Source organism: Odocoileus virginianus, chromosome 8 (genome assembly GCF_023699985.2).
Source record: "Odocoileus virginianus isolate 20LAN1187 ecotype Illinois chromosome 8, Ovbor_1.2, whole genome shotgun sequence".
NCBI lineage: Eukaryota > Metazoa > Chordata > Mammalia > Artiodactyla > Cervidae > Odocoileus > Odocoileus virginianus.
The window spans coordinates 33,722,194-33,773,555 of NC_069681.1; the positions used below are offsets into that span (position 1 = coordinate 33,722,194).

Here is a 51,362-nt window from a genome sequence, read left to right on the forward strand (position 1 = left end):
GTTGTACAAGGAGGCGGGTTCCAGATTCCGGCAAGGCTCTACTGCACCATTATTCACATTTTTACAGCCTCTCCTTCATGCCTTCACCCATTAAACCATTAAATTTCAGCAATTCAATAAAACAAAGCAGTTATAATTTTGAGGAAAAGCTATTTTGAAAGAGATGGAGGTACCCATTTTATTGCACAATAAAAATGCTCAACAATCTATATTAAAGGCTAGGTTGGGCTTATTTTCTTCTTTCTTTATTCATTCTTTTTGCTTTGTTTTTGCTTATAACCTGCAGGAGTGCACACCAAGCTACCATTATGGACTTGTTGGTGATTATTGCTAAAAAAATTCAAATAGAGGAGCCTCATTTGCAAGGTTCTGAGAGGAAGAGAAGACAGTGGCAACAATTCCAAATAAGATGCTTTCTTCATAAGCCATTCATGGAGATGACACAGTCCTTCCTTCACCTTGCCTGGGTGACTTGAAACTTTTTAAGTCTTGGAAAAGAACAATGTGAAAGGCTTCTTCCTCTCCAAATACAGATGTGGATTTTGTCTGTTGTTTATTAAATTGTTTTTCGTTGTGTTTGCACTCAAGCCTAGCTTATTTCACCTTATTTGAGCTTCAGTGAAGCTTAAAGAAAATACCCATTTGAAATCTGATTGTACTATTTTCTTTGTTGGTTTGTCAGTTTTATAGAAGTAATGACATTCTCAAGGCTCGCAGGGAAATTCCCTGTTAAACATTGTTCACACCAGTGTAAATACAGCTATGTAATCAGTTCTTTTCAAAATAATTCTTCCCACTTCTCAGGATGATCTCACAGATGATGGCTTTATGGAGTCTTTTTTTTTAACTTGGAAGCAAAGGAATTAAGCGGGTACCATGTTTGACTGTATCCCAAAATGGGGCGGGGGGGGGCGGAATTTTAGTCATGATTTATTTTCTAAAAAATAATTTTATGTAGGGCAGCAAAAAAAAATTAAAAACCTGATTTGAATTTTTGAGCACCATGGCATATGGCAAAATTTTTAAATGTTCTTTTCTTAAAAGCTGAATGACACTTTAGGGCAATAAGAACCCTTAAGTGTGAAGGATGTCACATTTCACTGCCCCCTCCCAAGTGATGCAAGGACCTATTTCTCTCTTCAAAAAGATTTGATAGCAAATTGCTTGAAAGGGGGTGAGGCTTACTTTTTTTGAAAGCTAGTTTTTATGGTTTTTCAAGGAAAGCATCTCTCCTGCTAGATGAACTTTTTAGAAAAATGGTAACAGCTTCTTCTATTAGCACATAAAGTGCAAAGATACTGCTTGCTTTTAAAATAATTATTTTATTGGCTTCAATCTAACTTGTGGTCTTTTCGGAGAAACTGAGGCACCCATATGGACTGCGTTCTGCACCGGAAGCAGAACTTCTGTTTAAAAGATATGGTTTATTTAGCCGCTGCCCCCTGGACAGATACTGTCTGTCCTGCCCTGCCAGTGTATCTCGGAGAAGCAAAAGTTAGAATCACTGCCCGATGCCCCTCCCCCCCGCGTAGATTTAATTAGAAGTGGCAGATCTAGAACCGATGAGCAGTGAGATTACACTTCGAGCTGACTCCTTTGAACCATGTTGAAAAGGATTCCATGAGCTAAAAAGTCGAGGTAAGACGGTTCCTTTGGGGAAAGACGTATTTTGACTTCACCTGGTGTTGTACAACCAATAGGATTTTAATATCCTTTCTCATTCCGTCTACTGTCTGTGCGCCCTCCGCGAGCGCTCGGCAGATTGAGTGTCCTTCCCAAATAAGAAGTTTCCACCATCCTGTCCTCGAGCACGATGGAGGCCATACATCTGTTCACCCCCTCCTCCCCCAGAGAGCAGCCCGGCGCTCTTCCAAGGGAGGAGGTAAGAAAATGTTTGGATGCTGGAAGGGACGCGGTGTGCACTGAGCGAAGGCTTTTGAAGTTGGGGGCTCCCCCTCCCCCCGCCTTTTGCTCCCCGGGGGGGTCCCCCAGCCCAGAGCTGCCGGCACCCTTCGGCCGCGTGCCGGCGCACGCTCTCCGCCAGGCGCGTCCTGGGAACGCGGGGCGCTGCGCGCGCAGTCCGGCCGCAAAGTTCCTGCAAGTGCAACTTGGGCATCCCCGGGGAGGCGGGGACGCGGGGCTCCGGGGGAGGAGGGGGCGAGAAGCGAAAGAGAAGGAGGCCGCGAGCGCGGGGGCGGATGCCCGCTGGGCAGAGGGCCGGAAAGGGAGCCAATCGGGCAGCCGCGCCTGCTGCCAATCACGCGGCTCCCTCCAATCCCACCCTTGCCATTTCCAAAATCTCGGTCCCACTGTGCAGCTCCGAGGTGGTGTCCGCTCGGCCAATCGCTGGAGGACCGAGTGGGAACAGGAATGAGCGGAGTTAGGAGGCCAGGACAAAGAAGTTAAAGAGCGCCTAACGTATACATGTTTTTGAGGGCGGGCCGAGGAGGAAAAAAAGTACCCCCAGGGAGGGTCCGTGGGTCTGATTGTGTCGCTCTGATGGAGCCCCCTTTGAACAAGAGGAACCCGCCCGCGCCGAGATTAGCGGATCCGGCCGCGGCTCGCGCCCGGCCGCTACAGAACATGACAGGCTTCCCGGCGCTGGCCAGCGCGCCCGCCCACTCCCGGGTCCGCGCCGCGGCCGCGCACCTCCGCCCGCGGGACCCGGGCGCTGACCCCGGCGTGGCCGGCGCTCCGCTCAGACCGGAGCACATGGCCCAGGCGAGCGCGCCCGGTCCCAGCCCTCCCTCCCAGGCGCTCCCGGCGCAGCCCGAGGCCCCGGCGGCCGCCGCCCGCGCCGCCGCCGCTGCCGCCGCCTCGGTCGCGCACCCCGGCGCCCGCACCGCCCCCGGCGGCGGGGGCGTCCGCGGCGGGCCGTCCCCCGCGCCCCCGCCCCCAGCCCCTCCTCCCCCTCCCTCCCCTTCACCTCCCCCTCCTCCCCCTCCTCCTCCTGCCCTCTCGGGCTACACCACCACCAACAGTGGCGGCGGCGGCAGCAGCGGCAAAGGCCACAGCAGGGACTTCGTCCTCCGGAGGGACCTTTCCGCCACGGCCCCCGCGGCGGCCATGCACGGGGCCCCGCTCGGAGGGGAGCCGCGCTCGGGCCCCGGCTCCCCCCAGCACCCGGCCCCGCCTCCCGCCTCGGGCGGCATGTTCATCTCGGCCAGCGGCACCTACGCGGGCCCGGACGGCGGCGGCGGGGGCCCTGCGCTCTTCCCCTCGCTGCACGAGCCGCCGGGAGGCCCCGGCGGCCACCCGCACCCGCTCAACGGCCAGATGCGCCTGGGGCTGGCAGCGGCCGCAGCGGCGGCCGCGGCGGCGGAGCTGTACGGCCGCGCCGAGCCGCCTTTCGCGCCGCGTTCGGGGGACGCGCACTACGGGGCGGTGGCGGCCGCGGCGGCCGCCGCCCTGCACGGCTACGGAGCCGTGAACTTAAACCTGAACCTGGCGGCGGCGGCCGCGGCAGCGGCGGCGGCGGCCGCAGCCACTGGACCGGGGCCCCACCTGCAACACCACGCGCCGCCCCCGGCGCCGCCGCCCCCGGCGCCCGCGCAGCAGCCCCCCCACCTCCCGGGGGCGGCCGGGGCCTTCCTGCGCTACATGCGGCAGCCAATCAAGCAGGAGCTGATCTGCAAGTGGATCGACCCGGAGGAGCTAGCCGGGCCGCCGCCGCCGCCCCCGGCCGGCGGCTCCAAGCCCTGCTCCAAAACTTTCGGGACCATGCACGAGCTGGTGAACCACGTCACCGTGGAGCACGTGGGCGGCCCCGAGCAGAGCAGTCACGTCTGCTTCTGGGAGGACTGTCCGCGCGAGGGCAAGCCCTTCAAGGCCAAATACAAGCTCATCAACCACATCCGCGTGCACACCGGCGAGAAGCCCTTCCCCTGCCCCTTCCCGGGCTGCGGCAAGGTCTTCGCGCGCTCCGAGAACCTCAAGATCCACAAGCGCACTCATACAGGTGGGTGTCTGTCCCCGGCCGCCGCCGCCGCCGCCTCCCGCCGCAGCTTCTGCCGCCGCTTTCTCTTCCTCCTTCGTCTCCTGCTCGCCTTCATTTTTTTTTTCCCTCCCTCCTTCCGCTGCTTCTCTCCGCATCCGTATAACCCGGACATGTGACTTCTTGTTTTTCTCTCCCTCCCTCCCCCTTTTTTTCTATGAATAAGTAATTCGATAGCATACACACAGGCCCCCGCGCTCGGTTCCCACGCGGTCGAGTCTCCAGCGCTCCCCGCAGCCCCCTCCGCCGGGACCGGCCACGCGCTCCAGCCGCCGCCGCCGCCGCCGCCGCCGCCGCCCCGGAACAGAAGCCGCCGCCGCCGCCGGAGCAGGAAGGCGTCCAGGACGGTCGGCAGCCCCCATCCGCCCGGCCCCGGGAACGTGGGGAGGGCGACGGGGAAGGAGGGCCGGGACCGGAGCCGCTCCGGCCGCACTTGCCTCCCCACCGGATGGCAGGCCCCGCGCGGTGTCCGCGCTGCAAAGAGCCGGCGTGCTTGGGGCGCGTGGGGGGGTTAGCGGTGACATCGGGGTCGCCAGCTCGCTGTGGCCTCTCCGGGAGGAGACAGGGAGGGGGGTCTTGTCCCTTCCGGGCGGGGTGCAGAGTGCGAAAGGAATGCGCCCCCCGGAGACCTTCCCCCTACACACGCGCGCGCGCGCACACACACACTGGCCCACCGTTACACACCCCACATGCACACGTTCACGCGCGCACACATCACACCAGCAACAACTTGACACACCCGTGTTCCTTCTGACCCCTCCCTCAGAGCTGGGACACCCCTGGGCCCTGATGACACAGTCACGCTTGCTCATTCACACGCCTTCATACACACCTGTACTCACACGCGCCGTCACACGTTTTATCACACGGGCCCTGGAGCGTGCTGAGAAATTGGTTTCTGTCATTTTGGAGAAGGTTCTCCCGAGAGGAGGACGGGGCGGGCTGCAGAGGCTGCTTGAGGCCCACCGCCCGCCGTGGGGTCCCCTCCAGCCCCGCCCCTGCCTTAGGTGGGGTGGGGTGCCCCGGTCCGGGGTGAGGGCGGCTGCGGCCTCGGGCGCCGGGTAGGCTCCGCTGGGCCGTGTGTCCCCTTGGGGCGGGCGCGCGCGCGCTGGGCCGGAGCGCCGATGAGCGCGAGAGCGGTCGGGATTTATAGGGACAGACGAGATTACCCCTCGGAGGACACTTAAGTAACTGGAGTTTACGTTTGGCAATTACTTGGCTGATTTATCGGCGCGGTGGCGGCGGCGGCGGCGAGGAGGCAGCCGCCGGGCGGGGCCCCAATCCCTGGCCAGCGGCCGAGGCCGAGGCCACGGGGAGGGGCGGGGAATCTGCGCGAGGACCCGGGCCCGGGGGCCCCGAGGCTGAAGCCCCAGGCCTCGCTCCTGCCGCTGGGACCCGCCAGGCCTCCTGCGGCCTGGCCGATGACCCCAGGCTGGGAGCCCGTTTTCCCCAGAGGCTGGTTTGCCAGCCGCGTTGTTTTCTCATCGGGATCGGCCCGCCTTAAGTGATGTTTCCAAAAGGAGACTTCCCACCAGGCTCTCGTAAAACCTCCCCGGCCCCTCTAAGCCAGCGGCTGGCCCCGGGGCCCAGCACTTCCCGACCGGACGGAGGCCTGGGGTTATGGCGGTGAAACGCCCCACCCCTCCCCCCCAAAGGGAACCCCCTGAAGGCGCCCGCGACCTCGGCCCCTTGCCGCCTTTTCATCTCCGAGGGGAGGGGACCTTCCCTCGGCGGCCCGGAGGTTGGCCCGGGGGAGGCCGTGCTCGCCCGGGTCCCGCAGGGAGCTGGAAGCTGACGGCTCGGGTGCCGGCCCTCCGGTCCCTGCCTGGGACGGGCCGCCTCCCGCCCCCCGCCTCGAGCGCGCGCCCTCAGGGGCTGGGGACCGGGACGTTTGGTTTTCGGGTTCCCCGCGCGTAGGATTGCGTCCCCGCCCGGCTCGCGGCGGCGTGGGCCTCGCCGGGTCCCTGCGGCAGGGATGCCAGCGCCCGTGCATTGATGCTCGGATCCGCGCTGGGTGCTCTTGGCGGTCCCTGGGCCGCTGAGCCATCGAGCCTCGTGTCCAGAGGGGGCCAGCCTCCCCACCGCAATGCTCTCCCTTTTTGGAAGGGCGGGGGTGGGGGAGAGGCGGGCAGTTATCCGGGGATCCTGGGACAGACTGATCAAAGGGAATAATCCCCCGACCACTCCAGAAGGCCCGTTTCCTGACCCACGTGCCCCCAATTCCATTTATAACCTTCCTTGGGGCTGGACTCGGAGTTCCCACACATAGCTTCCCTCACTCTCTAAAACCCTTTAAGTAGTTAAATTCCGACGTGACCCCACTGTCAGCGTCTGAAATGTAAACACTGGGGCCTCTCACCCTTCCTAGTCAGGTAGAATTTGGTCTCCCCCACCTACCCACCCCTCAAATAAAATAGGCATTTCTATCACCCTTTCCTTTTTTTCTGTTTTCTTTCTCCACCTCCCCTTGTGCTGGCTCTTCTACCTTTCTTTCCACACGGTATTTGCCTTTTCTGGGCCTGATTCTTAATGCTTCTTTTTATCGTGAGCACTGGTGAAGCTTGCAACGTCCAAGCCGTTTACTCTGCACAATAAATGCTTAGCTTGTGCAGAAACACAATGTTCTAAAAGGCAACATTTGCATAGGGTGAATAAACCCACTTAAGCCTCCATGTTGAAGAAAAGCTGATTATGCTTTTTAGGGGGAAGAGTGCTATATTAAGTTAGTATTATCTCCAACTTAAAGTGGAATATAGAAATCAGGACAAATAACCAGTGTTTTGATAAAACTTGATTTCTGTTGCAGCCCCTCTACAGAGAATTTTTAAAGGGTGTCACTGTCATTGCATTATGTTGTGTTTTTCTCTCTCTCTGTAGGCCAATGTAGGAGTCATATGAATAATAACTCAATTTTTAAACATTACTTCCAGGTAGGGTAAGTTATATTACAGGCATCTGAATACTTTTCAGATGTGCTAATATACTCTGGCACTGAAGTAGTTATTCATTGATGAAGTTAAAAGAGAGAAAATTACACCAAAATATTTGTATAGGAAAATCCACCACAGAAAGTTTATGTACACTAAGCTGTCTTAATAGTTGTTTGGCTTTCTAAAAAACAATTTGTTGAAAAACAAGGAAAAGACTGTATCTTATGTATCAGCAGAGTAGCTGCTGAAATGTAGAGAAACTCCTTTTAAAATCATTTAAATATAAGGAATAAATATATTACTATACCACAGTATGTATGAGATAACATTCAATTATGGACTCAAATACATCAAGTTCATGGATACTAAGGTGGGGGGGGGGGTCATAACTGCTACCTGCTGTCTTTCTGTCCTTGCTGTTTTAAGACCAATGTGTAGAGTGGCTGGGTTATCTAGTTGTCTTAGCATTTCTACTGCCTGCACCCAGGACCTTGTGTTTAAAGGCCCTGTGTTCCTGTAGTGGGTAGGACAGCTTAAAGGGGCAGTGGGCCCAAAGACTCTGATAAATAGCATTTTTTTTCCTGTTTACTATTAAACAGTATAGTAGAAGAAGCCTCTGGCTGAGGTTTGTGGTCTTTATTAATGCTTGTTAAGGTTCTGTTCCGCTAGGGTCTTAACTGCCTAGTAAGTTGTGAGAAGAGCTGGGAGAAGGAAGAGGCCAAGAGCCTATTCTGTGCCCAGCTAGGCTTGTAAAAAATCTAGTGGTCGGATCGTGGTTTTCACAGATGTCTTTATTTCTGGGGAGAACGGGGTTTTGGTGTATTGCCTTTCCTTTCCATCAGTGAAATCCTGGGGAACACTCTTAAACAAAATGCGATTATTATAATTTTACTGATCAATCCCAGTTTACTTTTAATTATCTGTTTATTTTCCTTCTCCTTTTTTTATGGTCTTCACCTAAGCTGTGGCTTTGCTAGTTATTTCATCAGCATTTATCTTGACAGGGGGGATCTGTTTGAATTTTTGTGTGTGTAGACCCACCAGGGACAAGGATGCAGGCATTTGGGTCCCCGCTGGATCTCAGCATTATTGCTCGATCCAAGCTCTTGGCCCTTCTCGCCTTGACCCCTGTGGTACGTCAGGGTCAACATCCAGCCTCTCGCAAAGCCCAAGTCCACGGAGAGCCTCTGGGCCTGGGGACCCTGCCTATCCCGGAAACACCCCTTCCCTGGAGCATTCTGGAACCTGGGAATTGGGAATTAGGCTGGGAGTCGGTCTTCAAGAGAATGGGAAGTTGCATCCTCCTGTCTGCTTGAAGATTATTCTCTCAAGTTCAGAGGACTCTGAAAAGCCCCTGTTAACCTCCCCTGTGCTTTCTTGCAGGGGAAAAGCCTTTCAAATGTGAATTTGATGGCTGTGACAGGAAGTTTGCCAACAGCAGCGATCGGAAGAAACACTCCCACGTCCACACCAGCGACAAGCCCTACTACTGCAAGGTCCGGGGCTGCGACAAGTCCTACACCCACCCGAGCTCCCTGAGGAAACACATGAAGATTCACTGCAAGTCCCCGCCGCCTTCCCCGGGGGCCCTGGGCTACTCGTCAGTGGGGACCCCAGTGGGCGCCCCCTTGTCCCCAGTGCTAGACCCCGCCAGGAGTCGCTCGAGCACTCTGTCCCCTCAGGTGACCAACCTCAACGAGTGGTACGTGTGCCAGGCCGGCGGGGCCCCCAGCCACCTGCACGCCCCTTCGAGCAACGGAACCACTTCTGAGTCTGACGAGGAGGACATGTACGCGAACCCTGAAGTCGTGCGGACGATACATTAGATTCGATCAGTCGCCATCACCATCAGTAAAGTAATAAGTGGGAGCCCTTGGACCGCATCCTAACCTGAGACAATGCCGAGCTCGAGACAAACCCGTGACTCAGACTTGCCACCGGGTCTAATTAGCCCTATTTATTCAGTATGAAACCCTATGGTGTTGGTACATTTAATTAATTTAATTAAGATATTTGGGCTTTTTTTTCCCCCCTTAGAAAACAAACAAACAACAACAAAAAACCCAACCAAGCTGGACTTGTATGTTGCAGGGGGACAGGACTGGGAGCAAACTGGACCAAGGAAGATACATGGAGAGAGTATAGCTCGTCGAGACACACACTGCCAATGCAATATATGTAGTTCTTTACAAGGGTGAGAGAAAAAGCGTGAAGTCAGAATTCAACACAGCAACAAGGCCCTCTGCACTTCCCGGAGTGCCTCGAGACCGCCTTTGACACCGTAACGGAGCCCCTCTGCTTCCTGCGTGGGCCCTAATTCTGCAAAGGCCTCTTGATTGTAAATCACACACACTTGCTGCATCGCCAACAGATCCTGGACTGTACCTATGTCCGAAAATATTTGTAAAGACCGTTTCAGTTCTAATAGTTGTAATTTCTCATTCCCACTCTTTTATTACTGATCTCACCATAACACAGTATTTTTATACAGGAGTGTTCCTTCAGTACCCTGCTTGAATGATTAAAACAAAAACAAAAGACGAGACGCAGCAACCTAGTACATCTCCATGCATTGTGTCACTGTGATTGTTCAAGCAACTTGAGAGAAGAAAAGGCTGCTGCAGTAGACAACTGTGAAACTGTGATATTTTATAAAATGGAAGAAATTCAAGTGCTTTCTTTTTCCTCTTCTTTTTTTAAATCTGAAATCTCAGATGCTGCCTCTTTACTCTGTCTTAACTTCCTGTGTAATAAAAACACTATGTTTTAGATCATAAGTTCTTTGGGATGCCAAAATTCACAGGCAAGTGTAAGGAGGTGTGATGTTGGCAACATGCCTCTTTTTTGGGAAAGCTGTTTTAGAGACAGGCCAACCTCTCTTTTATACTGTTGTATCAACCTTTTAAAAGTCTTTATTTTTCAACGCTGGAAACTGCATTTTAATGCATTTTCTTCCACCTGAGCACACGGAACTCCATCCCACTTGAAAATGACACTGTATGATTTACATTAAAAGAGGGGAGGGAATTGCTATACATATTAAAATTGTTTAAAAGTTTATAGCTACCACCAAACACTGATGAATGTGTGACCTTTGCCAGAGCTGTCAAGCTAGGACAAAAAAGGTCAAGGACCTAAGACAATAACTCTTAGTCAATTTATTTTTGGTTGGTACAACACATCTCGTGTGCAAAACGTAGTCCATCATAAACATCATACAAATGGAGTAAAGAGCACTAATTTATCCTCAGAGACCCTGAAGACACCCCTTCCCCAGGGTTTGTAGAGATTTGTTTTGTGTGCTGTGAGTGGTTGATGTAGTCTTGTCATTGTTAATAATTTGTATGTGAACACTATTATTTGTACAGTTGAATTAATTTATTTTCAGACATCATCCTTTTTTTTTTCCTGGAAGAGTTCAAAGCACACCAAAGAATTATATTATATACATTTTGGTGAGAGATTGTCATTTATGACCTACGATTTATTTAAAAAAAAAAAAAAAAGGAAAGAAAATGGGAAAAATATATTTTTAAGCTTACTTGAATGAACAACGTAATGTGAAACCAGGACTCTTCCTGCATGTCTTCTGCATTGTGATGAGATTATAGAGTTTAGAGAAATATTCTATCACTAGTACAGTGCATGGTGCTGTCACTCCGAAAGCCTCTCAATGTCGTCTTCAGATTGTTTCGGTGACTATGAAACATGCAGACCCTCCTTTATAAAGAAAAAGACCATAACACTTGAATATAAAATAATTCTACGTCCTTAAAGTTTATGTGATCTTCGTATTCATTTTCAAAGCTCTTTCAAATAGACAAGATGAGGTGTGAACTTTGGGGGGGATAATTTATGTATCGTAAACTTATTCAAACAAAATATTCCTGATTTATAATGAGTTGTTTTATTTATACAACTTTTTCAATGGTAGTTTGCACTATTCTTTATTATGCTACAGGTTTATTTATTATGAAACAAAGGAATATGTATTTTATGTATTTTGCCATGCATAGGTTAACTCTGCCACAGATTTACTGGTTCCTGATACACTTAAAGTAAAAACTTAAAATGTGTACCTCTGATAGAAAGCAAGAATGATTATGAAGTAAAGAGTTTAATAAAAGTATTCTTCCTATGTATCGCTTATGTTTTACATGATGGCACATCTCTGCCATTCTCTTTCAAGCAGAACAGGTGGCTTATGCAGTAATCATTTGGTTTTCTTCCCTTGATCTCTATTTCTTTACCCTCCCCAAGCAATCAAATATGTTTACAGCTTGGTTTAATTTACAATCTAACCTAGAAAGGACAGTATATTTATGAAGACTAAGCCCTGCAGGTTGTACGGAACAATGGCATAAATCTTAAGGGTTACTGCGTGCATTTGTTAAAATTAATAATAGCCTTAGTGATCCTAACCAGTGGAGAGCTGGAAAGCAAATTTTAGCATTTTTTGCTGTCCAGCCTCATTCTGAAGAAAAAGGGTAACAAAGAATGAGGAAAAGATGGAGAAAAGGACTAGTGAGATGTCTGCAGACACAAAGAAGGTGAAAGAATCAGGAGCTAAGGTGGGTATAGAGTTCAAAACATCCTGAATGAAGCTCAGCAGTGGGCATCAAACACCTCTTCTGTTAGGTGATGGGGATCAGAACCCACTTGTACTGTGGTTTACTTGGAAGTTGAGTGGAGATAAGTAATTTAGCCTTTTGGGGCAGGTGTTATGGAGAAATTCACTTCATTGCCACAAAATGCCCAAGTGGCTTAGAGTAATAAGATTGGCTGTCCATATTAACAAGGCTGAATCCTTGTTTGTTTTTAAGCTGACTGATACAAAACTGATAAAAGGCAACTAGTCAAAAACAATTGGTAGTAATGTCAATAAACAGTTCTCCAAAAGGTTATAGTGGGTTTTTTTTTTTAAAGTCAAGTTCAGTTAAATGAAGTAAAGGGGAAAACAGGTTGCAAAGGGTTATTTGAAGCCAGATGACAATAACCAGAAGATGAAGGAGAAAAACACTCAAATGAAGTCCCCAATCAATGGAAAAACTTATAGCTCTCTAATGAAGTTTCTCGTGAAAAGAGGGGTGACACAAAGCCACCAAGACATGAATCATTCATGGGAAATATAAAAGATAAAAGATATCTGACAATGAGCAGAACCTTGTATAGAGTGTATAAAACAAGTTTCCCCTTCTTATTTTCTGCTTTAAAACGCACAATCTCCCACTCCCAGCACCTCTGTCCAGTCTATAGAGTTGAAATTGACCACTGCTCGTCCTGTGCCACTTCAAAGTAATTTAGTCCAGAACGGAAGGCTTGGCGCTTGGACAATCTTCATGGTGTGTTAAGATTTCTATGGCAATTGGCAAGCAAGAGGTTCCCATCTGAATATGTCTCAAAGAAAGCCACTTATTGACACTAAGTTGGCTATCATCAAAGACTTTATCTTGCCTAGGCAAAACGTGGCCCTGGTGGCCCTCTCGAATACTGCTTAAATCATCTACCTTTGTTTTCCAGGCTAGGAGGATCTTCAAACACAGGAGTGTCTGTTGTTTCTGCATGTTTTTCCCCATTTAGGATGCTCCGAAATGCTAAAGTACAGAGAAAGAGCTGGAGGGCAGGCATATTCTTTTAAGGAGATGGAGATGACCACACAAGAGGGATAGGAAAAGAGGAGGCCCAAATTCCTTGAAAGCCAAGTCACAACTGATCTGCGACATCACAGTTTTGCCATTTACCCCAAATCTTGCATTTGGAAGCTTTTAGAGACCATAGTGGTTCTCTATCGTCTATCTATCCATCTATCTATCATCTGTCTCTTTCTCTATGAAAAGGAACAAGAGATGTTCACCTGAACCATTTGTTATTCCAGTTTGGCTGGGACATAAACTGGGCTGGTAGCTGCAGAGACAATATGATTTCTCAAGTGGTCACCTTCAGTCACAGGAAAAGCAAGCTGCACAGAGAAAACAACCCAGACATACGGTAATACTGTCAGCCGGGCACACCACACTGCCCGCTGGTCCCTCCACCAGCAGTCTACCAAAACAGACACACGGCCAGGAAAGCCATCCTTCCAGGGCTGGAGGGTTGGGCGGGAGGTCCACGGCGACTGGGCCCTGGGGTGGTCAGCACACTTGCCCTCTGTGAAGAAAAACTTGCAAAAAACTCACGCACACACACTCCGGAGCACACATTCACACAGGCGAGTGCCTAAGCAGGCACAGAGAAGTTCAAAGGCATGTTCTTTGAAATTCAAAGTACTGCTTTTACGGTACATCCACACGGAGTAGGCATTGCTATGGCAATGGGCAGGGCCAGGGGAGTCTGGAAGGAGGGTCCACAGCATTGGAGACACTCTATTAAGATACAGTTGCAGTGACCTTTCCTTTCACGCCAAGTTAGCTCCCTCGATTTTCACCTGATCAGAAATACATATGCCACATCACATTGCCTAGATGTAATAGTATACATGTATAGACATATATGTGTCTTTCCGTCCACTTTTTTTTGTTAAGATTTCCCCCTTAGAATCTCCCCGCTTGAGAGAAAGGAGAAAGAATGAGGAGAGGAGGAGAGAAAGGCAGGCGGGGGTGGGGGTGGGTGATGTCAGAGGCGGGGGGAGACGGGGGCAGGGGCGCCCCAGCCCGGGTTCCCCTTCCTTCTCTCCCCACATAAGTACTTTTATTTGCAGAGCGATTGTTCTTTGTTTATTTAATACAAGTACTGTGTGAATGGTGAAAAATAAACACGATGAAAAATAACCAAACAGATGATTCCTCCGAGTGAAAAAGCCCGGACTTAATAAAAGTGCGAAGCAGTCACCGCTGAATGAGAAACCCTTTGAAGTGGAACTTATTATAGGAGGAATACTTCGGGGTTGCCTTAACGACGCCGCTGAATCGAAAGCGCTCGCCTTTGTCAGCGATTTGTTCTCCTTTGCTGGGGTGCCCGCAGAAATTACTTACATGGGCTGCCTTAACATGCAGCCTGCAAATCAGTAACCTTGCAGCTCAGACTTGCAGACGCCACTGGGCCACGGACAAAAAAGAAGTCAGGGGGAAACGCACCAACCTTTCACGCCGGGTCTCCGGGGATGGGGGCGGCAGATAAGTTGTCTTACAACGGCCCCCACCTTCGGTCCCCACCCCCACTCCACGCCGACCCCTGAGCCTAGGCCCGGGCCCCCCATCCCCATCCCCCATCCCCGGCTCCCTCTGCGGCCGGGGAAGCTCCGGCCTCTCCAGGGCCCTCCAGCGAGAGGCGCTCTCCGGCGCGCGGGCCGGGCCTGGGACGTTCCCAGCGGCCCGGGCCATATTTAATAAGGGTCGTTTATCACCCAGGCGCTTTGAAGGGTCGCCTCCAGCCCTGCGCCCATTAGAAAGGCGGAGGTGACATTTAAACTCCGTTTTCAAGGCTCGCGGGGGGATTTCAATGAAAAGGCAACTCGTTTGTCTTATGAGCCTGGAAACAACCCCCTTCTCGCTCCTTTTGACCACATGGCATAACTCAAAAACAATAGTTCAAAAGTGAAATGGCATCGTGGCGTTCACTGAGAGACAGGCCCCCATCTAGCACCAGAGAAAAGAGGGAGCCCGCAAGACAATGCGCTTTTTGTGTCTGACTCTGTCACAAGGATTGTGTTGTTTGCTTTGGAGGCTGCGCCTGTTACACTTTCCTGAAAGTGCTTGTGTTAAACAAGAGTTATAAGTCATCCCAAACAACAAACATTTTGATTTTCTTTGCCTAAAGGGCTTTCCCTGGCTATGGGCACCGTGAAAAAATAATGTCCTTGCTGAGAAAGGAACACCAGTAGTAGCATTAGAAGCGGGCGCATTAAATATTGAATGACACGGGGAAAAAGAGCTTGTCGAGGGGGCACTCAGCCTTAAAGTCTTTCTTCAACTTTGTCTTCGCTGGCTGCTGGACTATTTAAGATGGTATTAATTAAGGCGGCTTCGGGTGACGCCGAGCCCGCCTGCCCCTCGGCCGCGCTCGTCAATGGGCCTGTGTCCCCGCGCTCTGCTCACGCGTTGCCTGGGCCGAGTGCAAATGTCACTTCTCATTTGGAGGCTGAAGTGAAGGGCCATCCTGCATTAAGGGCGGCAGGGATGTAGTCGGCAGCAGGCGTTAAAGGAATACGAGGGGCTGGGGGCCGGGGGCGGGGAGGCGGGGACGAAATGGGAACAGCTGCCCTGGGCCTGGGACGAGCGCCCGCCACCGGCGTGCACGGCTTCCGGCACCTTTTGGAGAGGGTTGTTTGGCAAACACCGGCCGCGCGGGCCTCGCTGGGCCGGGACACCCATGCTCTTTTCGAAAGTCTCCTCTTGCGTGGGGGCCATCTACACACCAGCCCTCCAAAAATCGAGCAGGCAGTCTGGCGGGGCGTTCTCTTACAAAGGGAGTAGCTTCTGCAAAAAAAGACAAAGGCCTGGCGCACACCGGCTTCTTTCCTGGCTGCCTCCTCCCCCCTCCGCCCCTTCGCGGATCACAAAGCCCCTAAGGGCCTCGGCCCAGGACCTCCTACCCCATTTTACAGACGGTGAAACTGAGACCTTAGGCCAGGCTCAGGGTTTCTTGTCCGTTTTCCCGCGAAAGAGTGGAAAGGAGAGACTCTCATGGAGACCGGAGACCCAGACAAGGGAGGAGCTCTGTTTAAGGGTGCCAACATCCACGTCAAAGATCCCCTTCTCCCCAGTCCCAGGCATTTGATTCAAAGCAAATGAAAGTTGGTTTCAGCAGCTGGAAATTCCTAACATTAAAAAAAAAAAAAAATGAACCTTTACTGCCAACTAACTGTGGCATAAATGCAGTGCATGTTTGAAGAAACTGCTCAGTTCTCCATGAGGAAAGACAACTTGGCTGGGGAGAAGGGGGCAGAAGACTCTGGGGGATTGATTTCTGCAGCCAGATTGCCCCCACGAGGGCCCGTGTCTCCTGGTGTGGGGTTCCAAATGGACATGGGCCTTCTCTTTTATCACAAGGTCCCTCTTTCGTGTGTGTGTGTGTGTGTGTGTGTGTGTGTGTGAGAGAGAGAGAGAGAGAGTGAGTGAGACAGAGAGGGGTTTGGACGCTAGATGTCTTGCACAGGCGTCTGGCACCCTTAACTCTGGATTCATTTGCATTATCTGATTCTCCTGGGGATGTGCCCCTCAAGAGCTCCCTGGGTCCCCCGGGGAAGGCGAGGTCACATTTCCCAGAAAGCCATGCTGCAGGAGAAGCAGTTCGAGCCAGGGGGCGGGGATGGGTAGCTGGGATCCGTCGGCCTGGAGACTCGAGCCTGCGGCCTGCACCCTCCGCCCCGTCGGGAGCTGGAGGTGTCGTCGCTCTAGCGTGGGGAGCCGCCTGGTGGGGGCCGAGGTGGGCGGTGGGGAGGAGAGGGGCTGGGCCAGACCAGCCCCCGCCCCCTCCGGCACCAGGTCTGCAAAACCTGACACTGGGGCTCACGTGCTCAGCCGCCGACCGGGGCCACCTTTCTTCATCTCTTTTTTCCGGTCCCCTTCTTCCTGACTCTATTTTTTTTTTTTTTTTTTTGCACAAACAGGCCCCAAGTCAGGGCAAGAGATGCAAAAACGTGGCCTTTTGGCCCGGTTCACACTGTCCAGGGCGGCGCGTACATACACACATACACACACACACACACACACACACACTCGCTCAACTCGCCCCCCCGCCCCCGCCCAAGCACTGGGCACACGCCCGGGCTCCAGGCACCTTGCCAAGAACGCGCGAGCACGCTGCGTGGCACAGTGGCTGAAGTTCCTGCACCAAGTGGCGGGGGTGGGGTGAGGAGGGAGGGGGTGGGCGGCGGTGGGCGCCGCCGACTGCTGGCGGGTGCGCACAAGTTCAGTGCTCAACTTCCCGCTCTTAACGAGACCCGGGATCCCTTTGGAGACGCCCTCGGGAGCCGGCGGCGGGGCTGGGAGTGGCGTGGGTAAGCTGGCCGGCGCGGGGCGCGGGCGGCGGGGCACGGGGGCGCGACAGGAGGAGGGCGCGAGGGTGCCCGCGGCCGGCCGGGTGCTCCGAGAAGTCAGCGCGAGCAGCTGTGACTTCACCTATTAGCCCCGATGTCTTTCCGAGGAGCCTGGTGGAGTTAAACAGCCCACAATGGGCGCTCTGGGGCGCCTCCAGCCTGACCTCCACCCGGGTTTAATAGTTTCATAGGAACTTCATTAAATCAATTACTTAGTGAGCACATCATCATTTATTTGTAATTAGCAGCGAGGAACGCGTTCTCTCCCCCAGCCCCGCGGCCCGGGTCCCAGCGGGGTTGGCGGAGTTGTGCAAGCACTTTTGTTTGCTCGAGTGTTGACTCCCGGCATTATTCGGCCCCGGTAATCTTTACGTCTTAATCTAGCATTCAGGGGGCGAAGGGAAAACAAACAGGGCGCAGGCCAGAGGCCAGCCCTGCGGTGCCGGCCGCGCGCGCAGCACGGCCCTCGCTTCGCGCGCGCAGGGCGCGTCTCCACCGCCCCCTCTCCATCCCGCGGAGGAGGAGAGGGACCCACGGGGCAGTTGGAGGGAAATGAGGCAGGCCGGGGTTCGGGGAGGGCGGGAAACTCAGAAGAAAAGTGGCGAAGAAGAGGTGAAGGAGCGCAAAGAGGGAACCCGGAGCCGGAAGGCACATCCCGCAAAGCGAGCGCAATAAGGAAATGCCCAGGCTCGTGCGCCTGTGCCAGCAGCGTCGGCGGGAGAGTGCGTTGTGTGCACGTGTGTGCGCGCGCAGTGTGCGTGAAATCACATCCATTTTCAGCTGCTGGGAGCCGGGCGGGGAGAGGCAAGCGCCAGCGGGAGGTGTCGGCCTGGCGTGCGTGGGGACAGCTCACTGGGTGTCTGAGCTGCCAGAGGGCTTGCATTTGGGGGAGACTGCAGCCCGGAGCGCAGCTCCGTCGCAGCCCACAGATTGCGAGCGAGTGGTTAGCGATCGGGAGCGGGGGGGGGTGGGGGTGGGGGGGGTGTTGCTGAAAGCTGAGCCCGAACCTGCGCGTGCGGAGCGATGCGAGTCGTGACCCCGCGAGTTGTTGATTCCTTTCGGGTGTAATTGTCGTTCCCCACACGTCGCGGCGCCGGCCGAGAAGCCGGCGGGTCGCGGGGGTGTTGGCTGCCGGGGGCCAGAAACGTGGGCGACGCTGAAACGTTGCTGCGTCCCCCCGCCGGGCACCCGATTTCCGCTCGCGGTTTCAGAAGTCCCTCTGGCACAGGAAACGCTCCACTAACAGCGGGAGATCCCAGCGCAGGAAATGGGGGCGGGGGGAGGCGAGGGGTCACTGACGATCCGGCTCAGGTTCTCAGGAGCCGGCCAGTATGCACAGCTCAGAGGTTAGCAACCGGCTCGTGGGACCCCTTCCTGCTCCTACCCCAGGAGTGGGCTTCCAGAAGCAGCCCTGATCCCAGATGATCCCTGAGGTTCGCCTCCCAGGTGGCCCTCCTGTCTGAATTTTTGAGGAGAGGGTCTTGAATTTCTCCACCGGCTTTTGTGGCCAGGCCTGTCTAATCCAGGTTAGTATCTGGAGGCGGTGGTTTTTATCCTGTTGGCTCAGTGTGGACCCAGAGAGAACCTGGTGCATCAGTGGGTGGGGGCTTGGTGACCTGATCTGTCCTGGGGGTAGTGGGGAGGGAGGCCCCAGGGCCTGGCTGCAGTGGTCTCCTGGGAGTGGCAGCTTTGTTTGCCTGGGACCCTCAGATGGGCTCTCCTGGGGCCTCCAACTGGGAGAACTTGTACCCAAGACACCACCTTGAGGTGCAGAGACCCCCACCGAGGCCCCCCCGCCCCTCTGATGCTGACCCACCCTGGATTGTCTGAGAACTTGGGTCAGCCGGAAAAACAGGAAGTGTATCCAGAAAACAACCTACCATCCCCTGGCAGGGCAGCCATGGGGAGAAGCACCCTTTAAAACATAAGCACACTTTGCAACTTGGCATACTTCTTCCCACCCCCCAAGGCGATCCACGCTGACATAGTCAAAACGGTCAGGCTTCCAGAAGGATTACCAGCCAAAGCAAATATGTATGCATAAAGCAAAACACAATCTTCTTACATATATCTCCAAACACTGTAAACACCAGCCCTCCTTAGAACCTGTTGGCCATGTTTCTGCTCTGATATAATGAATACTTATGCAGGTTAAATGTATGTTTGATCTTTCATACAGACACAGAGTTCCAGTACATTTAAATCCAACCTTGCATATGATCAGGGCCTACCCATCCTGCACCTAAGCAAGTTTTGGGACAGCCTTGAAGGAAGCAAAACTGAGAAAGCCTCCTTTTGAAAATAACAGTAACATGGAATTCACCCTGACTTGTCTTTCTCTGCTTCTTCCCCTCAACCTTGCAGCGACCCTCCCCCTCCCCCAGCTTCAACAACGTTTAATAAAACAGCATCATCGTAGGAAAGCCAGTCCCGCAAGCACTTTATGAGCTGGCAGTGACTTGGGTGAAGCAGCTGATGTAGCAAACCTGGATGCTGGCTGCAAAGTTTTCCTAGATAGGCAGATCCGGCTTTTCTCTGCCTGCTCCAGGTCCTGATAGCTTCAAGCCATCAGCTGGCTCACATCTCACACTCTGTTCTGCTTCTGTCTTTACTGGGCCGCGGGGCATGGGCACCCAGCCCTGACCAAGGCCCTGGCTTCACAGTGGGAGCCCTGCATTTGCTCCCCACCTCCTTCCAGTGGGCCTGCCCTGGCAGGAGGTGCAGGACCCTTCAAGCCTGCTCCCCTTATTTGTCTGGGGCCCCTGGCCCTTGGGCCCATCACCCTGAAAACGAATAGAAGTCTGCTCACATTGTGTCCTTGTCCCCGTGGAGGACTCTGAACCGGCTATTTCCTCACTGTCTGCAGGATGCCTCTTCCTGACCTGCAGGGAAAAGAGAGCCGGCCGTGACAGACTGCAGACGCAAAGCTGACCAAGGCGTGTGTGACTGACCCGGGAGCCTGCTCGGGGGAAATGGCACGTCAGGGAAATTTAAGGGAGGGCCAGGGGAGACTCGGAATTTCGGAGCTTATGCCAACTGTCTGTCTCCTTGTTGACTGCCCCCAAGGCGCAAGCATTAGAAAACCTGTGTTCAAGGTCTTGTGTCTGCTGTGTTACTGAGTGAAGTATCTGGGCACCCCTTTCTGCCTTCAGACTCAACGGCATGGGTATCTGTGTGTCTGTGAGGGGCAAAATCGTGATGGGATTCGAGGCAAGTGCAGGCAAACGCTGCAGTCCGGCCAGTGCCATCCCCCCTGCCGCCATTTTCCTCACCTTTGACTTTCTAGACCTTTGTAGCAACCACATAAATCCAAGGGCTGAGGTGGTCCAGAGGTAGAAAGGTGCCTTGAAAAGAACCAGTGTCCTTGGCCACTGGCCAGGAGACTGGGGTGTTGAGTTAGATCCTTCCAATCTGAAGAACGCTTGTTAGGAAGGAGCAGAGAAATGATATCATGAAAAATATCCTTCTGGCTTCTTACATTCCTTTAATGGGAAGCCTTCCCTGGACTGCATGCCTGTCTGGAGAATTGTAAACATAAAACTTCCCATTTCCTTAAGAGCAAAGGAAGCCCAGCATGGGCCCTGGGGGAGCGGCGGGCGGCCTCTCTCCAAGGCCCTGGGGAGGCCGCTGTGGGCCTGTTGGGGGAGAGACACAAGCAGGAGACAGCGGAGACGGAGAACTCATGTCCATTACTCACAGCTTTACTCTCCCTATTTAAAACATGCTGGTAAAATATGTGTGACATAAGAATTACCATCGGAACCATTTTTAAATATACAGTTTTGTGGCCTTAAGTACATTCACATTGTTGTGCAGCTGCCAACATCATCCATTTCTGGACCATTTTCATCTTCCCAAACAGACTCTGTTCCCATTAAGCACTAACCTCCCATCCCCCTCCAGCCACTGATAACCTCTATTCCACTTCCTCTCTATGAATTTGATTACTCTAGGTACATCATGCAAGTGTAATCCTATGACGTTTGTCTATGTCTGGCTTATTTCACTGCACGTCATGTCCTCAGGGTTCAACCATGTTGGAGCATGCATTAGAATGCCACGCCTTTTCATGACTGAGTAATATTCCAAATGCATGGATCCATAACATTTTTTTATCTGTCAATGGACCTTTGGGGTGTTTCCACCTTTCGGCTATTGTGAATAATGCTGCTAGGAACATGGGTGTCCTCACAGGCCTTTATATGTACCCATGTACCTGTGTATTATACTTTTCTGTGAACCGAAGGAAAACACTTTAAAGGGGAGCTTCAGCCAAGAACTGAGAATATCTGATTTCTCACTTGGGTCTGGTTTTCTAAGGTCAACAAAGTGCGGCTGGGTCTCAAGGGAGTATTAAAGCATTGTTTTCCAGTTCCATGGTGTTCCCATCTGTGTGTGCATGTGTGTGTGTGTGTGTGTGTGTGTGTGTGTGTCCGGCCCTACCCAGTGCTGTTGCTTCAGAGGAACTATTAACACATTAATATTATCAATAGCAGGCAGTGCCTGAACCATTAGGGATTTATGAAAACATCTGAAGCAAGTCGTTTCAAAGCGCTGATTTGTTTTATAGTCAGTATTACATTTTATGACAGGCTCTTTTGCCAGCAAAATGAGTGTACCGGCATCACACACTGCTCAGTAGACGGAAACCACTGCCCTGCAAATTCGTGTTCCAGATCCCTTGGGGAGCTTCTGCAGTTTGCAGACAAATACTGACCCTTTGCTGAAGGGTCGGCCCCGGAACCAGATAGCAAACTCCACCCCCTCTTGCATTTTTAGCCGTAGAAAAACTACGGGTCCTTTTTCTCTTTCTCACTTTTCTCAAAACTCAAGAAGCAAGCCAGGATCCAGTAGCCCAAGGCCAGACATTTTCCTGGCCGCCTCTACTTTTCCTGTTGGATTGATTTTGCCCTTGATTTGCCAGTTTCACCGGGCAAGCTCTCTAGATCTGGGGAAGTCGTTTCAGCCCCGCTTAGAACCGTGGGGGAGGGTGCCTAAGGTGTCCCCTGGAGCGACGGATGTCGCTCAGCTCCGTTCCAACCCGAGTCCTCTCCACCCCACCCCCAGTGGCAACCGAAAGAGGAGACGGCATCGTGAGGTGGGGGGAGGGCGAGGGCACGCCGACCCCCTGCACCCCACCCCCACCCCCACCCCCAGGCTGGGCTTCGTGGCTCTCCTCCCAAGGGCCCCCTCTCTGGGACAGGACACCGCACTAGAAAGTTCCCTCTCCGCGTTTCCAGGGAGCGGGGTTTGTAATATTTTACAGCAGCTGTTTAACATTTCCCTACCTAGTTATTAAACACGAAAGGGAGTAAATTAAAACGGCAAAGTAAAATGAAATAAAAGGCGTCTTTTCTTTCTGTAAAGAGACAACACTTAATTAAGGAATATTTGAATCCCACAAAAATGCAGACTCTCAAGGGTTACATAAAACTTCTTTTTAAACCGGGAACAAAACTCCAGAAAACTGGGGAACTGGCCCAAGACGGGAGTCCCTTCAAACACGAAGCGCCTTCCTCCAGGGACCCTGGGCCCGGCCCCCAGGTCTCCCCTACTCTCCAGGGTCCGAGGGGTCGGTTGGCTCCAGGGGTTCCAGCTTGGGGGGGGCGCCCCGCCCCTCCCCCACGGCCCTCGGCCTCGCTTCCCTCGCCGTTTCCCTCTCTCCTCCCCTCCCGACTCTGTTGCATTGATTTTTTGTTTTGTTTTGCAACTCTCTCTCCTTCTGGGTTCCCCATATTTTCGGGCAGCCCGCCCCCATCATCTCCGCCTTCCCGAGCTGCGAGAGCGGTACCTTCCTGCCTTTTTTTCCTCCTCGGCTCTTAATCTGGTTCTCGATTAGATAACAGAGGCTTTGCTCTCCGTCGGCGCGATTCCGCCCTGGGGGCCCAATTCGGCCCCGGCCGGCCCTAACCCCTCCCTCCTGCCCTGGGTGTGGGCTCCCGGTCCCGCCGGAAGCCTGGCTTTGACCTTTGCCCTCCGCCCCCTTCTCCTTCGGGGACTCCCCCGCCGCACCTGCCACCGACCAGACTCAGGCAGCGTCAGGGGTGCGCAGCCACAGGGCTTTGGAAGAAGCGGGCTCAGCTCTGGCTGGAAACCTGCTTCCTGCCTCGGTCCGGCTCCGCCGGGCGTTCCCCGCCGGAGGCAGAGGCCAGAGCATCCCTGGCCAGGCCCGAGTTCTTCCCTTCGTACCTGCTCAGTCCCTTCGCTCTCCGGGAGAGTGCCTCCTTTAGTCCTGGCTTCCAGGAGAAAGAAAACTATGGGGATTAAGAAAATATGGATTAAAAAGGAAAGAAAATGTGCATGAAGGTGTCTTTAAATGTCTTCAAGTTAAAGAGATTAACAGTCACACTTCACCCCAGGTTTGCCTTTCTGGAATGATGATTTTAGGATTTTGATAGTTTAAATCTTCCCCCAACATCACAATGCATAGTAGGATAGAGCCAGATCTGCCCAGATTCCTGCTTATTAGACTCTAAAAGGAATCCATTTATCCTTTCAAGAAATAGAAGCTATTCTATTGGCATTTCCCTTTGGGGGTGGATCTTGTGTCTGGCTTGGCTTTTTTAAAGGGTGAACACAGATGTCACCAAGGTGGAGTGTCACAGAAGCAGTGGCTAGTCTTCTAGGATCTGTTGCAGAAACACTTGTGGCTGCCTCTGCCCAAGTCAGGGACTGCAGCCCTCTTAGTCCTACCTTCTCTTTTCTTTTCTGAAACATGTAGGTAGAAAGAGGGGTTTTCTTTGGAAAGTTCTTTCCTTCTTTTCTTCATCATTAAAATGCATATAATATTTCTGAGTAAAATCCCCGGTGGTGTTTTTAGAGAAAGGACCATAGTAATAAAAATATTCTACATCACGTAGATAGTGTTATATCTACCTAACACTGTTAAGCCTTGCACATGTATGAATTGATCTGCTGAACAAACTACATCTCTAAAGTAGAGTGGGCCACTACAATATTGTAAAGTAATTAGTCTCCAACTAATAAAAATAAATGAAACAAATAAATAAATAAAGTAGAGGGGGCAGGATTTGTTTATTCTCGTTTCATGGGTAAGGAAATTGATTCAGAAGGTTAAACTCACACAGTGGAAAGTGTAAAGCCCAAATGAGTTCAAGTTCACTTTTTTTTTAAACCAAAACATAATGGATAGAATTTTTTAAAAAAACGAAGTGATAGTGATATGGCGATTTGGTGACCAGCTCTCTCACATTTTCTGATAGAATAGGATTGATGTATGAGCATAATTCCATCCACTGCTCTCCTTCAAAAAAGCATCCTTCTTTACACACATGAAGAACAGAAAAAAATGGATCTTTGCCCAAACTTCTTCCTAAGCAGCACTCTGGCCATGGTGTATCTTCTTTAATGTACAATATAATCCTTCCACTGAGAAGGCTCTCATCATCTTTTCCATGGAAATGCACCTTATCTCAAAAGTCAGCCCTTCCATCTCTGTCTGTAGTCCTGTGTGATGTGATCACTCCTTTCTCTAGTGGCCAGACCTAGGAGCCTCTGTAGCCACATGCTTTACTTAATATAACTCATTTAAACCCACCACAAGGACGTGAAGCAAATGCTTTCATTATCTCCATGTAACAGATAAGGAAACTGAAGCTCAGAGAGATTAAGAAGCGAGTTGAAAGTGACACAGTTGGAAATAGCTGAGCTGGGATTCGGACCTCTGGACTCTCTAGAGTCTAGTTTAGACTCTAGAGTCCATGTTCCTGACCCTTACGTGATGCTGCCTTTCAACCCTTAGGCAGTTAGGCATCTTGCATGCATTATCTTACAAGGCAATGAGTGCCCTTTATCATGTGATGCTATACCATCTCCCTGTAGTGTTTCTCATTATGTCTAAGGTGTGTAAAAGCACATTTTCATCCTTTCACCAATGCAAGCTGCTTAAGTGGGGTGACTGTGTGCCATCAGTTTTCAATGTCATGTAGTACCTATTGCTTACACAGTGTACACACTTGATACACATATTTTTCAAATCAAGCTTAGTCAACTGGAAAATGGTTTGTTCTCCAAGCACTGAGTACCAACTATGCAACAAGCACTATTTGGCCTTGGTGAGTAAGTCAGAAAAGATTCTTCCTCTTAAGAAACTTAATGGGAACAGATGGTAAACAAACAGATACAATAAGAAAACTATGGCATCATCAACTCAATGGACATGAGTTTGAGCAAACTCCGGGAGACAGTGAAGGACAGGGAAGCCTGGCGTGCTGCAGTCCATGGGGTCGCAAAGAGTCAGACACGACTGAGCGACTGAACAACAAATCAGAGTCCATTTGGAAAACAAAAATGGGCTATGATAGGGAGTTTGAGGGGTGGAGGTACTGCTTCAGGGTGGGTGATCAGAAAGACCTCTGGGAAAATGAGACCTGAGGTGGGCTCTGGAGGCCGAAGAGTGAGCTGTGCAGAGAGCAGAGGAAGGGCATTCCAGGCCAAGGGAATAGCTTGTGGGGAAGGAAGGCGATTGGTACCTGCTTCCTTTAGCAATTTGCAGGATTTCTCAACCTCAGCACTTGTCAGCTTGGGCTAGTACAACAAAATAACAAATGTTGGTTTAAACGAGTAGTTATTTCTCACAGTTCTGAAGGCTGAGAAGCCCCAAGATCAAGGTGTCAGCAGATTTGATATCTGTTGAGGTCCTCTTTCTGGTTTGCAAAAAACCTTTTGCTGCCATGACTTCACAAGGCAGAGAGAGAGTCTCCTCTTCCTAATGGGAACAGATTTCTTTGTGGTGGCCCCACCTTAATGACCTCCTTTAAGCCTAATTGTATTTCAAAGGCCCCACCTCCAAATATCATGGCAGTGGGGATTAGGGCTTCAGCATATGGGACTTGGGGACAGACAAATATTCATTCCACAGCAGGGCTGTTGACTTTTGGGCCAGATAATTCTTTGTCTGGGGATTTGCCTATGCCTTGTGGGATATTTAGGAGTCTCCTGGCAGCCCCCCCCCCAACCTCTACACGTTAGATGCCATTAGTCCCCCCCTCCCCTCTAAACTGTGGCAATCAGAATGTCTTAAGAGAGAGACTTCCCTGGTGGTCCAGTGGCTAAGACTCCGTGCTCCCAACACAGGGGACCCGGGTTCCATCCCTAATCACAGAACTAGATCCTGCCGTGCCACAATGAAGATGGAGGATCCCGTGTGTTTGCAGCTAAGACCTGGCACAGTCAAGTAAATAACCATTAAAAAAATAAAGGCTTTAGCTGGTTTGGGACAGAAGGTCATTAATGTGGAGGTACCTGCTAGACAGAGACTTACCTGGTGGCTCTGTGGTAAAGAATCTGCCGGCCAGTGCAGGAGACAAGGCTTCGAGCCCAGGATCAAGAAGATCCCTGGAGTAGGAAATGGCAACCCGTTCCAGTATTCCTGTCTTGAATATCCCGTGGACAGAGGAGCCTGGCGGGCTACACTCCATGGGGTTGCCAAAGAGTAGGTCACGACTTGGCAACTAAACATCAGTAACAGGAGGGGAGGCAGACTGTGACCAGAGGTGGGAGCGTCGATGGGAAGAGCAGGGGTTTCCATCCGCCAGCTTGCATTTTCTCATTGAAGCTTGAAGGTGAGGAGAGGCCTAAGAGTGGAGGAGGAGACCGGAGGAAGTGTGAAGCTGTCATTTGGAGAGTGGGAAGGTGAAAAAGCCAGGGAAGTATACTAGGATTGATGAGTGAAGTGAAAGTCACTCAGTCGTGTCCAACTCTTTGGCACCCCATGGATTATACAGTCCATGGAATTCTCTAGGCCAGAATACTGGAATGGGTAGCCTGTTCCCTTCTCCAGGGGATCTTCCTGACCCAGGAATAGCTGGTGTCAAATGTCCACTAGCTGTCTGTGTTCTTGAAATTGAAGTGACACCAGCCAACAACTTTGAGTTTTTTTTTTAATTTTTTATTGTGGTAAAATGTCTATGACACCAAACTGACCATTTTAACTACTTCGAGGTGGCATGAAGTCCATTCACATTGTGGTGCAGCCATCTCCGCCATCCTTCTCCAGAATCTGTCCATTGTCTCACACTGACACTCTGCATCCATGAACTGCTAACTCCTGATTATCCCTGTTTCCAGCCCCTGGGAACCACAGGGGGTGTGTTTCACCCCAGCAGTGTTCAGGGGTAGACAAGGAGCAGGTGAATGGTTGAGACACAGAGGCTTGGCGATCAAGAGGGAGAGGAAGGGAGTTAGGGGCGCTTGCAAAGTGAGAGTTACAATGGGGCACCCCATAACTTAAGCTGGATGAGCCAAGGGGTTGGAGGGGGTCATGAAAAGTGACCGATGGGTGTCTTTGCGCCATCTTCCTTCTCTTCCTTCCTTGTGATGGCAGGAGTCAAACCTCACTTCATATTTAGTCATTCATATGGTTCCCTACTGTGCTTCTCATCCTGGAGAATGTTCTTCAGAAGAGCCCAGAATGAGTCACCACTTGAGTCACCTGGCATGATCCCATCCCTCTGCACACTGCAGGGCCCTGGGGTACACGCTCCCAGTGAGGTAAGGGGAGAGGCATATGGTGTTTATTTGGGGAAAGAGGTACGTGTTCTATGAATAGCACAGCCCTGCGAACAGGCAGGCTGACAGATGATTCTGCTTTATCTGATCACACAATATGGGCATCCACACTGTGTGAAATCCCCCGAAGCTTCGGGAACTTGCAAACGGCCTCCTTGCTTTCTGCCTCTCGGCCCTTGTTTTCCCTTCACAGCTGAAGGAGAGGGGGAAAGGCCCTTTCTCAAGTGCTCTGGGCTCTACTTAGAAATTTCCTCTGAGCTCACCTCTTTGGTGCTCTTCATATTTAGTGCTGGGCTCTTTTCTGCACTCCTGGTGAACTTGTCTCTACTTCAGAACATGTCGATTGCCCTTCTGGTGTGTTTTCTGATTTCGTCCATACGTTTGGGGTGGGAGCGTGCTCATTTGCTTCAGTTGTATCTGACTCTGTGCGACCCCAGGGACTGCAGCCCGCCAGGCTCCTCTGGTGCATGGGATTCTCCAGGCAAGAATACCGGAGTGGGCTGCCACGTCCTCCTCCAGGGGATCTTCCCTCCGCAGGGATGGAACCTGTGTCTCTTCCATCTCCTGCATTGGGAGGCAGATTCTTTACCACTAGCCCACCTGGGAAGCGGGAGGGTTATACATTCTATTCCTAAAAGGGGCACTTACACTGTGTATAAGGCTACATCTTAGAAGGGAGCAGTGGTCCAGGCTGTCTCTCATAGCACAGATGACCCGGAGGAGAAGACAGAAAGCCACGAGGGTGGGTTTTCCGTAATGGAAGAAGCCGAGGCAGGTCACATCTCATATGGTGACACTGGGTTAACTGTTTATGATAGGTAAGTCTAATTTCACATAGAGTTATATTTCTAATAATACTTCAGAAGATGGAGGGAGTTCTCTAGTGGCCTAGTGGTTAGGATTCTGGGCTTTCACGGCTGTAGCCCAGGTTCAGTCCCTGGTTGGGGACTGAATCCTGCAAGCCGAGGTTAAAAAAAAAAAATAGGTGGCATCAGAATGCACTCGAGTGACCCCTCAGGACCATCTTAAATTGTGTATCTATGATGCTGAACTTTCTGTGATGATGGTGGTGGCCAGTGCAACAGAGGCACTGACGTCTTAATTTCATTTAAATTGATTTAAATGGCCACATGGGGATAGTGGCTGCCATGTTGGACAGTGGAGCGTGTGTGTGTGTGTGTGTGTGTGTGTGTGTGTGTATGCTAAGTCCTTCAGTTGTGTCCTATTTTTTGTGACCCTGCAGACTGTAGCCCACCAGGCTCCTCTCTCCATGGGATTCTCCCAGGCAAGAATACTGTAGTGGGTTGCCATGCCCTCCTCCAGGGGATCTTCCGGACCCAGGGACTGAACCCATATCTCTAACGTCTCTTACATGGGCAGGCAGGTTCTTTACCACTAGCACCCCCTGGAAAGCCCAGGAGAGCTTGTAGTGGATATCAACTTACTAAAAAGTTACAAGTTTTTCAATTAACATAATTTCAATTAGATTTACCCAATATCTAAATTATTTTGATTCTCTTTGGCTGTGAGTAATCGGCTGGCTAAATAGCCAGCTACACAGGTGAGGGGTGTGTTTCTCCTGTAAGAAAAGGGCTGGTGGGCAGTTGGGGGCTGGAAATGGAGATGGAAAATGAGCCAAGGGCAAACAAAAAGCTTTGCAAAGTCAAAATAGTACAACTCCCGGAGCAGAGAAGTTGGCAAGATAGACCACAATTATGTTTGTTATTACCCTTCAACTGAACAATTCCACTTCTAGGAATCAACCCCACTCAGGATGAGGCATAAATAGAAAATGACTCATGTATAAGATTATTCACTGCAGCATTACTGATGATTAAAAAAATTGGAAATAACCCAAGTGTCCATCAATAAGGGACTGTTTGGATGGTTCGTATTGTGCTGTGCTGTGCGAAGTTGCTTCAGTTGTGTCCGACTCTTTGCAAGCCCACGGACTGTAGCCCTCCAGGCTCTTCTGTCCATGAGATTTTCCAGGCAGAATACTGGAGTGGGCTGCCATTTCCTCCTCCAGGGAAATCTTCCTGACCCAGATATCAAACCAGAATCTCTTGTGTCTCCTGTATTGCAGGTGGATTCTTTACTGACTGAGCCATAGGCATATAGTCAAATATTATGCAGTAAAAAAGAAATGAGAAAGCACTATATGTAGAGGTATGGAATGATTTCCAAGTTTCTAGAATATAACATTTTTAAAAAAGAGCAAGGAGAGCAATGTATGGATATGTTGATATAAATCCTATTATGAAGGAAAGGAAGCAAAGAAATACACATACATTTGCTTCTATATGCAAGGGGAACAAACACATCTACATCTAAAGAGGGAGGAAGGAACAGGCGTGGGAGACAGGGGTGGGGGTGAGACCACTGTGCCTGTACCTTATTTCGTACTTTTGACTTTCAAATCGTGCACTGTTTTCTATCCCAAGACTAAACTAAAAAAACGTTTAAGAAAAGAAGCCTCAGGACCTCCCCGGTGGTCTAGTGGTTAAGACTCCGCTCTTCCACAGCAGGGGGCAAGGGTTTGATCCCTGGTCTGGAAGCTTAGATCCCACAGACTGCTCAGGGCAGCCAAATCCCTGATTAGAACCGGGTCACATGGCCAGGATTTCCCTCGTGGCTCACAGTGAGGAATGTGTCTCAGTGCAGGAGACCCAGGTTTGATCCCTGGGTCAGGAAGATCCCCTGGAGGAGGGCATGGCAACCCACCCCAGTATTCTTGCCTGGGAAATCCCATGGACAGAGGAGCCTGGCGGGCTACGGTCCATGGGTCGGAAAGAGTTGGACACGACTGGGTGGCGGACACTCACACGCGGCCACACTCAGCTGCCAGGGCGTGTGGGAAGGGAATATTCTACTGAGCAGGCGACCTTCCAGCCCGGTCAGGCTGTGGTGAGAGGAAGAAGGTGAGGGGACTAGACCTTGGGCAGCAGCCACGCACGGTCTGCCCCAGCCACGCCGCGTGCCCGGGAACACCACCCGTGAGTCTGACCGCCTCAGGCCTGAGGAGGGCCCGCGCTGGCCGGACCTCCGCCACAGGCAGCTGGACTGCGGGGCTCCAGGTGGACCTTCTGCCCCGTTTCTCACGCACGAGCCAGACAGGGTGAGAATATTCTAGTTTCATTCATTTACATGTGGCTGCCCAGCTTTCCCAGCACCACTTACTGAAGAGACCAAAAGGGACCGCAGTGAACAATTATGTACCAATAAAATAGGACAACCTCGAAGAGAAGATATAAACAGATACTTGTACATCGATGTTCCTAGAAGCATTACGCACAAGAGCCAAAGCTGGAAACAGCCCATGTTGTCCATCCACAGAGGACTGGATAAACAAGATGTGATGTAGGCAGGGAACGGAATATTATTTAGCCTTAAAAAGGAGGGATATGCTCACACATGCTACAATATGGATGAAGCTTGAGGATATTATGTTGAATGAAATAAGCAAGACACACAAGGTCAGATGGTGTATGATTCCACTGAAATGTAGTATCTAGAGGAGCCAAATTCATCGGGACAGAAAGTAAAAAAGAAGTTATCAGGGACTAGGGGGAGAAGGGAAGGGGACTTAGTGTTTACCGGGCACAGAGTTTCAGTTTTAGATGATGAAAAAATTCTGGAAGTGGATGGGGGTGATGGCCCAGAACATTGTGAACGTACTCAATGCTAGTGAAACAGGTGCTTAAAAACGGTTAAAATGGTGAAATTTATATGTGTATTTTACCTTAATGTTTTAAAAAGTATTGCTTGTGAGCAGAATAATGTCTGCAACAGGATGAAAAATATTTAGTCCTCATAGCAAGGTCCTGCTGTCTAGTGCAGGGAACTATATTCAGCATTCTGTGATAAACAATAATAGAAAAGACTATTGAAAAAGAATGTCTATGTGTGTATAACTGAGTCACTTTCCTGTACGGCAGAGATGGGCCCAACATTGTAAATCAACTCTACATCAATAAAATTTTTTAAATGTTTTAATTTAAGAAAATCAAATCCTGGGTTCATTTAATTAATTATTATTATTAAAAAAAATTTTTGACCCTACCCCATATCATATGAGACCTAAGTTCCCCAGGCAGGGATCGAACTCACACCCTCTACGCTGCAAGGCAGAGTCTCAACCACCGGACACCAGGGAAAATTTCAAAACTTTTTAAATTAAAAGAAAAAAATAATTTGGCCATGCATTAATTAAAATAAAAAAAATATTTAGCAATGCATAAAATTATTTTTTCACTTAAAAATACTAGTCGACTTCATTTTTTAGGGACGTTTGAGGCCCACAGGCGGGCGGAGGGGAAAGTAAGGAGGGTTCTCCGTTACCCTCTGCCCTCCCCACTCTCAGCCGCCGGCTCGGGCTCGCTGTGGTATTTGTTATAACTAATGAACCAACACCGACACATCATTATCACCCCAAGTCCCCAGGGCAGGAGACTTACGTGAGGGTTCACTCCTGCTGCTGTACATTCTCTCTCTTTGACGATTGTATAATGACACATAAGCCCCGCGATGGGATCATTCGGGATAGTCGCGCTGCTCCAGGAATCCTCTGGGCGCCTCCTTTTCATCCCTCTCTCCTTTCCTGACTCTTTGCACTGTCTCCTGGTCATAGTTCTGTCTGTCACAACTGGGGGTGGAGGTGTTCCTGGCATCTCGGGTGTAGCTGCCAGGGATAATGCTAACCATCCTATAAGGCACGGAACAGCCCCGCGACAAGGAATTATCTGACTCAAACATGGCAATAGTCCCGAGGCTGAGAAATACTCTTGCCGAAGCTAAGCAGGATCCTCTTTAATCCATGACTGTGTAGGGTGCCTGGGCTTCCCAGGTGGCTCAGTGGTACAGAATCCGCCTGTCGGTGCAGGAGACTCGGGTTCGGTCCCTGGGTCGGGAAGATCCCCTGGAGGAGGAAATGGCAACCCACTCCAGTATTCTGGCCTGGAGAATCCCCATGGATGGAGGAGCCTGGCGGGCTACTGTCCGTGGGGTCGCAGAGAGTCAGACATAACCTTTCAACTAAACAACAGCGATGTAGGGTACGTAGTAGATACTCAGGAAATAATAATAAATGAAGAATTTGAATAACCCGAGAGAGCTACTTCTGAGTACACACAAAGGAAGCATTATCTTACTAAATTCGGGTCCTGTGGTTGTTCAGTTTGGTGGGGTGGGCTGGCCAGGAAGGGGCATTCTGACAAGGAGAATGCCAGCTTCTTTAACGGCCGTGCAGGGAGAGTCTGTGCGACAGAGTTCGTGCAAACACGTGCGTGGCCCGTGGGCAGGCGTGAGTTCTGTGACACTGGGCAACAGCTGGTCTGTGCTGTTTCTCGGTAAGACAGGAGTCCCGGGGATGCATTTAGCACAGAAGCAGCACTTCCCTCCTTTGCTTTATGAAACAGCCAAGAGATCCAGAAATGAAGAAAGACGAGAGTGGCCGGTTCCTAAACATCACTTGAAAGTGCATTTTGTGTGTCCCCGGGGAGTTTTTAATACAGTATACGGAAGAACTGTCAGGAAGATAACAGAAGCGAAAGACTTTTGATATCTAGCTTGAAACAAAGCACAGAGACGTGAGATTCAAAACTAACGAAGGGAGGACTTTCAAAAAAGAATCCGGGGCTGCGTTTCCCGGTCATTGCTCTCAAATCAACTGAGATTTGACTGCCTACCATTGTAGGTAACCGCTGGCAGCCTGGTGCCTTGCCTGCACCGGGAGACCAGGTACTTCTTGCCACGCGTCCCTCCTTCAGAGACCGTCCTCTGGGGAACTGGACCTTCCTCGGACGTGGTCAGCTTCGTGTATTCCCAAGTTGGTCTTGCCTGCTGCATGCCACCCTTGCCTTGACAACACGGAGTGCCTCGCAGCCTCCTCTCCTGCAGACATGCATGCCCACCAGAGCAGGGCGTGTCGCCCAAGTCCATGCCCAGAAGAGGAAGATTCCCTCCAAGCCCTGGGAGCTCGTGGGGAGCAAAGGAGACTGTATGCAGATGAACTATGGGAACCACATGAAAACAGGCTGATTTCTCTAACAGTATTTTCTAAGTGCTCTGAGAACACTGTGTGTGTGTGTGTGTGTGTGTGTGTGTGTGTGGGCGCGTGTTAGTCACTCAGTCGTGTCCGACTCTCTGCGACCCCATGGACTGTAGCCCGCCACGCTCCTCTGTCCCTGGGATTCTCCAGGCAAGAATGCTGGAGTGGGGTGCCATCTGATAACACTGCCGGTAAACACAGGTAAACCTGTGCGGCCATGAAGTAACATAACTGAGGTTTTAATTCGGTTTGCTTCTACACCCAAGGCAGAGGGTTCCTAAGTTTTGTCACTGCTGGCGCTCAGGAAGTGACGTTTTAGGACCCAGTAGGGTAAGTGACAAAGCTGCTCACCATCCGAAAGGCCCTGGCCCAGGGACTGCTGTGACCCCCGCTGCATCCTGGCCAGCCTGATGGCTGAGGGGACGCCCCGGACGCTGGCACATGTCAGACCCATTTCTGCAGCACCGCTGGGAGGCAGGTGGATCTCAGGTCTGAAGAGGACACCTGAGGTCGCTTTTCCAGCCAAATTTGGATTATATTCTAATTAAGCTCTCAAACGGAGCATAGGGGAAAAAAATCCTGTTGGCTTCAGGCTTCTAGGTGGTTGGTTCTCAGTTTTGTAGTTGTATAGATCAAGGGCAAAATGGTGGTGGAAAAGCCTGGGATCTGGAGACAGACAAGTCTGGGCGTCAGCATATGACTCTGGACAAGATATTCGCTGTCTCTGAGCCTCAGTTTCTCTAGATGGAAAGGCTGTAGTAAATAAGCACTTCATTTGTTTTGTTGTAAAGATTAAATGCAATAGCTTCCGTCAAGGAATCGGCATCAGTCCTCTGTAAACGCCAGCTTCCTTCTCTGCTTCCTCTCCGCCCTCCAATCTTTGTCTTTATGACTGGAAACTACAGTGATGTCCTGCTGGAGGGCGGTGGTTTGGGGAAAGCTAGGCAGTAGCCATCTATCAGCAAAACCACTTGTGGTGACTAATGGGGATGTTGCTAGTGACTTCGCCCCTCCGAACACCTTCCGGGAGAAAGTAGTCCTGACTTCTCTGGGCAAAAGTTTATAACTGTTGAAACTGGCCATGAAAACAAGCAAGGAAACAGTCTCACTATTGTTTCCACTTTTTTTCCACATTTGTTTCCTGTGGTCATCTTGATCATTTAACTGTTTAAATATTTGCATTTGTTTTATTGTTAACATGAGCTTTACCATCTTGACCACTTTTTTTTTTTTTTTTGGTGGCTGTGCTGCCGTGTGTGGGATCTTCAGTTCTCCCACCAGGGATCAAAGCCGAACCCCTGCATTGGAAGATTGGAGTCCTAACCACTGGACCACTTCCCTAGTCCCCCATCTTGGCTACTTTTAATTGCACATTTCACTAGTATATTCACATTATTGTGAAAGACATCTTCAGAACTTTCTATCTTGCAGACCTGAAAATCTATACCCATGGAACAGCAACTACATGCTCCCAGCCCCTAGCAACCACCATCGTTTAATTTTTCAAAAGACAATTCAGTTTCCTGATAAGATGAACATTCTGCTCTGCCAGTTTAGCAGGTTGCTTTTGAAATCACAGCTCAGTTAAATACTCCTGTGTTAGAGACTGATCAGAATTTCTGGGTCTTTTTTTTTTTCAAAATTAGTATTCAGAGGAGGATCAGTTATACTACTTGAAGACACATATCTCACAGAACACCCACATCTTTTTTCTTCCCTAATAGCTGATGTATCCCACGTTCATCCAATAGACTGACAGTATCCTAGGTTTTACAAGTTCCCTAAAAGACCTGCTACTGAGTTTGATCTACAGATGAGGCAAAGTATGAGTAAAGGATGCTAGTAGAAAAACCACCTGGACTGTCTTTCTGTTTGAGAAAAATAATCACCTCCCATCCTGTCCCCAACACAGGCTGGAACTTACCTGTGAAATCCTTGGGGAATGAAAACACACGGTATCTCTTGTAGGATTCGGTCCTGTGTCCTAAGAAGGGGCTCGAGCGATGCCTGTGCTGATCAGTAAAAGATAGAAGGACTCTGGGTGAGCAGAAAGGAAGTACTGAGACCTACAGTCCCGGGTGCTTATCAGATCCTGCAAAATCAGGTCTGTGATGTTCATTATCGTCTGCCTGGTTCTGGCCAATTCACAGAATATCAAGGATGAAAGGCCCCCTTTCCCAAATAAATTCCAAGATGTAGGAATCAGCCCACAACAAATGAGTTCTCCGGAAGGGGCCAAGCATATGTGGTTGGGGCACACCCGCCTTATTTGGGTGTGGTGGGGCAGCAGGCTGACATTCGTATTTGCGTGTGCGTGGGTGTGGGTGCGCGCGCGCGTGCAGCATGTGAGTGCCTGAGCGTGTGCACATGCTGATTTATCATCCCCACGTGCCTTGTTTTCCTCCACGGATGGGGATTCTGAGATGCTCAGCTGCCAAAAACAACGCTCCCTTTCTTTGGGACACATTTCCGAGCTGGAATGTTGCGGGGCCCTCGCCCGGAAGATATGAATCTGCTTTCCTTGGTCATCCAGGCCTCTGTCTGTCTTTCTGCCGGTGGGCATTTATCCATGTTGACCGGCGAGATTTTTCTGGATCCCACCAGGGACAGTAGACTTTGGTTTCGCTCCTCCCCGTCTTCTGCCTCAGCTTCCTGGTCCTTGCACCCAGTCCTCAGCAAGCTCCTTCCTCTTCATCTAGAGTCTCATCTCTGAGCCTTCTGTTCCCTCGCTTGGGCTCCCCTGTTCGTGGCCTTTCGTGGCCTAAATTCGGGATCTGGGCTGAAAGCTTTTCAGTGACTGCAGGGCGGGCAGCCTTCCTGTGCTCGATACTTTCTGTGCCCATCCAACGAGTAATGAATCAGGGTGATGTGTTTCAATAATTCTCTTGCCTTCGATTCTCAAAGACAGCTCTCAGGAAGGTATAAGGAAGCGGCAGCCCTCAGAATTTCTTCTGTCCTGCACCTTCAAACAGTGGGGCACTGATTGGTGTCTATAAATAGTCAAGGAGGCTGGAACTATGGAGGGGGAAGGCTGGAAGGAAACTGGGAAGCTCTAGGTTCAGTATCTCCTGTGTCACCCTCGTTCATCGCAAGACTTGAATGTTCCCTGGGTGTTCAGCTGCCAGAGCAAGTGAGGACCGTCAGCGCTGGCGGAGACGGAGGAGACGAGGAGCCCCATCCAGAGAGCGAGCTGGGCATCTGCTGGGCCCTGACGGGGCGCAGGGGCCACTGACAAACATCCGTTTTCATACGTGTCAGTAAGAGAATATGCAAGCTTCAGCTACACATGGCAGGGGAAGCACAGTACCTCTTTTGGGATTTTTTTATTGGAATGTATTTTGTAATATGTTGGCATTATTGGAATACAATTACAATATTGTGTTAGTTTCTGCTATGCAACCAAGTGAATCAGCTAAACATGTGTACACACGTATCCCCCTCTCTTGGACCTCCCTCCCAACCCTCCCCATCCTACCCATTGAGGGTGTAGAGGGAGGGAAGCCCTGTTGCACTGTTGGTGGGAGTGTGAATTGGTACAGCCACTACGGAGAACAGTATGGAGGTTTATAAAACTACCACATGACCCAGAACTACCATCATCCCACTACTGGGCATATACCCTGAGAAAACCATAAATTCAAAAGCACGCATTCACCTGTGTTTACTGCTGCACCATTTACAATAGCCAGGCCATGGAAGCAACCTAAATAATCAATGGAGGAATGGATAAAGAAGATGTGGTACGTATATACAATGGAATATCACTCGGCCCTCAAAAGGAACAGCACTGGGTCATTTGTAGAGAGGAGAATGGACCTAGAGCCTGTCATATAGAGTGAAGTAAGAAAGAGAAAAACAAATATCGTGTGTTGATGCATAATTGTGGCATCTAGAAAACAGAGGCGTCTTTAGTGATGAACTTTGAAGGAAGAACCGAAGCAATCCTGATCCTGGACCAGGGAAGGGAAGACCAGGGAAGGAGGGGCAGGGTCATCCTTGTGCTGGCAGCTGGACAGCTTAGCACAGCCTCAGGAAGAGGTCACAGGAGAAAACTACCCAGGAAGCAAAACGCATTCTTCCAGAGCTTTCCACTCTCTTCCTTTCGCATCACCAGCTTTATGTTTCTCTCCTTGTCATACTCTCTCCAGTCTATTTCCAGATCTCAATCACGGGTAATCCTTGTTTTCATTGTATCAGCGTTGGTTATAAAGTGCCTCGGCCATGGCCTTCCTGGCCAGCTTCCTGGGGTAGCCGGGTGAACAAGTCATTCTCCCCAGTTCTGCTGGCTGGAGGAGGGGGCTCTGGTAGGTTCTCATGGGTGGACTTACGATATCCAAAAGGGACATCGTCAGTGGGTGCGCTTCGCAAGTGGAGGCTGCGGTAACAGGAATAAAATTGAGTGCACTTGATGTAGTATTGAGGTAGTCTAGAATGCTTTATTTGTGTTGTTGTTGTTTAGTCCTTGACTCATGTTCGACTCTTTGCGACCCCATCAACTGCCAAACTCCTCTGTCCATGGGATTTCCCAGGCAAGGATACTGGAGTGGGTGGCCATTTCCTCCTCGAGGGGATCTCCCCTACCCAGGGATCAAACTTGCATCTCTTGATTGGTAGGCGGGTTCTTTATCACTGAGCCACCTGGAAGCCCTTTATTTGTATAATGAAGTGAAGTGAAAGTTGTTCAGTCGTGTCCAACTCTTTGCTACCCTATAGACTGCAGCCTGCCAGGCTCCTCTGTTCTTGGGATTCTCCAGGCAAGAATACTAGAGTGGGTTGCCATTTCCTTCTCCAGGGGATCATTCCAACCCAGGGATTGAACCTGGGTCTCCTGCACTGTAAGCAGACTTTACCATCTGAGCCACCAGGGAAGCCCATTTGTACAATACTTGTTATTAACACCCAGGAGGTTCTGTGGAATGAGATCCCCAAAGCAGTGGCTGAAGATCCATGTGTTTCTCATTGCTCTGTAGTTTATGGTGAGGACATGTTCTTAATGGTGTTCCACATTAGGCAAGAGTGTTTACTGATGTCAGGTTCAAGTCCGGAAGGACCCCAACATCTTCCAGCCCTAGATGATTCTCCAACTCATCTCATGATCCAGGCTCTGAAGCAAGGGGTGGAGGGGGTCTTGGTGAGAAAGTGTGTTTTGAAGCCAAGGGTCGAGCTTCCTTTTGATTCCACGTTGCTTTAGGAGCTACATCAGTTAGCGGAAGGTGAATTCTGTTATCTGCCTGCATATTTGAACAAACACAAAGTTCAATATCCTTTCTTTAAAATGTGTTATGATTCCCTGGTAACTCAGCTGGGAAAGAATCCGCCTGCAATGCAAGAGACCCCAGTTCAATTCCTTGGTCTGGAAGTTCCCCTGAAGAAGGGCTCGGCTAACCACTCCAGTATTGTGGGCCTTCCTGGGTGACTCAGACAGTAAAGAATCTGTCTGCCACGTGGGAGATCTGGGTTCAGTCCCTGGGTTGGGGAGATCCTCTGGAGGAGGGCATGGCAAATCACTCCAGTATTCTTGTCTGGAGAACTCCCATGGACAGAGAAGCCTGGCGGGTCCCTGTCCGTGGGATTGCAAAGAATCGGACACAACTGAGGACCAAGCACAGCACGTTGTGTTAAGTGCTTTTTATTCACCAGGCTTTATACCCACAGGTAGTGCACTAAATGCTTTATCCAACAGTCTCACTCATTCCTAAAGAGCTCCCTTAGATAGAAACCCCATGATCATAACCCCATTTTACAGGGGAGGACACAGAGGCTCAGAGGTTTCACAGCTCGTCATGGAACAAGTGACAGAGCCAGGATTTGAACCCATTTCTGTCTTGATTCCAAAGCCCACTTTCCAAACTACAAAGTGAGACTACCTCTCGCTGCATGTCTTGGGTTTGAGTGATTTCTTCATGTCCAGCGTGGTCTCTAAGAGGCATCTCTGGAGACCTCTCACTCCTGTTTCCCAAACACCAGCCCGGCTCCTCTTCTGCTCAGAATTAATGATGGTGGGTGGCTGGGGTGACATCCCAGTGGCCTCCCACAGTGAGCCCCCCAGTCCAAACCAAATGGCGAGATCAAGCCCACTGGGGGTGTCATTTCCTCACCCCTCTAAAAGGAATTCCGTTGTTTCTGCTTGCCAAACGCTCTGTTCCCTCGCTAAGCCCGCGTTAGTCACTGGGATATGTCAGTAAGTGAATGGATTTACTGTGTTCCAACAGCTGCAAAGGCCTGAGCATATGCCCCACACATGGCAGAAAGAGGGGCTGGGGGTGGGGCACCCGGCCGGCAACTGGGATGCCCAAGATCGCACCCGGGCCTGAGACTGGAGAGAGGATGCTGGGGGAAGCCCAACAAATACTGGGGTCCAGCTCTTGGCTCCCCTACCGCCCCCATCCTGGCAAAGTGATGAGGATACTCGTGAGCAGCAAGGGGACAGCCCTAGAAAACATGTCCCCTCCGAGGTGTGGCTCTTGTCTGCTCGCAAGGGAGCCCATCTGTCCACCAGTGCCTGAAATGACACCGCCGGCCGGCAGAGGAGTGTCCATTGTCACACGCACATTTGGACCACAGGTGGTCCCCACAGGCCCCTGTAATTCAAGCCACAACAGCCTCTTCCGTGACAGGGAGGCGGGAGTCAGAGTGGTGACTGTGATTCCAGCAACCGGGAGGATTGTTTTCCTAAGCATTTCTGCCAGTGGCCACGGAGGACTCTTTGTGTGCGGCACCCACAGGAGATCTTGAAATTTAGGCAGCTATCAAATTCCAAATTAAACACACCTCAGCGCAGCCTGATCCTGTGGATCTGCGTTCAGGAAAGGCCAGAGTGTGATTGTGCTGGAAGCTTTTGGATGGAACTCCTCCTAACAGACTTTCGCAGGATCTCAAATTAGATGCTCGAGTTTGAAGCTAGCAGGCCGCCGGAGCTGTTGTTTAAAAAACTCAGAAATAGTCTGCTTTGAACCTCGGGTCTCGGAATTTTCTAGAATGGGCTATTATGATCCAGTCATGTGGGGATTTTTCTTACTGTTTTTTACACCCAGTGGGGCCTGGAGCTGACATCCGGCCTTTGTCACTTCTTTTCAGAGGTGAGCAGCGGTCAGACTGTAGCAAACATTTTTTCCTTTCCCCTAAATATTAACTTTGATATCAGGGAGGTGGGAAATCAAGATGGTGCCATCCAGGACTGAGGTTTAGAAAAGGATTCTTGTGAACACGAGCTGTGAATCTGTACAGTTTCAGATCCTAAACCTGTGTCTCTCCTGCTTTGGGCCCTTGGGAAAATTACTTAGCATCCCCAAGCATCAGCTTTTTCTTCTATAAAATGGGGATAATGGCAGCAAGAAGAACTGACTTGTTAGATTGTTGTGTGAATTAAATGACGTGATTAGGGGAGGAGCTTCCTTGGTGGCCCCATGGTTAAGACTCCCACCTTCCATTGCAAGGGACACGGGTTCAATCTCCGGTCCAGGAACTAAGACCCACATATAGTGCAACTCAGCAAAAAAAAAAAATGACATAATTGGAAATTCCCTGGCGGTCCAGCGGTTAGGACTCACCACTTTCACAGTCATGGGCCTGCAGTTGATCCCTGGTCGGGGAACTAAGACCATACAAGCTGCAGCGGCAGTCAAAAGAAAAAAAAAAATGACATGATTAACAAAACATTTAGCACAGTACTTGGCTCGTGTAATCAACACTTAATGTATTGGTAGAGTGTTCCTAAAGATGAAGATGGAAGTTGATTTTTGATGTTTCTTTTGTTCCCTTATCCCTCTTGGGGGAGTGTAAGGTTTATTCTTGGTTTGTTTTTTTGGACAGGGACTGCCGGAGCTCTAACACAAGCACAGGCCACAGAAAGGTTGAAGGCCAGGGCACTCGAGGTCAGTGGGGGGAAGCACAGGTTCAGATACCGGGAGAAGAGGCAGGAAGACGAAGGTTCCCAGACCCGCGTGAAGCAGGCCAGGGACAGGGCAAGACTGTGGGTGGGGGTTCAAGCCCCAGAAGGTTGCTCTGTGGGGTGCATGGATGGGTCAGCGTGGGCGTCAGGAATGGCAGGAAAGAGGTTGATTTTTTTTTTAATTGTACCACAGTAAAATATACAGAACACAAATTTTACCATTTTAACCGCTTGTTTTTGAAATTTCTTTTCTTTTTCTTTAAATGTTTTGGCCACACTGCGTGACATGTGGGACTTCCCTGGTAGCTCAGAGGTAAAGAATCCGCCTACCAGTGCAGGAGATGTGGGTTTGATCCCTGGGTCGGGAAGATCCCCTGGAGAAAAATGGCAGCCCACTCCAGCGTTCTTGTCTGGGAAATCCTGTGGACAGACGAGCCTGGTGGACTACAGTCCATGGGGTAGCAGAGTTGGACATGACTGAGCAACTAACCAACAACTTGACATGTGGGATCTTAGTTTCCCTGACCAGGGCTTGAACCCATGGCCCCTGCCTTGGAGTATGGAGCCTTAACCACTGGACCACCAGGAAGGCCCATCTCTAGCTGTTCTGAAGAGGACAGTTCAGCAGCTTTAAGAAGATGATCACTGATGTGTAACCACCACCACCACCCATCTCTAGAACTTGAAAACGTTATTCCCCAACTCAGACTCTGTACCCGTTAAACACCAACCCCAATTCTCCCCTCCCCCAGCCCGTGGCAGCCACCCTTCCACTCTCTGTCTCTATGAGTCTGACTGTTCTAGGAACCTCTTGTAAGTACGATCATACACTATTTGTCAACATGAAGACTCACCATGAAGTCTTCAAGGTTCATCTGTATTGTAACCTGTGTCAGAATTCCCTCCCTTTTTAAGGGGGAAATCATATTCCCTTGCAAGTATTCATCACATTTTGTTTATCCTGGATGGACACTGGGTTGTTTCCAACTTTTGCTTACTGTGATTATTGCTTCTAGATCCCCTGGAGAAGGGATAGGCTAACCACTCCAGTATTCTTGGGCTTTCTTGGTGGCTCAGACCATAAAGAATCCGCCTGCAATGCGGGAGACCTGAGTTCAAAACCTGGGTTGGGAAAATCCCCTGGAGGAGGGCGTGGCAACCCACTCCAGTATTCTTGCCTGGAGAATTCCATGGAGAGAGGAGCCTGGTGGGCTACAGTCCATGGGGTTGCAAAGAGCCAGACAAGATTGAGCGACTAAGCACAGCACATAGTGATTCTATGTTTTATTTTTTTTTTAATTTATCATAATGTTTTCCATAGTAGTTGTACCATTTTACATTTCTACCAACAGTGCACACATGTTCTAACTTCACTATACCTCACCAATACTTATTCTCTGTTTTTTCTTTTCTTTTTTAAATAATTTCCATCCTAATGGGTGGGAAGTGGCATCTCATTGTGGAGGAATGATTTTCACGGCATCATTAAAGAGTGAACAAAAAGGTCTGATGAGCCCAGTGCCTGGCACATGCTGAATGTTTCAGAACTGCCCCTCCTTTAAGGCACTAGCAGTTTGAGTGTGTCGGACCGAGCGATCTCAGCTCACTAGATTCTTAGCTGTCTCTGGGGCAGGCCCTATTTGGAGACAAGTGGCCCACCTTGGCAGTGGGACTTTATGGGCACCAGTGTGTCCATCCAGCACCAAAGGTGGTCTTCACCAGGTTGGCGGGGTGCCCGATGTCCCCAGCAGGAAGGTCACCTGTTGACGTGGAGACAGGTGCTGGGAGGAGAGGCCTGCTCATCCGTGTGAGCGCCCTGGATGGCTGGCACCTGCGCGGAGTCCTGGGAAGGCGGGCCGGGCCGTCCCGTTGGGGAAAGGCAGGGAGACGATCTGAAGCCGGAAACCAGGCAGCCTGGCGAGGCAGGGAAGGGCTGGAGGCCGCCTGGGCCGGCTCCTCTGCTCCTGGGCCAGTGGCTGAATGGGGCGCGTGGCCCACTCGGTCAGCCTCAGAACGCCTCTGCAGCTTCATCCGGAGCCAGGACACTCACTCTCTCTGGGACCTCTCTGGAGTCTGTCTCCTGTTCACCTCCTGTCCTGAAATGTACCCCCATTTGGGTCCCCACTTGCCAGCTCCCTCCCACTTGGAGTTTTAGTCCCTGCATTTCTCACCACCTGGAGCTTAACTAGAAAATCTAAAAGGCTTGATTCATCTTTGCTCTAGATGGTGAGTAGCTTCAGGCTAAATGTGCCTAGTGGGGTTTAGAGAATAAAAGGAGGATTTTGGAGAACGCAAGTATTTGTCCTTTCCACGTCTATGAGCGCATTCTCGGTTGTATGGCCGTGGCAGTCAGCGGAGATGCAGGTGATGGAGGCATTGCCCCTACTGTTGAGGAGTCTGGTGTGTGGCCAGGGACATAAACATAGAAGCCAGTGGATGTGGACAGTTTAAATGTGCCAGGTACTACCATGAAGATCGTACATGGTCTGGGCAGGGGAGGCAGAAACAACTGGGAGGGGAGTGGCTCAGGGAAGGCTTCAAAGAGGAGGTGACACCAGCTCACTCACCTTGGCTGCACTATCAAATAATTGGGGTTTGAAAGGTGTCAGAATCCAGAGCCCACCTTGTATTCAGTTTAGTTCAGTCGCTTGGTCGTGTCTGACTCTTTGCGACCCCATGAACCGCAGCATACCAGGCCTCCCTGTCCATCACCAACTCCTGGAGTCCACCCAAACCCATGTCCATCGAGTCAGTGATACCATCCAACCATCTCATCCTCTGTCGTCCCCTTCTCCTCCTGCCATCAATCCTTCCCAGCATCAGGGTCTTTTCAAATGAGTCAACTCTTCGCATGAGGTGGCCAAAGTACTGGAGTTTCAGCTTCAGCATCAGTCCCTCCAATGAACACCCAGGACTGATCTCCTTTAGGATGGCCTGGTTGGATCTCCTTGCAGTCCAAGGGACTCTCAAGAGTCTTCTCCAACACCACAGTTCAAAAGCATCAATTCTTCTGCACTCAGCTTTCTTTATAGTCCAACTCTCACATCCACACGTGACCACTGGAAAAACCATAGCCCTTGCTATTAAGTTTCTCTCCTTAATTTTCCTGTGGTGCTTTTATGTTTTAAGAGAGAACTACATCAGAAAACGAAAGGCCACCAGCCAGGGTTCCAGGTCTCCCTTCCTTACGCGGGAGCTCAGGGGACAGCGGTTGGGTTTCCTGTTTCCCTGTCATTTCTCCCTCCCGGGTCTGTTGGAAATTAACAAACTGATGCTCAAGGAACTTTAAGAATCTTACATCAAAAAAACTTAAGTTAGTATCAAGTAGAAAGTACTTCTTACTAATACTTACTTAGAGATGGTCAAACAACAGAAGTATATGTGAAAGAAGCTTTAGCTCTTCCATTGATCAAAAAGAAAGCACATTAAAACATTACACTTTAAACTCATGAGTAATCAAAAAATACAGTTTGTTCTTTCCCCCAAGTGTATTCATCTCTCTCTCCCTTCAAAAGTCAGTACACACTTAGAAGAATAAAAATTTTAAGAAGCAAACAAAAGTAAAAACAGAAAAAAAGACCAGAAAAGGAAAAGAGTACACACTTAAGGTTAGTGAATAATAACTAGTAAATCACTGTTATAATGGCTGCAGACAGGACCAAAGCATTTCATTTTCTTCAACTCAACAAATACGTTAAAATCAAGATTCAAACTGTTTTGGTTTTTTTTTTTTTGCTTTTTGTATATCTACATGTTATTTTATTCTTAAAAAAAAAAGTGACCTTTTCTATGTTTTTTATTTTAGGGATCCATCACTAAGTTTTTTGTAACTCCTGATATTGTCTAAAAAAAAAAATAGGTTTTAAATAAGACCACTGGTGATTTTCAGGCATTTATTCAAATATTTCCCTGCTTCTAAAATACATGGAAAAGTGATACGACTGCTTCCTTAAAGGATTTACCAGGGATTACAGTCTTCAAGTAAAGGGATCCTGAATTCAGTCTGGTTGTCAGTTTGATTAAGAAGGAAGTAGCTCATCTTGGTGTAAATATTCGTGAACGGTGCTGTGTGACAGTCTGGCCCGGAGCACCCGGTGGGGGAAGCCTTCTAACTACAGTTGGAAATACTCTAAGTAATTTATTTTGGAATTAGCGGTGGTAGGTTTGAAGAAAAGACTTCTCTGTGGGCTTCTGATTTTCTTGGGGAGCAGAGTGAAGTCCCCACGCCTTGGGGCTCTGGGCTGGTGGCAGTGCGTGGGTTCCCCCGTGGCTCCCGTATCCGCCTTACTTACATTGCTTACTGTATCCTAGGTGACCTGCCCGTCAGTAACACTGCACTTAGGTATTTAAGAGGCACTTACAGTTCCTGACTGGGGCTCCCCTGGTGGCTCAGAGATTAAAGCGTCTGCCTGCATCTGCCTTTGCCTGCAATGCGGGAGACCTGGGTTCGATCCCTGGGTCGGGAAGATTCCCTGGAGAAGGAAATGGCACCCTACTCCAGTACTCTTGCCTGGGAAATCCCATGGATGGAGGAGCCTGGTGGGCCACAGTCCACAGAGTCACAAAGAGTCGGACACGACTGAGCGACTTCACTTTCACTTTACAGTTCCTGACGGGGTAGCGGGAATTTCTTTCCTCTCAGAACTGAGACATTTCTTAAATGATGTATTGACAAGAAAGTTAAGGGTAAGGGATGTGTCTAGGTCAGCAAGAAGGGAGGAAGAAAGTTTTGAAGATGTTAGAAACTGTTGCTGCCATTTTGGGCTGTCAGCTTGGCTAACTGGAAGAAAGGAGGCAAGATAGTTTCCTTCTCATAAGGCGAGGTGGGCTAGAAGAATATTTAAGAATTAGGGGGCTAAGATTTGGGGGAAGTGCAGCAGACGGTGGCCAAATTTTGTTGAAGTCATTCACATGAAAATCTGAATCAGAAATTAAATCTAAGTGAATGGCATGCTTCTTCAGTTTACCGAAATGGTGACATAAATTAAAACTAAGTGAATGGCATGCTTATCCAGTTTACTGAAATGGTGACATAAATTATCTAAGTGAATGGCATGCTTATCCAGTTTACCGAAATGGTGACATAAATTAAATCTAAGTGAATGGCGTGCTTATCCAGTTTACTGAAATGGTGACATAAATTATCTAAGTGAATGGCATGCTTATCCAGTTTACCGAAATGGTGACATAAATTAAATCTAAGTGAATGGCATACTTCTTTAGTTTACCAAAAGAGTGACTTTAGTGATGGGAAAATAATGTGATCTGAACATCCCGTAGTGAGAGTGACCGTGGATAGCCAGTCTGGTCGTGGAACATGAGGAATTTTGTGTGTTTTGGACTAGGCAGGGGAGGGCTTGTACAGCCACCCTATTTCGGGAATGCTGTGTCAGCCAGGAGGCCTAGGGATTTGCCTGTCCTGCTTGTTATGTTTGAGTCTTTGGCTGTATGTGAGTTCCGTGTAAGATTTGAATGTCCTTTTTGGTCGGCTAGAATCTTTGCATGACAGCCCTTTTGAGGAGTATTAGTGATGAAGCTGGGAGCCACTTAGGGAGCTGGCATAGTGATGCTTCTGGACACGTGGACGAGCTACCACAGGAAAGAGGCAGGTGCGTGGGATTAGCGAAAGGAATTGCCCAGGAAATGGGGAAGTGAGGTGATCTTCCTGACCGCCATGTGGCACCTTCCAAGCTGTAGGAGCCAGGGGGCGTTTTCAGGAAGAAGGGACGACCACACCACTTTCTTTCCTGGCAAAGTACACGAAATGCAGATTATACCACAGGTGGCTGAATCAACGCCAAGTTTCCCGCTAGATAATTCAGACCATGGAGATGAAGGAAGAGATGCCCAGAGCAAAGATGGTGGATGGGATAAAAGTGAGAAGTTTATGGTAGTGCTTCCCATCTTTTATTCATGGGGACACACAGAGGAAATAGTATTATTTATCGATTTATTTGTTTTTCAAAGTTTTTTTTGGCCACACTGCGAGGCATACAGGATCTTAGTCCCCAGACAAGGGATGGAAGCCGTACCCCTCTGCACTGGAAGCACAGAATCCTAACCACTGGAGTACCAGGAAGGCCCAAGAAGACAATATTTTTATGGCAACTGGGCAGCTCTTGGCAGGAGATGACCACTTGGGAGCTAAGGGTCACCTAAGGGTTGAGGAGATCAGAGGTTCAAGCACATACCTGGAGCCCGTTCTTGCACACGAACTGGGAAAACTCTGGCCCAGTGACCATCATGATTGCAGGATGGAGCTCATGGAGTGCTTTGAGAATCTGATGAAGTTTATGGGCCCTCATCCCAGAAAACCATTACGTACATGCATGCATGCCAAGTGGCTTCAGTCATGTCCGACTCTTTGCAACTCCGTGGATTACAGTCCACTAGGCTCCTCTGTCCATGGGATTCTCCAGGCAAGAATCCTGGAGTGGGTTGCCATGCCCTCCTCCAGAGGATCGTCCCGACTAGGGATTGAACCTGTGTCTCTTACATCTGCTGCACTGGCAGGTGAATTCTTTACCACTAGCGCCACTGGGAAGCCCTCCATCATGTATATGCACACAGAATTTTACTCACAATTTCAAGGGCTTCATGAAGTGCTCAAGTCCACTTCTGGATCTCAAGATAAGAACCCTCCCTTTTGGTAATTAAAGAAAGGATGTTAATGAAGAAATGGAGGCAAAGTCATGTGGATAAACTCAAATAAAAAACTCGGATTAAAAAAAAATCCATCTACAGAAGGACAGAACCACAAACTCTACCTAAAAGGGTTTTCAAAGACCCTGTCTGTAAAGCTCTGGCTTTGGAAATGGTTCAAAGGTTGGGGACACCAAGCAGAAAATATCCAGTCCAGGTAATTAGATCCAAACAATTGAGCAGATTGCAACGGTTGAGCAGATTGCTGAGCTCCATGTTGTCTACTTTTTAAAGGTATTAGTGCTAACTTGGTCAGGGTGATTATTTGGTTAGCACAGAGGCACAAATTTCATTTCTGAGTCCTTCCCGTCCAAACCATTTTCCAAAGGAACCTTCTCGAATTCTCTCAGTGTGCTTGGGGGAATGGGCTGGCCCTGGCGAAGCAGGCTCCTGTAAGTATAACAGGGGCTCCTTGGGCATTTCCTACCCCAGAGGCTCTGCTGCTTGGTTTGAAATCAATTGTTCTGAGGGACTCAGCTTCACTTGCCCAGCTCTGCACTATGCACCCTCAAAACACCTAGATTCCTACCACGACAAGTACTCAAGACAAGCCATTCAGGGCTCAGTGCCTTACCAATGATTTCAGGAACAAAACAGAAACCAGATCTCAAAAGACTAAGTGGTGAGGAAGGCATGGAGTATCAGCTTTACCTTGAATAATGTATGACTTCTGTTAGTTTAATCTCAGGTCTCACATCCCGTGAAAAGTTGTCTCCTTGCAAAATGTAGCCTGGAGGGAAATTTTGCCAGTGTCGTGCTCTGGTGAGTTAATATGCAGTGCAACAGTTTTATAACAGATTATTTACCAACGGGAACAGAATGCCTTGGCATGAGATGCCTTTGAGAGAGCAGTTGTATTGCACTAGCTAATTCCACGTTTCAGAAATCATTTCCACGTACCTCCTAGTTCTTGTAGGTTCTCTCAAACTCTTCCCTCTACTGGTGAAATGAAAGAACTGACAAGTAGGTGAGATTATGTTGCCCTCTGGTGTCTGCCAACCCCAAAGAAGGAGACAGAACTCGAAGGGGGACAAGAAGTAGAAGGAAAATGGAAAGAAGACACTCCATACCAAGTGAAAGAGGGAGGGGTGGGGAGGTGAGCAAATGGGGAGAGAAGGGACATGAACCTGACATGGATCCCACCTCTTCTTGCTGGTGAGTGACAAGTTTTCAACTCCCCATTCTGGCTGAGAAAGAGCGTGATTGCTGGGCCATTGGCCTGATCAACCTGGAGCCTTTGTGATCTGTGATGGAGGAGTAGGTTCTTGGGCGAATAGGGCCTGGCTTTTCTCTTTGGAGAACCATTGGGGGAAGAAAACTAGGTGATGGCCATCCATCAGCATTGTAGATGCCTATCTGAGGACCCATCTCTTCCTTGATTGAAGACTGAGATTTCCATCCTTTCTTGGGATTACCAGAAGATGCATGCTCCTTGGAAGGAAAGCTATGATAAACCTAGACAGTGTATTAAAAAGCAGAGCCATCACTTTGCCACAAAGATCCATATAGTCAAAGCTATGACTTTTCCCAGTAGTCATATACAGATGTGAGAACTGGACCATAAAGAAGGTTGAGCACTGAAGAATTGATGCTTTTGAACTGTGGTGTTGGAGAAGACTCTTGAGAGTTCCTTGGACTGGAAAGGGATCAAACTAGTCTATCCTAAAGGAGATCAACCGTGAATATTCATTGGAAAGACTGAAGCTGAAGCTCCAATACTTTGGCCACCTGATGTGAATAGCCAGCTCATTGGAAAAGACCCTGATGCTGGCAGGGTTGAGGGCAGGAGAAGGCAGTGACAGAGGATGAGACGGTTGGATGGCATCACCAACTCAATGGACATGAATCTGAGCAAACTTCAGGAAATAGTGAAGGACAGGGAAGCCTGGCGTGCTGCAGCCCACGGGATTGCAAAGAGTCTGACGCGACGCAGCGACTGAACAACAAACAACAATGACCATGTAAGTAACTCAAGTTGGTGCTAACTAGAGTCAAGGGAACTGTGAAAGATAGAAATCTAACACAAGGGAGGTTTAGAGGGAGAAAAGAAAGCCAATGGAATCTTTTCCAAAGAGAGCTAATTCATAGATTTGCAAATTATTTCAATTTATTGAATCATTATGCAACTATGCAGTGGAAAGAGAAGAAGGCATAATAATAGTGGTTTCCCCAAACTCTTAGCTGTAGGAATACAGATAAGGGGGGGCGTGGATTGGGTCAGGCACCCTACTGGGCACTTCCTGTTTCAACCCCCGAGGTATGTCCCCCACAGGTGGGACAGCTTAGATGAATGCATATGAATGCCTAGGGTTGACTGTTAGGGCAAAGAAGCTGCAGAAGGACACTCTGAGCCCTACGTGGGGTGTGTGTGGGATCCTACCCATTTCACCTTTGAACTTGGGCTCTTTGAGTACCCATTCACCTCAACTCACTTCCCTTGCATTTCCTCCCTCAGAGAGAGTGACTCCAATACTTTGGCCACCTGATTCGAAGAGCCCACTCGTCAGAAAAGACCCTGATGCTGGGAAAGATTGAGGGCAGGAGAAAGGGGCGACAGAGGGTGAGATGGTTGGATGGCATCTTTGACTCAATGGGCATGCATTTGAGCAAATTCTAGGAGACAGTGAAGGACAGGGAAGCCTGGCGTGCTGCAGTCGATGGGGTGGCAAAGAGTGGGACACTGAGTGACTGAACAACAACTTCTATAGCACTGGTTTTGCCAGTAACCTTCGTGATATTTTCTCCAAAAAGATTTGGTGAGACTTACTGTATTCAGACCAGGTTGCTCCTTAAGACATCAGTTCATTTTGGCTTTGTTTTGTCAAAATGTGAGATACACTGAATTGGATCCATCATTTTGCTAAATCCTCCCCCTGCCACGACCTTGTCTTCCTTTGTAAATCAGAGCTATTTTGTATTACCCATGCCACAAAATGATTTATAAAATGAAAGAGAGGAACGATCTAGTCTAATGGTTGGAAAGCAATAAAAAATATTTCAGTGTGCCTGGCCAATCTTGACTTCTGGGGAGCATTCACTTGTGAACTGAAAACCAGGGAAAGAAAAGATGAAAACCAGCCCTCAGGGTTCTAATTCCAAGCGCACATCTTCCAAGGAAAAAACCATATTCGTTTTTTGGGTTCAGATTCTGCATGTGTCAAGCAAAGTTATTAGCCTGCACCCCTCTGTCGGTGATGCCGTGCGGAGCTGTAGTTGATTTCTGTGAGGCTGATTCTCAGAACGGGGGCTTGGAGGTTGGTGGTGGAGGGAGAGGGACTGAGGGTGGGCGT

General features: G+C 49.8%; 1 protein-coding gene and 1 long non-coding RNA gene across 2 annotated transcripts; one reads left to right on the top strand and one right to left on the bottom strand.

The window, feature by feature from the left end:
* The first annotated feature begins 2,323 nt into the window (after nucleotides 1-2,323).
* Nucleotides 2,324-11,062, top strand: ZIC5 (Zic family member 5). Its single transcript, XM_070471450.1, has 2 exons — nucleotides 2,324-3,958; nucleotides 8,308-11,062. The coding sequence occupies exons 1-2, from the start codon at nucleotides 2,425-2,427 to the stop codon at nucleotides 8,748-8,750; spliced, it is 1,977 nt and encodes a 658-aa protein (XP_070327551.1). The 5' UTR covers nucleotides 2,324-2,424; the 3' UTR covers nucleotides 8,751-11,062.
* Nucleotides 11,063-17,084: 6,022 nt separating this feature from the next.
* LOC139036319 (uncharacterized) lies at nucleotides 17,085-22,869 on the bottom strand. Its single transcript, XR_011489051.1, has 3 exons — nucleotides 22,692-22,869; nucleotides 19,710-19,782; nucleotides 17,085-18,139 (listed from the first exon to the last, which is right to left on the bottom strand). It is a non-coding gene; the product is annotated as an uncharacterized lncRNA (long non-coding RNA).
* Between the last annotated feature and the right edge of the window lie 28,493 nt (nucleotides 22,870-51,362).

Excerpts from the sequence above, each read along its gene's own strand:
- ZIC5 (XM_070471450.1), top strand. The coding sequence starts at position 2,425 with ATGTTTTTGAGGGCGGGCCGAGGAGGAAAAAAAGTACCCCCAGGGAGG. Across the intron at positions 3,959-8,307 it reads CCACAAGCGCACTCATACAG|GGGAAAAGCCTTTCAAATGT; the intron begins GTGGGTGTCTGT and ends GCTTTCTTGCAG.